The sequence below is a fragment of the Mesoplodon mirus genome, assembly GCF_964341445.2.
Source record: "Mesoplodon mirus genome assembly, chromosome: 11".
Taxonomy (NCBI): domain Eukaryota; kingdom Metazoa; phylum Chordata; class Mammalia; order Artiodactyla; family Ziphiidae; genus Mesoplodon; species Mesoplodon mirus.
In genome coordinates, this window is record NC_138987.1 from 42098085 (window position 1) to 42167780 (window position 69696).

The 69696-nt window shown below is 60.2% G+C and overlaps 1 protein-coding gene across 1 annotated transcript; it reads right to left on the reverse strand.

Annotated features, from left to right (window-relative positions):
* Positions 1-1013: 1013 nt before the first annotated feature.
* WNT7B (Wnt family member 7B) lies at positions 1014-52847 on the reverse strand. Its single transcript, XM_082635966.1, has 4 exons — positions 52434-52847; positions 25983-26209; positions 9336-9607; positions 1014-3756 (listed from the first exon to the last, which is right to left on the reverse strand). The coding sequence occupies exons 1-4, from the start codon at positions 52502-52504 to the stop codon at positions 3277-3279; spliced, it is 1050 nt and encodes a 349-aa protein (XP_082492092.1). The 5' UTR covers positions 52505-52847; the 3' UTR covers positions 1014-3276.
* Positions 52848-69696: the final 16849 nt, after the last annotated feature.

Genomic DNA, 69696 nt, shown 5'->3' on the forward strand with positions numbered 1-69696 from the left:
CTGTTGACCCCCGAGTCCTGGTCCCGGCCACTTCCGGCTGACACATGGGGAAACTGAGGCCTTCTGTGGGGGGCGCACCACGGGCTGCCGTGCCCTGGGTTGGGAGGCGGGAGGGACAGGGCTTGGACTCCAGATCCAGGGCTCTCTCCTGTCTCCCCCTGGAGGGGCGCACCCTCCTCCAAAAGCCCACCTGGTGGCCCCTCCGCAGGGATCTGGGTCTGGGGCCAGGCTCTGTGGGTACCCAGGCAGACGGGGGCTGTTTGATCAGCGGTTCTGCCTGATGCCAGGCTGCCGGGACAGCGGGCAGTGGCCAAACCGGCCCCACCGCATGCCTTCCGGCCCTCAGCAGGAATGCCATTCATCCTCACTGCTCACACGGTTAGTTACCGTGGGCGGAGGCTGGGCCTCTGGGGAGAAGCAGCAAGGCCTGGTGGCCAGCCAGGGGCCGCTGAGCTCCCAGGGACCTTGGACCGCCTTCCCACACCTGGAGAGGGCAGGCAAGGAGCACCCCAGGGGGGCACTGGAGTCAAAACCCAGCAGATACAACTGGACAGACCCGCGGGGACCCTGGGGACAGACCCCTCCTGGGGTCAGAAGGGGAAGGAGGCACAGAGGGGGTCAGATGGGCCCAGGGCCTCCTGGCTGCAGGTCACCCACCCTCAGGTTCCCGCTTCTCCTGAGGGCAGCACCCAGCCCCGCAGCCCGAGTCGGCTCGGCACTGGGCCGCGGCCCTCCTGTCCCTGCGACCTGAGCCAGGCTGTCCAGGGAGGCCTCAGGGTCTGTGTCCAGCTTCCACCAGTGGCCCTTGCCAGATGGGGACAGGCTAAAGATTCCTGGAGGGTCCGACGTGACAAGCCCCTCCCCTCGCACGGCGCCAGCCCAGCGCACACAGAGGGGCGAGCGAGGTGGGCCACTCAGGCGTCTCCCCGCCCCCAGAAAGAGCTGCAGAGACTCCGCACACTCACTTCTCTGATTCCAGCTTTATTGGAGCCGAGCGCTCCCCTCTCGGGGAGGCCAGACACAGCCCATCAGAACCCCAGCAGCTCTCCTGAAGTGAGGGCGCTGCGGAGACACGCAGCGCCTCAGCCACCACCATCCCTGCCTGGGCCGCGCTGACACCCCACCCCACCCAAGGGAAGGGCTGCTGCTGACAGACTGTTAGGGGACGGTGGGATCTCGGCAGCGGCACCTCGTAGCCGAGGGACAGTGCGCATGACTTGGTGGCATCAGGGGCCCCAAGGGTCCAAGGGTCTGTTTCAAGCAGAAGGAGGAGCCTGGCTAGGGGACAGCACGGCCACCCCCCCGCCCCCCAGTACCCAGTGTAGGTCACAATAATTTAAAAGACACTATAGACATTTCGACGCTATATAACAATATAAGTTAACCAGGTTCCTTGGCAGAAGATGCTAGGCCTGTGGACTCGGGGGTGTCCTGGGACCCGGGATCCGGTGGGGGAAGGGGACTGGGGGGCATTCACAGTGGCCTGGAAGCTCCCAGGACAGCCGCTGTTGATGGAGCATCCTGGCATCATCGGGGCAGGCAGGGTGGACGCCAGGGCCAGGGCCCAGGGTCACTCACCCCAGGCTAATGTCCGGCCTACTTGGCTGGTCAGTAGCCTGAAGACACATTTCCACGGGTTTCTGCGAGAAAACACCCTAAATTCAGAGCAGGGACAAGTGCATGGGCAGTGGTGCGCCAGAAGCAGGTGCACACCAGCCTTTCTGGGCCCGGACAAGTTGTGCCTCAGTCTCCCCAGGGTGAGTGGGAATATTGTCAGAGGACACGTCCAGTGCCAAGTCCCCAGCCCCCAATCTCTCCCTACCCTGCACACAGTTTAAAACCAAGCAGGACCCCTTTCCATTCCCGTCTCCCAGGTTTCGGGGTGATTCGGACCTCAAGGGAGGGTCTGCGTGGTATGGGGACCACGGGGGGAGTGTCTGGAGGGCAGGCATCTGCTGGCACAGCAGGTGGGAACCCAGCGGAGCAACGCCCTATCCGAGTTTTCTCAGCATCGGGGCCAGGGCGAAAGGACTAGGACTGGGCAAGAAGACCACAGGAGAAACTCTCAAAGGCACCTCGAGGCAGGGCGTGGACCCCAGTGAGGCTGGCAGCGGGGGGAAGAGCGCGGCCAGATTTTTCAAGGCGTGGGGGCTGCCCCTCACCCTGGGCATCCCCAGAACATGTCCTTCAGGGTCAGGAGGCCTGGTATGGGGGTCAGGAAGCCTGAGCCAAGGTGGGAGCCTCCACTCACGGCCTTGGGGTCTCTGGCTAGTGCTTGAGCCATTCTGGGCCTCAGTGTCCCCATCTGTCAAATAAGGCAAACACCCCTGAACTATCCCCCTTCCCACCAGCTTGCCCCAGCACAGCGCTGTCGTGGGGGTCCGGCTGGTTCCAGGGTGGCAGGGGGCTCTGTAAACTAGGGGGTGTCAGTCTGGTGGGGGACTGGAAGGGCCACGGCATTAGGGAGGGGATGCAGCACTCCTGGAACCTGACATGGGTGACATTTTGATTTGCTAGAGCTGATTTTCAAAAGAAGGAAAGAAAGGGCCAGAGGTCCCTGTCCGTGGCTCTCCTCAGAGGCCGTCTTGGCCATGTCAGCCACCAAGCCCATGCCCAGCTCACATGGGGACCACATGCACCGCCACCTCCCCAGGGACAGGGCCATACATAGGGATGCTCCCGAGGGCACCCAGGGGCCAGAAGAGGAAGCAGAGGGCAGCAAGGGGATGAGCTAACACAGAGTATGGAGTTAGGACCGGCTATGCCTTAGTGCTAAAATCCTCTTCTGATACTAAGAAAACATAAATAATTTTTGTCAACGTTTGCCCAAACCGCCCTGGAGCCCAGTGACTGAGGCGGCCTGGGACAGTCTTTCCGTGTCCATACCACCAGGCGGGGGAGGACACTCAGAGTCTTGTCGCTTTGCTTTCCGGGGTATGTGGGTGTCCTTGGGGTTCACTCTCCCGGAGAAAAGAAAAGAAATTCACTGGGCCCCTCGGGGACACTCATGCCATTGGCCTCGCCCTCTGGGCCAGGTGATGGGCACTGTTCTGCCATGGGAGGGGACAGGAATGGCAGGAGGGAGCCCCTGGGGGGCAAGGAGAGGGTGACCGGCCCCGGGGGAGCTCTGCTGCGCCCGCCCGTGGAGCTCCCACCTTCTCCACCCACCTCTGCCCTCGGCCCGGCTGGGAGCAGAAGTGCAAAACGCGGCGGGGCGGGGCCGCGGGGCGGGGCCGCGGGGCGGGGGGGCGGGGCCGCGGGGCGGGGAGGAGCCGCTCACTTGCAGGTGAAGACCTCGGTGCGCTCGCTGCACGTGTTGCACTTGACGAAGCAGCACCAGTGGAACTTGCAGTTGCACTGCCAGACCTTGGTGTACTGGTGGGTGTTGTAGCCTCGGCCGCAGCACATGGTGTCGCAGCCGTCGGCACCGGGCGAGGTGCGGTTGCACAGGCGGCCCTGGGTGCCCACGCTGCCCGTGGCCGCGTCCTCCTCGCAGTAGTTGGGCGACTTCTCGATGTACACCAGGTCCGTCTCCATGGGCTTCTGGTAGCTGCGCAGCTGCTTGATGCGCAGGAAGGTGGGCTGCCGCAGGCGGCTGGCCCGCACCACCTCCACCTGCACCGCCACGTTGTACTTCTCCTTGAGCAGGTGGCCCACCTCGCGGAATTTGGGCAGCGTGGTCCAGCACGTCTTGGTGGTGCATGAGCCCGACACTCCGTGGCACTTGCACTCCAGCTTCATGCGCTCCTCCAGGACCTGCGGGCCATGGGGTAGGCTCAGTGTGGGTGGAGGGTTGGGGCCTCCCTGCTCCCTCCCACCCCGGCCTCCCCCACACCTGGACCCAGCTCCCCACCTCCCGCTGTGTGACCACACGGTCAGTGTTTCCTCCTCCCAGAGCCTCCATCTCCTCATCCATTAAGTGGGGCTACTGACCATAGGTCCCTACCACACAGGGCCCTGGGAGGGTCCAGTGAGAATATTCAGAACTCAGCAGAGCGTGGGGTACATTTATCAAACGTGTTTCACTAAATTCTTACGGGAGCTGCAGGTCAATGCACTGATGAGGAGACAGGCTCAGGGGGCCGTGGGACCCCCTGCCAGTCACAGAGTGGCAGGTGGAGAAGTTGGTGCACGCACCCATCCAGGCTGGAGGAGGCACCTCTCGGTACCAGGTCCAGCAACAGCAGGTGCTTAATAAGTGTGGATCCCCCACCCCTGTCTCTTCCACTACGCACCCTCGTGCCTGGTGTAGGCCCTGGCATGCAGTTGGCACTTAATGAGCGGCTGTTCAGTGAAAGCCTGGCACGCACACGGAGCTCTGTACACCTTTGCTGAAGGACAGAGTGGGGGTGGGTGGGAGGTGAGTTCATGGATCAGTGAGGCCCAGGCGTGCCGTCTGCTGGGAAGCCACCCTCAGACCAGTGTTGTTCTTTCTCTCCTGCTCCCCGAGGGCCCGTGATGGGTGCAGCCGTGTTTTCCTTGGGCCTCCCTCCTTGGCCCTGGAAAGCCAATTCCCAGAGCCAGCCCTGACCCCAGGCACTCATTTACCCGGATCGAAAAGGCCCTGCCAGCCAGGCCTGATTAAAGATGGGGAATCATTAGCTGCCGCCCCACGACTGCACAAGGGCCATTTGTCAGCTGTCTGGGCTCCCGCTGGCCTCATTGTGACAGCCCAGCCCTACAGGGTCTTGGCCACCCTCTGCCCCCTGGTCCAGAACCCCAGCCCTGACCCTCAGTGAATGAATGAATGAATGAACAAATGAAAGAAAGACAGAAACATCCACGGTGTCAGCTACTGCCCACTCACTTTCCCTGTCCTGACCACATGGGGCCCTGGACCAAGGCGAGGAACCCCGGGGCTCACAGTCCAGGTGGGAAACAGGAGGAAACTGACACACAAAGCAGCAAAGTGCAGGGGCTGTAAGAGGGGGAGGCTGCCTAGGGTGGGGGGCTTCCTGGAGTAGGTGGTGCCTGTACTAGGTGTTGACGGAGGAGTAGGACCTCATTAGACAAAGAGGTGGGGGCCGGGGGGGCACAGTGCAAGCAAGGAAGGGGAGACTCGGCCCAAATGAACATGACGTGAGGCTGGTGGCCTGGAGTTTGGGGGGTGAGGCTCTCTGCTCCTGTGTGGATGGTGTCCCAGGGTGGAGACAGGAGAAGCTGGGGAAAAGTTTGGGGGGTGAAGCTCTCTGCTCCTGTGTGGATGGTGTCCCGGGGTGGAGACAGGAGAAGCTGGGGTAAAGGGAGGAGGAAGGAGAGGGAAGGGTGATGCTCCACCATGGGAGGGCCGAGGTGGGGCGGGCCCCAATATCCAGAGGAGGGGAAGGGGCCAGGTTTGGGGAATACTCAGAACTGGAATTGCAGGGCTTGGTGACTGTGCCGTGGGGTGTTTGGGTGGAAGGCACTGGCCAGAAGTCGGGTCTGAGGGTCTGGGGGTCTGGGTGAAGAGTGGGACCTCCGCCCAAGAAAAGTATATCTGGACCTCTTCTCTGCCTCCTGCCCCTCCCCCGTCTCCCCTTCACCCCCGTCAGACCTCTCCTTTCCCTCCTTCCACCCCACCCCGTGTTCATCTTTGCTTGGACCATCCCCTTCCCCCAAAAGCCCCTCCCTCCATTAATCTACCCTTCAAGGCTGGGAAGCTTCCCCTGCCCTGGCCACACTGCCTGCCGTGGTGCCCCCAGGCCAGGAGCTGACCAGATTCGTAGCCCTCTCAGAGCCCCCAGCCCGGGAAGCAGTTCACCCCACCCCAGGCTGCTGACCCAGGAGGTGCCTCCTCAGACAGGTGGTGATGGCCAGAGACCTGGCAGGAGTGTCCAGGCTAGCATTTGTGCAGGCCAGGTGGTCCAGGCTTAACGGCCACCGGTAATGCCCACTTCAGCTGCCCAAACCTCGCTCTGCCATCTGCCCCGAGCCCCTTCCCTCCACGTTCAGATCCTGTGTGGCCAGATCCTGTGTGACAATCAGCAGATGAAGCCGATCGGGCAGCTGTTTGCAGAGCAAGGGGCTGAAGCCTCGCTTGGCTGGGTCCCCTGGGCCTAAGCCTCTCCTGGGAAGTGATCCCAGGATTCAAGAATGTGCTGTTTCAGTCTCCAGTGCCCTCACGATAAGCGCGACAGTGACGGTGGCGCCAGTCCCGCTGCCCCAGGAGACCACCTGGGAGGGTGCAGAGTGACCCACCCTGCCTAGAGGAGCTGGTGGCTGAGCAGGGCCCCTCCCCTGGGCCTCACCCCTGCCCCACCACCCTAGGTAGTGGAGGGGGTAGGTGGGGGAGCTCCAGAAAAGGGCTGACCGGGATTCTTTACAGAATAAGGGATGGCCCCCACTCTGGGGACAGTGCTTAGTTACTGTCAAGTTAGGGGGAGTCACAGGGTTGATGGACCGTAGTCCTGAGGGAGCCCGGAGTTGAGCAGGTCTCCACGCTCAGCTTGTCCAGCCCTGGCCCACCAGGGAGGTGGTGGGCCATGTGCCGGTCTGGGGTGGGCTAAAAGAGTGTCCCCCCCAAATTCATGTCCACTCAGAACCTCAGAAGTTTACCTTATTTGGAGATAGGAACTTTGCAGATGTAAGTAAGACTCGAGATGAGATCATCCTGGTTCAGGGTGGGCCCTAAGTCCAAGGACACATGTCCTTATAAGAGACAGAAGAGGAGGGAACACAGACACAGAGGAGGGGCCATGTGAAGACAGAGGCAGAGACTGGATGATGTGGCCATAAGTCAAGGAGCACCTGGGGCCACCAGGAGCTGGAAGAGGCAGGAAGGGTCTTTCCCCGGAGCCGTGGTGGGAGCTCGGCCCTGCCGACACCTTGATTTAGGCCCTCTGCCTCTATGAGAGAATAAATTTCTCTTGCTCTAAGCCACGCGGTTTGGGGGACTTCAGTGTGGCATCATCAGCTTCCTCTCCACGTGACTTGCTGAACTCCATGGCCCTAAGGGGGTGGGGGTGGGAGTGGGCCTGGCCGCTCTATAATGGGGCCAGGGTGCCCCAGCACTGGGATGACCCATGAAGGTCTGCACTCATTTCTCTAGGAAGCCTCAAAAGCCACACCCACCCCAACTCTACCGCTATGATCAGCCCCCGGGGACACTGTGTGGCCACCACTGTTGGCCTCTTCCAAGGGCTCAGACCACACACACACTGCACAGCCCCACAGGGTCGAGGCTGTTGGAGAGGCAGTGGGGGAGGGGCACAAGGTGCATTACACCCACTGTGCGGATGGGAAGACTGACTCAGCAGAAGGACCGGGCCAGCCAGAGCCTCACAAACAGCTAGGGACAGCGCTGGCAGGAGAATCCCGGCTGCTGACCACTTTAGAGGCCTTTCCTGGGGCTGCCCTGTCCCTGACGGGCCCTCGCACTGCCCATCTGCTCTCCCCGCCCCTGACAATCTCCTTCTCCTCAGTTCATGGCTTCCAGGTTCATGGCTTCAGCCCAGTCCAAAACCCCCAACATGCTGACCCTCTTCCATCCTCATCCCCCTGAACAGGCCCAGGTCCCTTCACCAGCCTCCTTGTTGTCATGCCTCCTGTCTCCCCGGGGGCCCAATCCTGCTAGCCTCCATTCCCCTTATGCCTTTTCATCACCTGTCAATTGGCAGGACCCCCTCCCGCCCACCCCCTGCTGCCACCGAGTCCCCATGTGTAAAATGGGGACAGTGAGGCCGTCCTCCCAGGGGTGTGGGAAAGCCCCTGCTCAACACCTAAGCCACTGCAGAGGCTCAAAGGGGGATGGGGGGGACTGGTTCAGTTGAGAGTTCAGCCACACCTCCTCCTCCAGGGAGCCCTCCTGGTGCCTCCATGTAATTGAATCTCTCCTTCCTCTGCCCTCCCAGACCCAGATCACTGTTTGCCTGTGCCTAGAGAATGGGGCCTACGTGCTGTCTGTAAGCTCCTTGGAGACAAAGGCTGTCACTCATTTCTTCACTCATCTATTCATCTGACAATAATTTAATAACCACCTGCTGCATGGCAACCTCCGCTTCTACAGGATGCAGTCAAAACCCTGGGCCTGGCGTTCAAGGCCCGTTCTGGGCCGGTCCCTGCTTACTTCTCAGGCCCTGTGTCACCACCCCTCATGCTCCCGCCAGCCAGAACCATCTGCAGTACCCCTCTCCCTCACCTCCCACACCCCTCCCCCACTCCTCCCACACCCCTCCCACACTCCTCCCACACCCCTCCCACACTCCCACACCCCTCCCCCACACACACCTCGCAAGTGCCAGCTCCTTCTGCCTCTGCTCTTCTCCGCTCCAGTACGTGGACACCACTGCCTCCCGGAAGCTACTGCTACCTCTCCCTCAGGTCCCTGGGCTCTCACTGTTTCTGGGTGCAGCCCCTGCTCCCCTCAGTTGGAGCTGTGGGAGCTCCCGCGGCCAAGGCTATGTCTCACTCCTCACTGACCCTGCACCCAGCATAACGCCTGGCCCACAGAAGGGGCAGCGAGAGTGAACGAGCTCAGCTCTGGGCCCTAGGGCAGAGGACATCTTCAACTCTTTGCCTGGAAAGGCAAGTCGTGCCTAGCCTGCAGAGCCCCTCAGGCCCTGGCGCCCTGGGTGCAGCCCCCCGGGCTGGAGAGCCAGACCCAGAGGCGTTCCACTTGGCTGGCTACCCTATCTCGGGCCATCTTGCCGCCATGGCGGCCGCCCCTCCCAGCCCAGTATCTGGGGCCCTCATCTCCCAGGGGCGGGGCTGGACTCGCCCTGACTTCTTCCCCAGTGCGTCCCGGCTTGAATGTCCTCGGTTATCACCCACCACTCTGCGTCCCACGCATGAAGCTGGCTGCCCAAGAGCCCCCAGCTCAGTTTCTGCCCTTCCGTTCCTGCTTCCTGGGAACACCCCTTCCTCCAGTCTCTCACAGCAGTTTGAGCCAAAGGCTGCCTCCTCCGGGAAGCCTTTCCTCGTATATTGGCATGACCCCTCTAGGAGCAGGGAAGGGACATGGACTGTGGCCCAGGGGCCTCCCCTCACCCTTGGGTCCCAGGCCAGGCCCGGCTCCCACCTTGTGCGCAAACAGGATCCCTGTCTCACCCCTACCGCGCACCAGCTGGGGGCCGCGGGCATCACTTCACTTCCAGCCTCAGTTTTCAAACCTCTGTAATGGGAACAGTAAGGCCCACCTCTTCGGGCTGCTGGGACAGACAGAAGTGACGGCTTGTGGTCAGCACTACCCACCCCGCACTTTCAGGGTTCAGTTCACCAACTCCCTCCGCTAGGAGAGGAGCCCAAAGCTCAGAGAGGTCCACACCGTACCTGTGTAACGGCGGCCGTCACACCTGACCCAGGCCTGTCCGCCCCGCCCCGCCCACTGCCCTCCCAGCCCCGCCCAGTGCCCGCCCTACCTTCCTGCCCGCCTCATTGTTGTGCAGGTTCATGAGGCGCCTCGCGTTTTTCTTGATCTCGCGGGCGTCCACGAAGCGCCGGGAGAAGTCGATGCCGTAGCGCACGTCGGCGGAGCAGCCGCCCCACTTCCAGCCCTCGGCCTGGTTGTAGTAGCCCTGCTTCTCGCGGTCGCACCCGCAGTTGCTCAGGTTGCCCTGGCTGCAGGCGGCGGTGACGGCGTGAGCCACGCCGGCTGCGGTGATGGCGTATGTGAAGGCGGCCTCACGGCTCCCTGCGGGGAGGGGACGGGTGCGGACGGTGAAGCCCCGCAGGTCCCGGCCCGGTGGGCTCAGGGGACCCAGTGCTGGGCTCTGGTCCTGCTGCCGGCCGGCTGTGTGACCCTGGGCTCAGCCCTTAGCCTCTCTGAGCTTCTCACTCAGCAAAGTGCGGCCGATAGAACCCACCTTTCAGGGCTGTGGTGAGGACGGTAAACAGTGGGCACTCGATGCATGCCACGGCCCTGCCACCAGCATGTAAGACACTTCTCTTCCTGTCCCGAAAGCCTGGGCTGGAGAGGCCCAGTTTCCTCCTGGGAGACGGCAGTGGGGGGCGGGCCTGGGAGGGGATGTTTGGGGTGTGTGCCTCTGTTAGCCTCCCAGCGCTGCTGTTCATGAACCAGCCACTGGTGCTGATCCCTTTGGGGGACACCCACCCCATCAGTCAGAGGCCAGACAGAATCGCCCCAGCTCAGAGCAGCGCCAGGGCCCTTCGTTGCCATCTGTCTCGCTCTCTCTCTCAACCACCCACTGTCACCCCATCACCAGGCCCTGGCCTCCTGAATCTCCCTTCTCCTCCAACACCCCTGCCCGCTTCAGGGGTCTCTGAACTGCCACACTCGGGTGCCGGTCCTCCCGACCTTCCTCACCCACCAGCCACCCTCCAGGCAAGTGCAAAGTGCAGCTCTGCACCGCCCCCCCCACACACTTTCCCTCCCTCTCCTCTGCCTGAGCTGAGAAGGGAAGGCCTGCCGTCCAAGCCTGAAGTCCATGTCCAGCTGGACCCCCCAGCCCCCTCTCCCCATCCGCCACCCAGAACAACCCAAATCCGGTGCTGCTCACATGCTCCTGGAGGGCTCCTGGTCTTTTCGGTGTAATTTCCTTCCCCTTCATGCCCAAATGTTAACAACTTTCCAAGGCCAGTTCCAATGCCTCCTCCTCCAGGCAGCCTTCCCAGACCACCAGCCAGAAGGGAGCCCGGGCTGCCTGATCTCCCTCAGTGGCAGGTCTGAAGCTCTCATTGCTCTCGACACTGTCCACCTGGTTAGCCCTGCCACTGGGACTTGCCAGCTCCACACGTGTCAAAGGCCCCTCAGATGAGCGGGTCCAGCTCTCATTCTTTATTTTCCACAGCCCCCAGCCTGTGCATCCTGCCATCCTGGCCCCAGTCTCTTGAGCCCCTCTCACCTTGCCCACGAGCACAGAGGCTCCCTGCAGGCCACGACCGGGTCTGTGTGGTCCCCAGCACCTGCCACTATGGGTACAGAACTCAGTGATGTCGACTGGACCAAAGCCAAGCTCTGCTGAGCGGGAATCGCACTGCCCTCAGCAATAGCGGATGTGGCCACTGGAAACCCACGACCCCATCCTTGCACAAGCCCTGTGTTTGTGCCCCGCGAGCACCAGCATGCCCCTCTGTGTGCTTGGTGCTGTCCCTGTTGTTGGGGGCTGGCGTCATCCTCCCAGACAGGGTGGAGGGTCAAGTTAGGCCCATTCCATAAACATCCATTGAGCACCAACTGCATGCCCAGCCCTGTGCTGGGCGCTGACTATGTGCTCTGGGGTCCACCTCCTCACCCACCAACCAGCTGAGGGGGGCTCACCTAGATGGGATCCCTGTTCCCCTGGGGGGCTTACCCTCAGGGAGGTCCCTGTCCCCAGGGTGGGGGGGCCCCACCCTTGGTGGGGTCCCTGTCCCCAGGGTGGTCTTCATCCTCAGTGAGTTCCTCTACCCTGGGGGTCTCACCCTCAGTGGGGTCCCTGTTCCCTGTGGGGCTCACTTATCTGGGGTCCCTGTTCCCGGAGTTTCTCCCATTCAGGAAGAGGACCACCAGGGTGAGACCTCCTGGTCTCAGGGGCCCAGGGCAGAGGAGGCTTTGGTTGGCCTCTGCTGTCTCACAGGGGACCATAGCTTCCTGGAAACTTCCATCCTCTGAGAAGAGCTGACAGGAAGGTGGTGTCGGGCATCCCTTCCTCCCCAGAAAGATCAGGGTCTGCAAAGGGCACAGGGTGGCACTGCCCTCCCAGGGCCTTGCTGGACATCCACCCCCTCCTCCCGGGTGGGCCCTTCCTGCCCACACTTCCCACCTCCCGCGTGGGGACCGCTCTGCTGCCCTGACGTGCCTCTCTAAGGGAGGGCGGGGGGGTGGAGTCAGGGAAGGCTTCCTGCAGGAGGTGACATCTTAAAATAAATCTTACCAAGAAGTATGAGTTAACTCCCCATGAGTGCGTGAGAGTGTGTGTACATGATGTGTGTGACTGAGTACATGGTGTCTGAGTATGTGAGCGTGTGAGTGTATAGTTGTGTGGTGTGTAGGTGGTAGGTGCGCACTCCTGGTGCACACAGAGCAGGAGCAGAGGTTCAGAGGTGTGAAACGGCTTCCTGTTGCTGGCGCAAGTCTGAGATCAAGAGCAATAAGAAAAGAGGTGGCCGAGGTCCCAGGGAGCCAGCTTGTGGGTGGCCAGAGATGTCCCATGAAGCAGAGGGCACTTTCTGTGCAGGTGCTGGGGCAAGAGGCTGTAGGATTTGGATCTTGGAGGTCACTCTGGCTACACGAGGGGTGGGGTCCTGGAACTGTCGAGAAAGTGGATCAGCAGAGCTGCGCTTCTCTCCTCACGCCGTCACTCACCTGCTGCCACAGCACCAGCACCCCTCTAACCCTCAACACGTGTTCTCATCGAACTGTCCCGACCATCGTGCAAGGCAGGTTTCATCCTTCTTCCCATCTCACAGGGGAGGACACTGAGGCACACAGAAGTTATGAGACTAGGTGTTAGGGGCTGAAGCTGGACTGGAGCCCAGGCAGTGGAATCAAGCCCAGCGAGGCAGACGGAGGGACTCGGGGCCTGGGGCGTGGGTCACCGGAGGCCCTCCTGCCCCCAGCTTGACCCCTGTGCAGCTCAGTGACCGTGGGCAGGAGGAGGCAGGAGAAGAGGTGTGCACAGCCCCCTTGCAGAGGAGATGCTGCACTCAGATCATCTGTGGACCCCAGGCGTGCGGCAGGGCAAGGCTGGCTGGGAGCTCTGGGGAGGTAGAGCTAGCCTCAGAGTGGGCGTGTCACAAGCTAGGCGCCCAGCAAGGGGTTAGAAATCTCCACCAGTTGTGTAATCACACCAAGAGGCCAGGCCAACGGCGTTAAAAGTGCCACAACCAAGCCCTGCCTAAGCGAGCACAGTGTGGCGTGCCCTCGGAAGCCCTGCCCGTGACCCTCTTCTTCCCCAAACGCTCTCCCTCCCCATCAGCAGCCAGATGGGGGGTTCCCACGTCCTCCAACCTAATGCCCCCAAGCAGGCCAGCAGGCGCCCAGGCCAGGCCTGTGTGTTTGGAGGGCATTTCACAGAACCCTCCCTCCCAGGCTTTGTGCCCCCGCCTGGTTTCTGCCCTGCTCAGCTCAGACACGGTTACTCATCAGTTACTCACCAGGCTGCCGCTCCCACTAATTCCTTTTTTATTTGCTTTTAATGAGCCAAACCCTCTCATCTCACCATGGAGACAGGCGGGAGGCAAGCAGTGAGAGAGCTGCAGTCTAGGGAGAACCGAGGAGGATGAGGTGGGGTCCTGGACGGAGGGGTTCCCATGCGCCCGCACTCTGCACATGCATCTTATTTAATGCTCCCGACAGCCCCGTGGCCCCATTTCACAGACCTGGATGCAGACTCAGAGGGCTTCGTTACTGGCCCCAGGTCACAGTGTGCCTGACATATAGGGAGGAGACGGGCCCCTCCCCAGATCACCACAGGGGCCGGCTTGGAATCCCTGGCATGTCGCCTGCACGTCCTCCAGGCTGAGAAGGAGCCAGTGCGTAAATTTAGAAAGAAGCCCCTTGGGCTTCCCTGGTGGCGCAGTGGTTGAGAGTCCGCCTGCCAATGCAGGGGACATGGGTTCGTGCCCCGGTCTGGGAAGATCCCACATGCCACGGAGCGGCTGGGCCTGTGCGCCATGGCTGCTGAGCCTGCGCGTCCAGAGCCTGTGCTCCGCAACTGGAGAGGCCACAACAGTGAGAGGCCCGCGTACCACAAAAAAAAAAAAAAAAAGAAAGAAGCCCTTTGAACCCGTGCGCCTTGGCCAGCAAACATCGATGGCTCCCCAAGCCTCAGAGATGCCCTCAAGCCCTGGAAGCCTGACCCCAGCCGTCCCACCCACCACACCATCAAGCCCCACTTGGCCAAGTGCAGCAGCTGGCGCACACCACTGCTCTGGAACAGGAGCAGCCTGGCTCCCTGCTGCCTGCCCTGGGGGACACTGGCCCCCTCTTTGCTGGAAACCCTGCCTGCATGCCCATGTGTCTGCAGCTCACCCAGGCTCTGGATACAGCTGGGAGGTCCCCTGCTCCCGGAAGCCCCATTGGAGTGAGGGCCCTCCTCTGGGCTCCTGCCAGGTGCCCGCGGGCTGCAGGGGTGGTGGGTAGGATCCATGTCTGATTCTTCCAGGTACGCCCACCCTGCAGCATTATTCCCTGAGTCTTCATGTGAGCAGGGCTGGGGCTGGACGCACTACATTCATCACCTTCTTTTTTTTTTTTCTTTTTTTTGCGGTACGCGGGCCTCTCACTGTTGTGGCCTCTCCCGTTGCAGAGCACAGGCTCCGGACGCGCAGGCTCAGCGACCATGGCTCACAGGCCCAGCCGCTCCGCGGCATGTGGGATCTTCCCGGACCGGGGCACGAACCCACGTCCCCTGCATTGGCAGGCGGACTCTCAACCACTGCGCCACCAGGGAAGTCCCACCACCTTCTTTTATCTCCACGACCACCCACGGAATAGATCCTCTTGATGAGGCCCATCTCGCAGGTGGGAACACTGAGCCTCAAAAGCAGGAAGCGATTTGCTCCAGGCAGTAGCAGTAATGGCCATCTGAGCACAGTGGCTGCTCCACATCTGTCTGGTGATGAAGGTGGGGAGTTGGGTGAAGGCAGCGAGGATGGTCTGTTTGGGGCCACAGCTGTCCTGGGGGTACGCTTCAGACGTGGGAGGCCCAGGGGCTCCTCTTGGGATCCAGAGCCACCCCAGCGTGGATCTGTACCCTCAGACACCAGAGCCAGCAACAGGGTCCTGCAGTCTGCGTCTGGCACCTGACAGGTCAAGGTGGGCTCCATTAGCCATGTGGGGCCCGTGGCCCGAGGTTTCGGGAAAGCAGAGAGAGAGGTACAGGGAGACTCAGGGAGGAGCAGGCAAGAAAGCCTTGGACTTGCATTCTCACACCTGCTGTGCGGCCCCAGGCAAGTCACAAACCCTCTCTGAGCCTGTGTCCCCATTCACCCTACGGCCCCAGGAGCAGCTCTAAGAGCAAACAGGACAAATGGGCATCGCCCTCAGCATCACCAAATACTGAGCGGGCCAGGGAAGTCCAGGCACAGTGCAGGGCTCCCAGGACAGGCCCAGGCCCCTCTCTGTGCTGTCCACAGCCTCCTCCCAGTCCGCCTGCCCAGCTGCCCCCTCCATGCCTCCTCTGGATGAATCCACACCAGCCAAGCCCTCAGAGACCACTGCCCCACGGGTAAACTGAGGCGCTGGCCACTCAGGGGCCAGCCAGCTCTGCTCTCTCTCTGCTCGTGGTTATTCAAGCTTAACCACGCCCCCACTGCCCCGCTCCGTGCCCGCCAGACCTGACTCCCAGGGAAAGAGGGTCTTCCTGGGTCAGTAGGGCCTAGCCCACCCAGCTGTCCCCTCACCCTGACCCCGATGAGGACGCTGGGGACCAGGCAGATCTTTGTGAGCAGTTACTGGAGGGGACAAATGTGGCTCCTGGGTCATGCGGGGGCCTGGGCAGAACAGAGGTCCCCTCACCCTCCCAGGGCAGAGCTGGGGGCTGTGCCCGCCCTCCCCAGGCCCCACGCACACACACCCTCCTCAGTGTCCACTCAAAGCCACCGGCCACTTCCTAGAATCCCTAGGGGCCTGGCACACTATCTTTAGAAAGCCACAAAAAGCCCTAATTGAGCTCATAATGACCTGATTAACTGCAGGCCTGGGGAGGCAAGGTGAGAAAGGCACTTGGATCCCTCTGAGAAGGGGAGCTGGGGATCTGGAACCTAGAGGCTCGGAGGGCCTCAGGGACCATCCAGTGCTACTCAGTGCTACTCCTCAGACAAGGTGTCTGAGGCCCAGAGAGGGGCAGCATGCTGCCCAAAGTCACACAGTGGCTCAGGAAGTGGGGGAGCCCAGATATGACATTCCGGAATGACTAAGGTGAGGTCAAAGCCCTAGAGAAGGGGCTCAGAGTCTGAGACCTCGAGTTCAAGTCCAGACCCTAAAATTGGCCAGTTGGGTGACCTTGGACAAGGGGCCTTTCTATGTCTCGATGTCCCCACTTTGCAAAATAAGGATAACTGCTCTGATATGGCCAAGTCACCATGTCAGAGGACCCACGCGTGGTCCTGGGAGGGCAGGCCTGGCCCCAGCACACAGAGGGTCGCTGACCTGAGCTTCATGCCCACACGTGTGGGACACACCACACATGGGCTCTCCGTGGGTGTACACAGGTTTAGGCATCCATGCGTGTGTACCTCTGCATGTGTCCCCATGCCCGTGTCCCTGGGCATATGCCTGGACTTAACGTTTGCACAAATGCAGTTCCTATAAGTGTGAGCAAGTGTGTGCTCCTGTGTGTGTTCCTGTGCTCGTGGCTAACACAGCTCAGATCTGTCAAACCCTGCCTCTCTGCCAACCTGTGCTTGCCCCTCTTTGAAAAAACACAGCATTTTTCTACAATTCAGTAATAAAAAGGCAAACAACCCAGTTTAAAATGGGCAAAGGATCCGAATAGACATTTCTCCAAAGAAAGTATAAAAATGTCCACTAAGCACAAAAAAAGATGCTCAACGTCATTAGCCATCAAGGAAATGCAGATCAAAGCCACGATGAGACAGCGCTTCACACCCACTAGGATGGCTAAAATAAAAAGAGAGACACTAACAAGTGCTGACAAGGACGTGGAGAGATCAGAACCTTCATGGACTGCTGGTGGGAAGGGAAAATGGTGCAGCCGCTCTGGAAACCATTTGGAGGTTCCTCAAAATGTTAAATACAGAGTTACTATTAATATTTAACCCAGCAATTCCTCTCCTAGCTATGTACCCAAGAGAAATGAACACGTGTCCACATGACAACTTGTATGTAAATACTCATAGCAGCATGATTCACGATAGCCAAAAGGAGGAAACAACCCAAATGTCCATCAGCGGATGGATGGATAAAGAATTGTGGTCTCTCCACACAATGAAACACTATTCAGCCATATAAAGGAATGAAACACGGACACAGGCTACAACATGGATGAACCTTGAAAACATCATGCTCAGTGAACGATGCCAGACACAAAAGCCACATGGTGTATGATTCCATTGATATGAAATGTCCAGAATAGGTAAATCCACATAGATAGAAAGCAGATAAGTGATGCCAAGGGCAAGGGGGATTGGAGGATGATCGCTAAGGGTTTCTTTCTGGAGTGATGAAAATGTTCTAAACTTGACTATGGTGATGGCTGCACAACCTATGGCTACACTGAAATCCAGTGAATAGTACACTCTAAATGCTTGAATTGGACTGTATATGAGGTACATCTCAATAAAGCTGTTCTAAAAATATACAGCCTCTGATGGTTTTAGGGGATTGCATACAACCTGTCCTACTCGATTTAAACCCTCACAGGGCCCCCACCTCACAGTGAGGATGCTTGGCTCAAAAGAGGTGGGTGACTGGCCCAAGGTCTCATGGCAGGCTGACCACAGAGCTGGGATCTGACCCAGGACCCCAGAGGCCATGCTCAGACCACTCCCCCCACACCCACCAGAACAGGGAAACCATACAGTCTGTCTCCCCGCTCACTGAGCAGGCCTGAGGCCCAGGCTTGCTTGTGTCACGCCCGGGCACCCTACTCCATCTCTCACCATTCCCTCCCTCACTCCTCTGCTACCAGCCCAGCACCAAGCACGGCCTGCCCTCCTGGCCAACCCCAGGGCCCCAGGGAGGAGGCCCTCAGCCCCTACCCATCCCCAAGCCCACGGCCAAGCATACAGCAGGACAAGACTAACACATCACAGCCCAGGGGACTAGTGGGCTTGGGAGGGGTTCACGGGGAGGGCAGGCAGAGGGCCTCAGTCAGAACCACGGACAGGACAGCAGGACGGGCGGCTGTAGGGAGGGACTTGGGTGGAGGTTGACCAGTGTGGGACCCTCTCGAGAAGGACGCCGAAGGTGAGTCCTAAATGACAAGAGGAATGAGCCATGCAAAGGTGCAGGGAACAGTGTTCAGGCAGAGGGAACAGCAAGGCTAAGGTCACGGGGAGGGAATGAGCCACGCGTGTGTGGTTTGATGCAGGAGAGACAGCCACTCCATGGTGACTTTGGGAGCCTGTGGGGACGATATTAGATTTTATTCTACGAACATGGAAAGCCCCTGGAGGGTGCTGCTGTGACCGACATTGGACATGGGACAGGGTGGGCTTCCCGAGTCCTTGGCCCAGCCAGTGGGACAGTGCCAGCTGGTGAGCTCCCCCGCTCCTCTGAGACCCCCCACCACCACCCCATTCAGCCCTCAGGCTCCCAGGAGCTTAGAAGGGGTGGGAGAATACCTCCCCCTGCCCACAGTTTACAGGTGGAGAGATGGAGGCCAGGGAGGCCAGGAGACACCGTAGGCCACACCAGCAGCTGCTGCGGTCCCCCAGCGGGACAGCGCAGTGCCCGTGTCCCAGCCTTGGCTCAGTCATGGGGCCTGGGCACACACCCCCTGCCTGAGCTGCATCCCAGCACACACGGGCGAGGTGGAGAGGCCATGGGAGGGGGGAGGCAGGGGAGCCCAGAGATGCCTCTAGGCCCACCAGGCCCCAAATCCCCATTTGTGCACTTGAAGGGTCAGAAGCCCAGAGGGCCCACCTCACCAGGCCCCCTGCCATCCTGACCTAGGATTCTGGCAGTGTGGGGGGCCTGGCCTGGACCACCACCGGGGCGTGATCCACGCTCTGCTGAGTTCCTGCTGGAGAGGCTGCCTTGCACCCCCGTGCCTGTTTCTGTACCTGCTAAAGGGAGGTGATAACGTCACCCACCTCGCGGGGTCCAGCGCCGCGTGGATCACCCATCACAGAGCGGCCTGGACCCTGGGCCTGGGACAGGCGAAGGCCTGCACTGGCGCTGTGTGTGTGCAGGTGCGTGTGCCTGTGTATGTGTGTGTGTGTTGCCCTCTCTGTGTCCCTTTTGCTGTAGGTCTCTGTCCTTCCCTCTCAGTTTCTGCCTCTCTCTCTACGTCCCCCTGTCGCTTTCTGTCCCCCTGGCTCTCTCCGGCCCCGTCCCAGCCGCCGCCCCGGCTCGTCCCCGGCTGAGTCAGTGTCTCCACACTAAGCTCTTCCCTGCCGTTGTCATAAACAGAGGAGTAGAAACAGTCGTGCCAGGTCCGAACACGCCGGCACACCCGCGCCCGCGGCCTTTGTTCTGACCCAGCGGGGCCCTCACAGCCACAGCGGCCCTTCAGGGGGGTCGTGCTCCGGCTGGGCCCGGGGGGCCTGGCCCAGGGCCATGCGGCGAGGGGCAGCCAGGGCCCAGGGGTCTGTGTCCCCAGCTGGGCTGGCCTTCCAGGAGCTTCCACCCCTGCCCCGTGGCTCTGGGGAGGCTGGCAAGGCCTCTTCTGCGGCCTCTCTCCTTAGGGAGGCCAGCCCCAGGCAGCCTGCCTCAGACCACTCCTTCCTTCATCGGGCCTGCGGCAAAATCAGCCACTGCCTGTGAGGGGGGACGCGATGGAACCAGAGCCCCTTCCCTGCCCCCGCCGCAGCTGCCCCCTGTCCCCACCAGCCGGCACCTGGACCCCCACCGGGGCACAGGGCTGACCCCTGGGTTCAGATCTCTAGTTCTCACAGGCGTGTGACCTTGGCCAAGACAGGCTTCTGTGGGCCTCAGTCTCCCCATCTATGCTGTGCAGACAGGGGAACCAGGAGGGAGTGATGTTTGTGCAAGGGCCCGGCCGCAGCGGCCTTGGGAGGAATGGTGCTCCCACAGTGGCGGCAGGAGGGGTCCCAGCTGGAGACAGACTGAGGTCTGGGCCAGGCCTTGCCCTTGGAGGCCGGGGGTGGAGGCCCGCCCACCTGGGATCTGTGTCCTGCCCGGTGGACCAGAACCCGGCATCCTGGACCCTTTGTCCGTGGAGCCCTGGGCAGATGTGTGTGCCAAGGAAGCAGAGGGCCTTCCTGCCCCTATTCTGAGGAGAGACGCCCTCCAAGTCCTAGTGGCGTTAGGGCCCCAGCCTCAGCCCTGGTGTGGGTGGGTAGACGGGGGCCCGGAGAATGGGAGGCCGTGCCCAGGGTCACACGGTGGGACCGCGGCAGCGCCCTCTCCCCTCCCAGACCCCATCCGCCCCCAACAGCCTGTCCTGTCTGTCCGGGCCCTGCCAGTGAAGGTGGAAAATTCCCATCCTGGATGAGCTCCAGGCGGACCTAGAGGAGTCATGTGGAAGGGATCAACCACCGCCCAGCCTAAGCCCCCAGCTGCTCACCTCTGGCAGGTCCAGAGCCTGGTCGTCTCAGGAACCACTGCTCCCGGGAGCAAGCTGGCCTCCAATGCAGGGGCCCAGAGCCAGGGCCACCTGGAGAGACCAAGGCTCATCACACCCTGAACCAGGAGTGGGCTTGGGGAGCCCTGCCTCTGGGAAAGTCTTTCTGATTCTGACATTCGAGGCCCCAGTTCTCCCTAGTGTCCTGGCTGCCGGGACCCCGAGCCTCGAGCCTGGACAGTGTCTGTTCTGCTGCCTCAGGCTGGGCCCCCGGGATGGGGGTGGGGGTAGGGAGTGACCAGGACAGACAGGACGAAGCTCTGTGTCCCTCAGAGCTGGGGCCTGTGGGCCGAGAGGGCGTGCCCCATGCAAGGCCGGGGGCCCAGGCAGGCCTCCCAGTCCAGCCCCATCGGCTCACCCAGGGCATCCTGGGTGCAAGGCTCCGAGGGCAGGGCTGGGTGGCCTTCACTCCACTGCCAGCGCCCTGCCCCTGGCCTGACAGACAGCAGGCACTCAGTGCTTGCAGGCTGAGCAGTTACAGGGGCTGCCAAAGGGAGCCACCCTCATGCCCCTGCGCTGCCCCAGGAAGCAGATGGTCAGTGACCCTCTGCCCTCAGCCGAGCTGGAGGACGGCGTCCTGGGAGAAGACAGTCAGACCTGGGTTCAAATGTCCGCTCTGCCCCTGACCAGGGTGACTCCGGGCAACTCCTGACCCCTCTGAGAGCAGTGCCACCAACAGAAGTCTCACACAAGCCACGCAGGTCATTTTAACTTTTCTAGTTGCCACATAAAGGAAAGTGAAGATAATTAGGTGAACTTAAATTTGGTAACATATTTTATTTAGCCAATATATCCAAATATTACCATTTCTACACCTTAATGTGAAAAGATCATTACTTGCTTTTTTTCTCTCCAAGTCTTTGAAACCTGGCATGTATCTTACACTCAACGGCACATCGCAGCTCGCACGCACCACATTTCAAGTGCTCTCCTGCCCGTGGTGGCCTGTGCCCCCAGAGTGGACAGTGCAGCCTTCGTCCCTCCTGGGGACTCATGTCGGACCTCCCTGAGCCTGGTGTGCAAGCCCCGGGCAGGGGGCCGGGCATGCAGTAGGTGCACGGGGCCTGGGAGTGCCCTTTCTCCTCCAAGGCCCTGGCCAGTGGCCGACTTGGAAGCCCCCAGACCCTCGCCTTTCAGACACTCAGAGGTAGGTCACTCTGCTCACTCAGATTGTCCAGAAACTGATGGCCTCTGCTGAGCCCCTCCTGCAGGCAGCCAGGAGGTTCAGGGTTTGCTCCTAACGCAAATCTCACCCACAAAACAAACGGGTGCCACGTGAGGCAGGATTAGGGGTGGCCCCTATGCCTGGTCATGTCCGAGCGGCACGTGATGGGCGGGGCTCAGTGTTCCATGGCAGCTCGGGGTGGGCGGGGGCCCGAGTGCACGCAGCTGCAGCCCCCATGCCCCGTGACAGCGGGTCCCAAGGGGCTGGGCTCAGGCAGAGAGGGGGCAGTGGGCGGCAGAAGCCCCTCTCTGCTCAGACCCGTCTGTGCCTTCCTGGCCTTCACAGCACTCACACCTCAGCCCATAGCCCTCCAGCTGTGACCCCTCCTGCCGCCTCCGGGCCTACCCAGCTTCCCGTTTGCTCCGGACGCTCCCACAGTTCCTGGAAAATACCATCCACTTTCTGGCCTCTGGGCTTTGGCACATGCTGTTCCCTCCACCTGGAGCCCCCTTCCCTGCTCTCACCTTCAGGCTGGTCTGGGTCACTCTGATTCTCCCTCGGGTCTCAACGGACACGTCACCCCATCAAGGAAGCCCTCGACAACAGTCCTCATTCCGTTATGGCGCCTGTTAGAAATGCCCTGCCTTGCTCGGGATCCCTGGGGACCCTCAGTTTCTAACAGGTGTCCCTGGAATAAGAGGTTCACCCCTGACTCTCATGCTTTCCACGGCCTCCTCCCGCAGCCCATGGAAGAAGACAGCTGAGTTGGGGACACATTCACGCACCCCACCCCCACAAGCTCATTTCCAGGTAACAGGAGAGATGGGTAGGAGGGGCCAGGGTGGCCCAGCCTCGCTCTGTAGGGGAGGAAATAGGCTTGGGTGGGCTCCGGTGGCCAGAGGGCGGAGGCTGCCCTGTGTGAGGGGAGACCTCATTGGTGAAAGGAGGATTAGGGTGGGCCTCAACTCCCCAGAGGAAGCACAGTAACTGGCCCCCAGAGGGCCCCAGGACAAAGCCGGCACAGGATCATCATAAGAAAGATCTATCTTATGTGGACTAGTAAGCTCCCCATCCCTGGAAGCATACAAGCAACAGCACCAGGTGCTGGAAAAGGAGTTGGAACTTTGCACAGGCGTTGATTTGCACCTTTAAAGGGTTTGCCTTCAGCTCTCAAGATTTAGGCGCGGCCCAAGGTCACAGGCAGGGCCTGAAGGGGGCCTGTCCCACCCATCCAGGCCATCCCCCCTCTCAGGGCCAATCATTAATTGGCACCGCTCGAGTGGCTGCCTGCCAGCCCATGGCCCGGCTCCGATCCCGTGCCCGGGGCACCTGCATGCCTCTTACATGGGCTGGCCTCACTGCTCAGCCCGACTTCCTGCTTGTGAGTCCCAGGAGCTGAGCCCTGGGCGGAGCAAGGGGCCTGCTCAGACCACCATGGCAGCACACAGAGGGGCTTCTGCTGCCTGCAGGGCTCAGCCCAGCCCAGCCTGCAGCCAGGGCCCTCCTGGCTGAGAGCTGGGCCTTCCTCAGAGGGCAGCGAGGAGCCAGGGAGGGCTTCAGGCTGGTCGGGAGACAGCCTGGGTGTTAGAAAGCCCACCCCCCAGGGGCAGAGAGCAGAGGGAACCTTAGGCAGGTGCTGAGCTGGTCCGGGGCTGACAGACCCGGGAGGATGAAGCGCCAGGGCGTGACTTCAGCCCCCCTGTGGATGAGGAAGGGCCAGGAGGGGTGAAAAAAGGCGTTGCTGGCCAGTGGGGAAATCAGATGTGAATAAGCAGGCAGAGGGGAAGGGCCTCCCAGGGTGAGAAGCTGCAGGAGGGAAGGGGCCCAGCAGGCTAGGGGAAGAGAAGGAAGTCAGCGATGGCTAAAGCTCTAGTTTCAAGAAGGGCTGGAGGGAGGCAGGGGCTACTCAGACTCCAAGCTAGGAAGCTAACTTTATCCTGGGCAACAGGGAGCTACTATAGGTTTTGGAGGAAGGGAGTGACATGGCATGGACGGGGCGAGGAAGGAGGCAGAGGCAGGAACTGACAGCTGCCAGAGGAGGGCCAGGGAGGCGGGCCCGCGGTGGCCATGGGGCAGAGTTGGGGGATGGACAGAGGGGACAACCCAAGGTTTCTGCTGAATGACTGGGTGGTCAGGCCAGCAGGGGAGGTTGAGGATGGAGATTTCAGCAGCAAGATGCTGAGCGTGTTGACCAGAGGCTGCCATGGGTCAGCCGCGCCGAGTGGTCCACAGGGGGCAGCGTGCTGGTCTTGACGCCGGGGGAGAGCTGATTGGGGCGGGGCTGAGAAGGAGCAACCAGAGGCTAGAGGAAGCCCAGGTGAGCTGGGGCCCAGCCAAGGAAGAGGGTCAGTCAGCCACACCAAGGTCACTAATGGGCGGGACAGGGGTGACTGGAGTGAGAAAATGAGGGACGGGGACAGTGGGTGTGGACATCTCTGCCAGAAACTCTGCCTCTGAAATGCTTGTGAAAGTGAGAGGGGGTGTGCTAGGTGGGCTCCCTAGAAGCAGAGCCTGAGATGCCTGATCCCAAGGGGAGCTCAGGGCGTGAAGAATGTCACAGAGCAGCCCCACCTGCACAAGGGGACTTTATACCCTCTGCATCAGCCCATCCTTGGCTGTAGGCACCCCTCTCTGTGGGCAGAGGGCTAGACTCCAAGAAGGAACAGCTGTGAGCTGTAAGCCGCGATCCTTACAGCACCAGGGGCTGCTCTCCGGGAAAGTGATGTGGGTCCCCTATGCGGGGGCCGGTCGCTGGCAGGGGGGCCAACACCAATCCTCTGGGCTTTGGAGGGTGCATAGGAGCCCGACATTTACTACTGGTACTATTGGTGAACTCCCCGCCTGGGGCCTGACCCTGAGGAGAGGATCAGAGTGGCCAGGTCTCCCTCACCGCCTATGTCTTGAGGTCCTAAATGAAGGGCAAGTTCCCACCTGTCCTCAGGCCACAGGACCATGTCCACTGCCCATCCCCCTTTGTACAGGGAGGCAGGGAGGGCTACCAGAAAGGGGACCTGAACCCAGCTCCCCCGTGTGGCCACTGGCCACCGCACAACTCCCCTGGCCTCAGTGTCCTCAGCTGTACAGTGGGGATGGTCACAGCTTCATCGAAGCCCAGGGTCCTGGGGGGTGGGGGGGTGGGAAGGGGGGTGCCAGGCAGGCAGGCGGGCACCTGGCATGAAGCGGGCACCGGTGCCCATGCCCTCCCAACTGCGGGGGACGGGGCAGGCAGTCCCACCCTCTCCAATGGCACCCAGAGGGAGGAAGCTGCACTTGGGTGGTGCGGCCCTCGGGAGGGGGCGGTGCCACCCTCCATGCCAGGTGCCACCCACAGGCTGCTCACTGCAAAGGAGCCCCTGGGGGCTTTCCCCTGTGCCTCCTCCAGCCCCACGCAGGTGTTCCAAGCCCTGCAGAGCTCAGCTCTGGCCTCAGTCCTGCCAGCTGTGACTCCGCTCGAAAGGCCTAGGCTCCTTGGCCCGCTGGGAACGGAAGGACCTGTTGTAATCACACGTTTGGAGGCTCACCTGTGCCCACAGGCTGGGGTCTGGGATAACAGGGCATGCCCGGCACTGTGTCCCCTTATCAGTCCCTGCCCTCTGACCCTCACAATGGCCTGGCGGGGGGTGGCAGGTTGTCTCACCATCCCCACCCTCACTCCTTCAACAGCTGTTTATTAAGTACCTACTGCACACAGGCACTGCGAGAGGCACTGGGGACCCAGACAAGGGCCTGCTTGCTCAGAGCTCAGGTTACAAACGAGGACACTGAGGCCCCGAAGCCCCGAAGGCCAGACCCAAGGTCACACAGCGGCTCCAATCAGGTCAGGCTCCACAAGTCCCACTTCTCCCTTTCACTCCTCAGTCTCCTTCCCTGTAAAATGGGCACACGGGAGCCTCCCCCGGGGCCGTGAGGACAGGGAGCGGGGCGTGTGGCCCAGGGACTGTGCAAAGCGCAGCGGGGCTCGCCCGCAGAAATCTGGATGTGCCACTGCCCACGGAATCGGAGGCCACCCCTCTCCCCCGTCCCAACTCCCCCTGCACAACCCCCCAACCCTGCCCTCCCTCCAGCCGGACTCCTCCCTGCCCCCACCTGTCACACTGCCGCACCCTGCTGTTCCCTCTGGCCAGAGTCCCTTCCACTCTCCGAATCCCAGCTACAGTCATACAGCTCTTCCTGTGGGCCGGGCACCTTTCACATCAAGCCCCCCAACCACCCCATGCAGGAACCACTACTGGTACCCCATTTCCAGATACAGACGCAGAGACATGGAGAGACAAAGCCTCGTGCCTAGGGCCACCCAGCTGCCGCGCATCAGCACGGCGTGCCTCTAACCGCTGCGCCACCAGCCTGCCCGCTCACGTCCACACGGACGGTGTCCCCCAGCCTGACAGCCCAGAGCAAGGGCCCCCGTCCATTCACACAGGCTGGCTCCTGTCGACACCTCCCTCGTTCCAGACGCAGCAGTGTCCCAGAGGGCCAGGCCAGGTCCGGGTCCGGGTCTCCCTGGGGTCCTGGGCCTCCAGCAGGCCAGACCCAGAGAAGTGCTGTTACAGCAAAGAAATCAGCCAGAGGGTGTAGAAAAGCGAGTGTGGGCCACCTGGCCTGGCCTTCGGTGAGTGGGCGGGTGGCCTGGCCCCCAGGCACCCAAAGCCCCAAAGGCGGGGTCCCCGCAAGCCCGGAGGCGCCCTTACCTACTCGGAGCTCCTGCCCGAAGACAGTCTTCTCGCCGAGGGCGGAGCAGTTCCAGCGTCCGAAGCGGAACTGGTACTGGCACTCGTTGATGCCCATCTGCGCCCCCTCCCCAATCACGATGATGGCATCGGGCCGGCTCTGGCAGATGGCACGCTGCCGCGGGGCCAAGCCAGGGATCTTGTTGCAGATGATGTTGGCTCCCAGGGCCACGACGGACGACAGCGCTCTGCAGGGGGGAGAGGATGCCGAGCAGGTGAGACACCTTGGCAGGCTCCCGCCCCCCCGCGCCTGCCACTCTCCCCGCTCGGTCCCTCGGCCAGCGGATGTGCTCCAGGAGCCCACCTTGTGCCAAGCTCTGCCCGCCAGGGAACAAAGCACAGAGTCCTGCCCTCAAGGACCATGTTCCACTGACCTGCACACAGGATTCCAGCTTGAAAAGGCACACACACCCGTGCCCCCTCAGCCTCGAATTTGCAGGAACGGGATCGCAAGAACCACAGGATCACAAGTTCCATGAATCAACAGTCCCGTGGAATACAAGAACCACGCCTCTCTGTGCCTCCGAGTCAGACACACAGACCCTTCGTGGATTTGACAGCCACCAACTTGCAACTGTCCATAACTGCCCCCAAGCAGCAGACCCCAACTCCCAGACAACTGAGGCTTTCCCATCACTTGTAGACCCCCAGCTCCCTCCACCCCAGGGTGCCTGGACCGGCAGGCTGCTAAGTAGGCTGGGCAGGCCGGGAGCCAAGCCCACCCGGTCCTGACTGCAGCCACAGCCCGTGTGTGACCTTGGGGAGACATTCTGCCTCTCTGAGACTCAGTTTTCACACCCATGACATGGGGTATGACACCTTTCTCGGGCTTCCCTGGTGGCGCAGTGGTTGAGAGTCTGCCTGCCGATGCAGGGGACGCAGGTTCGTGCCCCGGTCCGGGAAGATCCCACATGCCGCGGAGCGGCTGGGCCCGTGAGCCATGGCCGCTGAGCCTGCGCGTCTGGAGCCTGTGCTCCGCAACAGGAGAGGCTGCAACAGTGAGAGGCCCGCGTACCGCAAAAACAAAACAAAACAAAACAAAAAAACCACCTTTCTCCCCCTCTCCAAGGGGAGAAAGGCTGCACACATGGGGATGACTGTTGTTATTGTTTCTGGAAGACTGGGTGTACTCAGAGGAGGAAACAGGAGCTGATGTGAATTGAGCACCTACTGTATGCTGGGCTCGGCAGGGTGCTTTATTGCAACACTGTATCCTCAGAGTGGTCCCCTGAGGGTGCCTTGTAATTAATCTCCCAGCACCCTGCAGGAACTGGGGGCACTTGCTCAGCTCTTTCTCTCTTCCCCTGGGTGTCATCAGTGTGATTGTTTATTTGTTTAAGGAGGTGAAATTCACATTTCAGAAAGTTAACCATTTTAAAGTCCTGTGGCATTGAGTACGTTCCCAATGTTGGTCAACCACCACCTCTATCAAGTTCCAAGGCACTGTCACCACCCCAGAAGGCAACCCCCTACCCCTTAGCAGTCACTCCCCTAGCCCCTGGCAGCCACTAATCTGCTTTCCGTGCCTGTGGATTTGCTGGTTCTGGACATTTCATACGGATGGAATCATACAACATGTGACCTTTTGTGCCTGGCTTCTTTCACTTAGTATAACCTCCTCAAAGTTCATCCTCATTGTATCATGAACTTCCTTCTTCTTTATGGCCAAATAATATTCCATTGTATGGCGAGATCACATTCTGTTTATCCCTTCATCACTGATGGACATTTGGGTTGTTTCCACCTTTTGGCTGTTGTGAATAACGCTGCTCTGAACATGTGCACACAAGTTTTCTTTGAATCCCTATTTTCCATTCTTCGGGGCATGTACCTAGGAGTGGAATTGCTGGGTCACGAGGTAGTTGGTTTTGCTTTCTGAGGAACCGGCAGGCTGTTTCCCACAGAAGCTGCATCAATTGCTTGGTTTTAAGCACCCAGGGAAGGGACAGCAAGCTGAAAGGAGGCGAGCTGGGTTCCACAGGCCCACAGCAACAGCTGGGTTTCAAGACAGAGTCTGGCTTCCAAACAACAGATCAGGGGGCAAAAGGTGGGAGTGGGGAGGCCACGAGGGGCTCCCTAAAGCCGCTGCGCAGGCCCTGGCCTCCTAGCACGGTGAGTTCCCTCCTTCTGCCCACAGCGTGCCAGCCCCTTTCTTGAGAGAAACGAGTCAGTGTTTTTCCAGGGCAGCCGAGCACCCACAGCCAGCTGGGAAAGTCCCCGTGTGGCCTGAGCCCACAGCATGTGCTGCGACCAGGACGCCCCAGCGACACTCAATCCCCATGGCCCGCCAGCCCCACCCACTAATCTGGCCAAGACCCCCCTGGGTCTCCCACGGGCACAATGGGCAGCAACGCCTGAGGCTGGCGTGAAGGAAGAGCATCTGGGCAGGCGGGGCTGGGAGCGGGCTGGAATCTGGGGAATTCAGCCCAAAGTAATTGTAGATGCTCAGAAAACCAACCCAGGGAAATGAGATGGATGGGAACCCTGCCGGACACCAGCCTCCAGGCCTCGGGTTGGAGCCTGGATGCTAAAAGCACATTCCCCATCCCCAGATTCTTCCAGCAGGCTCTGGGCTGCCAAGGCCCTGCTGCCCAGGATAAGAACCCTTGCTCCTGGGGGCAGAAGTTCAGACAAATGGGGTCTAACTGGATGCACCTGGGGGCAGAAACAGATTATTGCAGCCCTGGTCTCCCCCCTCCAGGCAGGCCACCACTAGCACCCACCTGCCCCCACCCCACCCTGATGGTGTCCCTGAGAGCCCACCTACAGCTCCCTGGGTTCCTTTGATCAGAATCGGAGGCCTCCTAGGATCTGGCCTCTGACGACCCTGCCACCCCTGCTTGCGCTCGTCCCTCTGCCTGGCATGCTGGTCTCCCTCCCTTTCTTCTGTCTCGCAAACTCTCCTGCCCTTCCAGGCCCAAGGGCAAGCCCCACTGAGCTCAAACCCCTCTTCCCCAGGCACCAAGGACACGCATTGTGGACACTTGTCCCTCGAGTACCAACCTCACCCCTGATCTCATGGTCGTTGTTTCCACCCCCGGCTCCTCCACCAGCCCGCAAACACGTCGAGGGCAGTGCCAGGTCTGAGCCGGCCCTAGGGCCTCGGGGACTGCCCCATGTAGCCGATCATGAGTGTGGGGTGGATGAATGAATGAACAAATGAATGAATACTCAGGGATTATGTCAAAAAGAGCTCCTGCAAGTCAATAACAAGAAGACAACCACATTTAAAAAATGGGTGAAGGACTTAAGCCTTTCTCCAAGGAGAGACAAATGGCCAACGAGCACGGGAAAAGATTCTAAACATCAGTCATCATTAGGGTAATGCAAATCAGAACCACAGAGAGGAAATACCTCACACCCACCAAGACGGCTATGATCAAAACAACAGAAAATAGCACGCATTGGCAAGGATGCGGAGGAACTGGGACCCTTATGCATTGCTGGTGAGAATGTAAAATGGTGCTGCCGCTGTAGACAGCAGCTGGGAAGTTCCTCAAAAAGGAAGGATCATAGAACCCAGCAATTCCACTCCTAGATGTATGTTCAAAAGAATGAAGGCAGGCATTCAAACAAAAACCTGTACACAAATGTTCACAGCCGCACTAGTCACAATAGCCAAAAGGAGGAAATAACCCAAATGTTCATCAATGGATGAATGGATAAACAGAATGTGGTCTACCCAGACAATGGAATATTATTTGGCCATAAAAAGGAATGAAGCACAGACACATGCTACATGGATGAACCTCAAAAACTTTATACTCAGTGAAAGAAGCCAGACACGAAAGGCTACATATTGTGTGATTCCTTTTCTATGAAATGTCCAGCAAAGGTAAATCCACAGAGACAGAAGCAGGGTAGGCCAGGGGCTGGGGGAGGGGCAATGAGAAGTCACTGCTTCCTAGGTGTGGAATTTCCACCTGGGGTGATGGAACAGTTACGGAACTAGATAGAGGTGATGGTTACACAACACTGAGGATGTATGAAATGCCACAGAATTGTATACTTTAACACAGTGAAAGTGAAGTGGCAAATTTTATGTTAAATGAACTTTGAACACAATTTCTAAAAATGCTCTCTGGGCTTCCCTGGTGGCTCAGTGGTTAAGAATCCTCCTGCCAATGCAGGGGACACGGGCTCGATCCCTGGTCCGGGAAGATCACACATGCCGCGGAGCAACTAAGCCCGTGCGCCACAACTACTGAAGCCCACGCGCCTAGAGCCCGTGCTCCGCAACAAGAGAAGCCACCGCAATGAGAAGCCCGCACACCTCAACGAAGAGTAGCCCCCGCTCGCCGCAAGTAGAGAAAACCCGCGTGCAGCAACAAAGACCCAACGCAACCAAAAATAAAATTAATTAATTAATTAATTTTTGAAAAATGCTCTCTGTACACAGGACTTCCACACCCCCGGCCATAGGTGGGATCTGTGGAAGGGGACCAGAGGGGCCTTGCCCGGCTGGTACCCTGTATGCTTCTCCCAGGTGACTGGTGCTGATGCCGTAGGGGGATGGGAGCCCCCAGCCATCCTCCAGATGTCAGTGTGTGGATTAGAGGTAAAACAAAAGCTTCAGAGAAGAGAGTGGCACTGTACACCAGGACCAAAAATCATCTGATATGGTTGATAATTCAGAAATGATTTCAACATTGTCTCCCTTAGAATGTGGAGATTTTTTTCCCCTAAAGATATTAAATATTCCCCTTCTGAGCACCCGCCTTGGACAGCACAGGACTCCGCTGTGTCTCAATCCTCTCTTTGCAAGATGAGCCTTGCCATCCCCATGTTACAGGAGTGCGGACTGGAGCTCAGAGAGGCTAAGGGACCTGCCCAAGGCCACACAGCCAGGTCTCTGCTTCCAGAACTCAGGTGGAGACAGCACCGTGTCTCAGAGCACAGCACACAGTAGGAGCATAATATAGAAGACGGCCTGGAGTGGGAAACTACACCCACTCTTCATTCTCAAAACACAGCTTACATCCTCTCCGCGTTTAAAATACTCCAGGTCACTCATTAATTTGTGCAGGTTTCTGGACAGCTGCCGGTGCTAGTGGTTGAGCTCTGGCAACTGGTCCAGTGCCCCGTCCATCCCCTCTCCCACAGTCTGATCACTGGCCTCCCTGAACAGGCCTGGCCCGCCTCACCCCAGGACCTGGCCTCACTACACCTGAAGACCTGCCGGCACTGTTCCTTCCACCCGGAGGGGAGGGGGCTGCAGATGTGAGTGGTGCGTTAGGAAACCGTCAGAGTGGGGAAGGGGTAAAAATACATGGTCGCTACAGAACTGATGCTCTGCAGGAGACAAGAAGGCGGACTCAGGCAGCATTCTGGGGTAACTGCAGTTTGGGGTGAGGACATGCTATGGGCACTCTCAGCAAGGTGCCCCACTGGGTGGGCCCAGCTCTCACCCTCTGGGAGGCTGCCCGCCCTCAGCTGCCCGCCCAGGTGCCCCAGGAGAGGCTGGCAGGGCGGCTCTGCGTGGCCCTGAGCACAGAGAAGCCAGGCGGGGCGCTCGTGTTTCAATTGCTGACTTTTTCCATGGAAAATTCTGCTCTGGGCTCATCTCCCTGTGCTATTCAGGGAGGGGCCTCAGGACACAGGCAAGATGCCAGGGGGAGTGGGCAAAGCTGAAAGTCTGGAACTTTCCTCACTCCTGGCCTGGGCCAATTCCATGAAGGGAGCTCGGAGGAGGAGGGTTTCAGGCCCTGCAGACAAGAAGCCCCCACCTCATCCCCGTCCCCGGGGGCTGTGGGCAGGGCTCTCTGATCTCAGACCAGAGGGCGCTGGGTTGGAGCCCGGCATTGTGCAAGAAGGGCGCTGCCACTGGACAATCAGAAGATCTTTCTCCTGCCAGAGAGGTCCAAGTGGATGGGGCTGCCCCTAGGACGAGGGGGCTCCAGTGGGGCTGAGGGGCAGGTGACCACTGCCAGGTGACAGATGGGCAGAGAAGTGGCCAAGGGCGGGGGGGGGGCTTTGCTGTATCATTAGCTGGGTACCAGGCTGCCCACCTGGCAGCTCTGAGGGGAGGGGTTAGGAACATGAGTGCTGGTGCGGGCCAGCTTGTTTGGAACCCTGGCTCTGTCTTTTCCTAGCTCTGAGACCTCAGGCAAGTTTCTTAACCTCTCTGTGCCTCAGTTTTCCACATCTGTAAAGTGGCAGTAATAATAGCCATGATACATCACAGAGCTGCCGGGAGGGGATACTTGAGTTGAAGTACATGGCACTTCGTAGCTGGCCTGTGGTGAGAGGTCATCAACGTTGGCCATTATTAACTAACCCTCACAGCCTGAGACTGGAGCCCCATTACTGACCCTCATTCATTGAGCCCCCAGGATCCAGCCCCCTTGTGGGGGGCTGTTTCTATCAGGGGGACCGATGCTTAAACTGGCAACTCTGAAGCCAGTGGGTGTTCATATCAGCCACTGCATCCACTACCAAGGGGTTCATTCCTGGACCAGCTCTTCCCTCTGACCCAGCAATTTCACACTAGGGTCTATACACCCAGGAAAAGTAAGCACTTACATCTGCCAAAGGACATGAATGCGGGTCACCAGCTCAAACTGGGAACAGCAACCCAGGTGTCCATCACCAGGAGAATGACAGATAAACTGCAGTACATTCACCCAGCCAGATGCAAACCGCTAACACGGATGACTCCCCCAGACACCACGTGGAGTGAAAGACGGGAGAACACCGATGCTACCACGTATAAGAAGCTCCAGGCAGGGGATTCCCTGGTGGCGCAGTGGTTGAGAATCTGCCTGCTAATGCAGGGGACACGGGTTCGAGCCCTGGTCTGGGAGGATCCCACGTGCCGCGGAGCAACTAGGCCCGTGAGCCACCACTACTGAGCCTGCGCGTCTGGAGCCTGTGCTCCGCAACGAGAGAGGCCGCGACAGTGAGAGGCCCACGCGCCGTGATGAAGAGGGGCCCCCGCTCGCCGCAACTAGAGAAAGCCCACGCACAGAAACAAAGACCCACACAGCAAAAATAAATTAATTAATTAATAAACTCCTACCCCCAACATCTTCTTTAAAAAAAAAAAAAAAGTAGCTCCAGGACAAGCAGAAGTCAGAAGAGAGTTACCCTGAGGTGGGAGGCACTGATGGGGAGGGGCGGTGGGGAGCTTGCTCTGCTGGGGGTCTGAATGTTCTCTATCTTGAGCTGGGCAGGGGTTACACAGGTGCCCATGTAGATGAAAAGGCATCAAAATGCCCACTAGAGATTTCTGCACTTTACGTAAGTTATACCTCTACAAAAAAGTAAACTGCTGCAACACAAAAGTTTACAGAGCTGGCAGAACAAGGCAAGAATACAAACTCCAAGTTTTCTTACAAAAATTAAAATAAAGAAAGCACAATTAAGAAATAAAATGTGAACATTAAAAATCATTCCTGGATGCTTTGTGTGCCCGGCCTTGAGGGGTGCTAACCCCTCCTGCAGCACATGCGCCTGGGGGCTGCTGTGGGCTGGGCCCCCGCCCCCTGCAGGCAGAGCTGGGTTAGGCCAGAGCACAGCCCAAACCCAGGCTCAGAGGCAGGGGGATCAAAGGGCATCCCCAGCCTGGCTCTGCTGAGGGCTGCCCCCTGCCTGCCTGCCGCCCTCTGCCTCTGCCTGGACTCTGTCCACAGATGCTGCCAGCCTGTCCCCCCTGGGCCCTGATCCTCTGGGAACCCTGAATAGAGAGGCAGGCTGCCTCAGCAGCTCCCAGGGCAATAAGAAGCGTGGGCACAGGAGACCCTGAGGACCGTGAGATTGGAGGGAGCCCTTCATGAGTGGGGCCGCACCAGGCAGGGCCTCCTGCTCTTAGCCTGCCCCCGGGCAGCACTCGGGGCCAGGGGACAGAGCTGCCCACCTGCTAGCTGTCCTCTGCCCCGAGGAGCTGGGCCCACCAGTGGGGCCAGACCCTGACGGGCAGCCTCTGCCCAGTGCCACCCAGCTAAGGCCCCTGTCTAGGCCAAGCGCCAGTCCTGCCATGGCCCAGCCTTAGGGCTCTTCCTTGGGAAACAACAGCGGGGACCCTGAGGACCCAAGAGGGGTCAAGCGGGAGAGCCAGTGTCTCACCAATGCTCAGGATTAGAGCCATCCTGTCCTTCCCTGTCTCTGTGTAGGACACCCCTGCTTCGTTCAGGAGCTAACGCCCTCCAAACCTGCCCCAGCAGCTAGGAGTCTAACCTAAACCCCTCATGCTGTTGGACTCAAGGTGGCATGAGCACCTACTGTGCGCTGGACTCTGGGCTCAGGGGTCCCCTCAGTGGCGGGACGGGGGGCAAATGTTGTGAAAATAATTATAATTATTAGTGTTATTCCTCAGAATAAGGACTGAAAGGTCCAGAAGGTCCAGCCACCTGCTGAGTAGCTCAGGGAGGGAGGGAGGGAGGAAGCCGGGACCAGGACCCATACATCCTGGCCCCAGACCGGTCAGTGTCTCATCACCCCGTCCCTGACCCTCAAAGACAATTCGAGGGGTCACCTGTCCACCTGGAGAACCATCCTCCCCCATCGGTCCCTGGGGGCACGAGGCTGCACTGGGACCCAGCTACACTGGGGGGAATCTCCCAGGGGGGCTGCTGAAGGAGGCCCCCAAACCTGTGCCAGGCCCTCCCCATGTAGGCCGCATGCTGCTCCAGGGTGGTGGCCCATCTCATTCCCCACCGTGCAGTCTGCCTGGCCTGCGCCAGGCCCAGCTGAGCTTCAGTGGTCACCGTGGAGCTGCCGAATGAGTGACAGACAGACGCATCAGCCAGTGGGACTCGTGAGGACAGCTCGCACACAGCTGCCGGGGCCTCCTGGGGACAACGACCCCCGCTCGCATGGAGAGCAGGACACTGCAGCTGGCGCATTCTCAGCAGGGCGGGGGACCCAGGTGCACCCCATTTTCTCTTTGACTGTTACAGGTCGTTAAAGGGCAGATTTTATCCCCACTTTACATATTGTTGAGAAAATGTCAGCCTCCGGATGAGGGCCTGGCGCTTCGAGTCCCAGGATGTGGGCAGGGTGCCGGGATTACGGGAGTGAAGCCACCCCAAAGTGCCCTTGATAGGGCACAGATCCACTGGCATCTGCCTGTCTTCCTGCTTAAAGAGCCAGAGAGAAGTGGCGTCATTGCCAGCCTGCGTCCACGTGACAGAACAGTCTCTCAGGCCCAGAGGAAGCCTCGCGCCATCTGATCTGTCCACGGGGCCTTAAAACTATGGCCACGGATGTGGCCGCAGGAGCCAGGCACCTCCACCTCAGCATCTCGTTTCTCCTACAAATTCCCGAACAAGCGACCCCACAAACCACAGCCCAGGATAGAGATGCCCCTGCAGAGGGCAAACGGCCTACCACGGCATGGACCCCCAGCACCCTCCCCCTCAGCACCCTCTCACTGGACAGAACACCAGCTCTAATGCAGCCCACCCGTCCCCAGGGCCCTGCCCCTAACCCACCACAGAATCCTGGGCATGTTCCCGAGGCTAGGACTGGGCAGCACTCCATGGGGCAGACTAGGATCTAAGTACTTTCCGGAACCCGGACCTCATGACTGAGCCCACCGGGCCTCAACACCCCAGACCCCTCCCAGAGCCCTGGGAGCCAGGAGGGGGTCGCTGGGCGACATCCTGCTTTCCTCCTGGGGAGGAGGCTTGGACCACCTTTGGGAAGGTGAGCAGTGATGAGAGAGGGCTTCCCGCCAGCAGCCCACGGCTCCCTCTGCCCTCTGGGGCGGCCCACCCCACCCCCAGTCTGCCCCTCCGCCCTGCCCCCGTACCAGCAGGACATGGCTTCAGGGCCTGAGCCAGGCCTCCCGGCCCAGCCCTGGGCTACTCCTCATTGGCCCTGGGTGCTGTCAGTCATGAGGCTGGCCCCGGGCACACCCCACCACTCACTCTTACCCTCCAACACTCGGCTTTCTGCCTCTGCACCCTCACCCTCCAGGTCCTCTTCCCAGACCTGCTGATCGCACCACCGCAGAGACCCTCCTCCGAGAGGCCTTCCCACCCACCAGACCCCCAGGGAGCCAGGACTCTGTGCTTGACCCCCTCAGTCTTCTCCTGATGCCATTTGGGGCAGGGTCTGGCCACCACCACCAGCTGGGGGATCCCCAACATTGCCCAGCACCCAGCCAGGCTCTGAGCTGCCCTTGGACGTAAGCACCTCCACCCCCATGGAGGTGGGGACAGGCGGGCTGAGATGGCCAGATCCCCAGCCTCCCTGCAGGCCCCCATCCCTGGCCTGGCCCCCGGCCGCCCAGCTGCCCAGGGCTCCTCCAGCCCACGCTCCTGGCCCTGGCGCTTTGTAATTCTTCCTCCTCAGGCATCCTCCGGCAAAATATTTGAAGAATGTTCTAATTATCTGCGATCATCCAGGGAGGCGAGCCGGGGTCCACTTGTCCAGGAAGTAACTCCGCAAATACCTGGGAGGGCGGCACCTGGCCCCCACGCCCACCCAAGGCTGCGTCCCTGCCAGCCTCTCCCTCAGGTGGGCAGAAGTTGGCCCAGAACGTTACAGCCACAGATGGCCTGGAAGAGGCTCTTCACCGGCTCTGGAGCCCAGCAGGGCCCCGTGGGCAGAGTGGGGTGCAGGGGTGCATGCTGGCCTCAGTGCTCCTGTTTGTCAAATGGGGACAAGAATGTCTTCCAAGTCTGGGGTCACACTGCAGACTCCCTGGGCCACCATCACAGTCCCAGAGCCGGCACCGCAGGGTCCCCACAGCCTTCCCCTGTCAGATGGATCAGGATAGAATGGAACAGAAGGCTGGAGGCTGGTGCAGCCAGTGCAAGGGCCCAGTGGCACGCAGGCCACCTGCCCCTGCTCTGATCTGCCTTGAGTCTGCTCATCTCCTTCCCCAGCCGGGGTTCTAGGCCAGCTTGGGGGAAGCATGGGGCTTGGGGACATCCCCAGACCTCAGGAAGGCCACTCCAACCAAGGCTGTTCTGAGACTCAGTTTTCTCATCTGAAAATCGGACGCAATCAATCCTCTGTTGGCAAATGGCTTCTCCCTCTACTGGGTCAGGAAGTACCTGAACCCCCTGGGACGTGGCCGGAGGCGGTGCAGGGCAGTGGAGCGTGTGCAGAGGGCAGGCCTGATCGCAGCCTGCCTGACCATCTGACCTGTCGCCTAACCTGCCCAGTCACAGGGCCTGCACTTATGGGGGCGACAAGACAAAACAACACCCTTGTGAAAAAAAAAAATCCAACAAAACAAAAAGACCACCCTTCCTGAGCAGTGTCCCCCACCCTGTCCTACTTCATCCCCATGGGGTCTTTTCAGGGTGGGCCTTGCCAGCCCCCTTTACAGATGAGGAAACTAAGCCTTCAAGAGGACACCCAGCAGGGAGCTCCGTGGTGCTGGGCAGGGAGGAGGGTGTCCCAAGCAGCCTGGAGAGAGGCCTGGAGGCAGGAAGGGGCCCAGCTGGCCCCCCTACCTGCCCTGACCTCAGTTTCCCATCTGCGGAGTGAGGGGCCGAAGCGACAATCTAGGTACCTGCAGCTGTATTGTAAAGAAGGTTCTCTGGGTTGGGGTCCTGTGTTCGAATTCCGCTCAGCCACTGACTCTCACTGGCCTCTGGGAGCCTCAGTTTACCCATCCATCCAATGCTCGTGGGCAGGGCCTCCTGCGGGCTGGCTCCCTGCACCTGGGTCTGCCCGCTGCAATCTTTCCAGGCCACTGCTCCGCTCAGCTCGCTGCCCGCAGCGTTCCCGGGGAAGAGAGCAGAGCGTCCGCCTGCTCCCTCGTGCCCCCGGCGGGCGGCTGCCAGCCCGCCCTCCCCACATAGCTGGCATTCCTGGCCTGGCATCCTGGGACCCCACCCTGGTGAGAAACCAGGCAGCCTGAGGGAAAGCAGGTGGCAGGCAGGGGGTCTTGGGCAGGGCTGCGGCCACCACTATCCACCCCCACATCCGCCGAATCTGTGACCCTAAAACTCACCTCACCTAGTCATTGTGACCCTAAAACTTCAGGACGTTGACCTCTGACCTCAGAAACTTCCAGACCTCTGCTGGGCATTTAGGCCCATCATGACACTCCTGAGTTCCAACCACACTGGACCAGCAATTCCCCCTCCAGGGCCACCCTGCCCCCCTCCAGCAGCCAGGCAAAATTCAAGGCCCAGCTTGGTACCTCCTCCTCCAAGATGCCCACCCGGGTCTCTCCTCTGTTCTCCCTTCCTCCTGCCCAGCATGGTCACATCTAGGCCAGGCTCCTGAGGAGGCCTTTAGGGGCTGAGATTCAGCAATACCCGCCTGGCCAGGCCACGGCCACACTTCCTGCATCCTCTGCTGTGCCCTTCCCTAGGCCTTACTCCTGACCTTTCGCCTCGCTTCAGGTACAGGTGGGGATACTAACACCCAGAGGTGCCAGAGCACCTGAGGTCCCACAGTGAACTGAGGCCCGAGCAGGGATGAGACCCCTGGCCTGGGCCTTGGCCTCGGCCCTGATGCCCCAGATCTGTCGGACGTGGGGGTGCCTGCGGGCCTGGATGACCAGGATGTCAGTCTGAAACCTCAGGACAGACGGATGGAAGGACAGGCGGGCGGAACAGGTGGGAGGAAGCTGGCAGGCCCCACTGGCCCATGGCCAGGCTGGGAGTCTCGGGGCCTAGTGGCTTGGCCAGCACTTCGGCCTTCCCGACCACTCCGGATATGGTCTGAGCAGCAGGTCTGGGGGCCAAGCCCCTGTGGACAGTGGGCAGCAAGCCATCCCCTCTGCAGGACTGCAGGGCTGAGTCCCTGCCCTGGCACTAAGCCTCAGGCAGGCATCCTGGAGGGTCCCTCTCCCAGGAACAGATGAGGGTGGGACCCTGCCCGGGCCACTCAGCACTTCAGAGCGGAGTGTGACCGTGAGTGAGTCCAGCCCCCTCCAGGCCCTCCCCCATTCCATGGCCCTGCCCTCTGCTCTCATTAAAGCTGGGGACCCCCTCTGGGCCACACCCCCCTGCACAGTGCCCTCACCACCCACCTCTCTTTTTAAGCAGCCCACTGCTCTGGGCTGCTCCCTCCAAGAATTCCTGGGCCACCAGGGCCTGCCCAGCCAAGTGCCTCAGCGTGGATGCCTTTTGGGATGGGTGCCCACCCTCCCCAGGAGGAGCCTCCTCCACATGCCCCCCCCCCAACGCCTGGCTGTGATGACCTGAACGATCGGTAAGCACTTCCTGGGGCTAGAACACCTCCCCGAGATCAGGGGGCCCCAGGGCTTGACCCAGGTGGCCCGGGGTCCTGAGCACCACCCTTGCCTTCCACTGCCAGCCCCTGGTTAAAGGAGAGGGGCAGTTCCTTGTCCCCAGCCACCTGGCAGGGATTTGGTATCAGAGCCAAGAGCAGGACGGGGCTCTGCAGCCTTTCTTCCCGCCTCTGGCTCTGCCCCAGGCCCTGTCTGTCTCCTCAGCATCCTCCCACGGCCCTGCCATCCTCCTGCCTCCCCCGCTTCCTCCCCTTTTCCCCCCTCCCCCAACCCCCACAGGAGTTGGACCGCAGGAGGAAGGTCAGGGGTGGGCTCTGGGTTACACTCAGACTTGACTGCAAACCCTTGCTCTCGGCTCCTCTCGGGGACAGGATGGGAGACAAGCATGTGGCCCAGGGGGTCAGCCAGAGGCTCCCCTCCGATGCCCACTCCTCAGGCAGAAGCTAGACATCGAGGACTTCCCTAGGCCATAGAGTCTTCAACGCTCGGACCCGGCCTCACTCCTGGAGCTGCACAAAAGGAAATAAAGGAGAAGGGCCCGGGGGGCGGGGGGAAGGTTCCACTCCTTACACAGCTCCAGGAGCTGCAGCCTGGAGTGAAGCCCTGCCTGACCACACAGCCCCGATGTGGCATTTCCAGGCCAGTGTCTCCGGGGTCCCCCGTGCCCTGGGTGATGAACCCAGAGTCCCTTGTGCTCCGAACTACTGGGGACACGGTGAGTGACCAGAGCCCAAGGCTGCTGATTCCCTGTCCAGTGCACCACGGCACCAGCCTCATGGCCAGCCCTGGGCTCCTGCCCTGTCACCCCGTGCACACTCCTTGAGCACCCCGACAGCCCGGTGCCTGGCATGCCAGCCTATCTCATGGACCTGAGGCTCAGGAGGGTCACCCTGGGAACCTGGGCATGCTGGACACCATGCTCCACCACCAGGGCAGTGCCACCATGAGGGGTGACGCCGCCGCCAGGACACTGCCAGGGGCTTGGCCCATTGGGGCCACCAAGTCGGCACTTTAGCCTGCTGCAGGGCCCAACCCAGGCAGACGGGGCACAGAGGACACAGGACAGGCCCGGGAAGATGGGGACAGCAAGGTGATGGATCTGGCTGCTGCCAGAGGGGGCATGTCAGCAGCACCTGGAAATTCCCAGCACTCGCAGCCAGTCACCCTGGAAAGATGGGAGTCTGGGGAGCCTGGCAGTCATCCAGGCACCCAGACCACCCCGTGTCCACCTGCGCCAACACACCTGGGACCTGGAGGCCTCTGCCACCACTGGGCATTAGGCCCTGACCAGGTCAGTGGGCCTCGCTGAGCCCCAGACACACAAGCAGCCATCTGACCATCCAACATGTGTTTACTGGGAACCAACTGAGCACCAAGTGCTGTGCTGGGCGCTGGGGGAGGGGGCAGCGGTCAATCCCACAACCGCAGGCCTGGCCTCTCTGAGCCTGGGTGCTGACAGGGCTCCCCTCCCACACTCGGCCTCCCATCAGCCCTGCAGATCCCGCCGGGGAAATCCGCCCCCTCCTCTCAGCACCCCCTGCGGCCGGAGGGACCAGCCTCCTCCCCTCTCCCCTGTCCTCCACCCTGAGCCCACCTTAGCTCTGGATGAAGCTGCTCTTCCCTGCCCTGCAGCTCCCCAGGCCTGGGGCAGCTGCCCTGCCAGCACTCTGACCTCGCCTCCCACTGCCCACCCAACTCTAACCAGCCGCCACCCACTCCCCCTCCCCCCAGCCCCCACGCCACCATCCCTGTCATCCGGCTGCCGCTGCTGCAGCCAGCAAGCCATCCTCCTTCTCTCCGGCACATTCTTTAGGACCCAGTTCAGAGGTCACCTTCTGTGAGAGGTTTTCCCTGGTCTACCCTCACTGCACATGGACTGGCGTTCCTGCTGCGGGTACCACAGGGCTTTGCATAATCATGGGGAAGGAAGGGAGCTTCCAAACTGCACCTGCACACATGGCCAGTCTCGTTCCCCTGGCACAGGGGCTGCAGTGGGTGCTGCTGGTGTGGAGAGCAAGCTCGGACTGCTGGGGAGGACTGCTGGGGAGGACTGCTGGGGCCACCTCCTCTCTGCTCAAGCCGGTCTCAGAGGAAAAAGGTCAGGGCCCGTGGCAGGGAGGGACCCAGGGCAGGAATCTGAGGGCTTCTCGGCTCCCCCGCACCTACCAGGAAAGCTGTCCCTCTGGCCCCGAATCCAAATGTGGAGGCAGCCCCTGAGCTTGAGAAAGTCCTCTCTCTGAGCCTCATGACTCCTGGTCAACGGACAATTCTAACCAGCTGGGTTAGTTGGTTTCTCCACCCATGTGAGGTTACAGGCAGCGAATTAGAAGGCAGTGGAGTTTGCTGAAGGCAGGAAACCTGCATCAGCAGAATGCCATGAGAGGCAGCACAGACCTAAGGGTCAGGCAGATCCAGGTTCGAATCTGGCCTCAGCCCTGTTGAGCATGACCTAGAGGGTTATTTGGTGCTCTGACCTTCATGCTCCTCCCAAGTGGGAGGCCCTTGCTTAGCTCCCCTTTTCTGGCAGCCTGGGAGGGAGCAGATTCAAAGCAGACCCCAGATGTCCACACGCATCCACCCCATGAGAGAAAGCCTTTCCAGGGGGACCTGGTCCCGCAGAAGTGGAATGCAAAGCCCTGTGTCCCCAGTCAGGGGCCCAGGGGCAGGTAGTATGTTCTGGAGGAATTCCTATTCGAAAGGCTTTTGCAATCTGGGACAGTGAGGGTCTAAGTCTCAGCTCTGGATCCCTCGACACCCTGGCCCTTGGCACCCTGGCAGCACTGTCACATGCTATGGGGAGGGTGAACCCAGCCACCACCAACCCTTCCAAAGGCTCCTGCCAGGGGCCTGCTCCTTCAAAGCTCCAGCTGGACGTGGCACCAGGGCTTTCTAGCACAAGGAATACCTCTGGCATGGGAGGCACGTGGAGAAAGGTCAGGAGCAGGGATGGCCATGGGGGGTGGTTCCAGAAAGGGATGGAGGCCCACAGGTGTCACTGGGATGGGACTGCCAGGGGCTGCTGACTTGGGCTTTTCCAGACCACAGCTGATGCCAGGGAGCTGCTTGCTGGGCAGGGTGGAGTACCCCCTCAGTCCCGCTCCAGGCAGCCAGCAGGCTTCAGGGTCTGTGGCAACAGTGTCTACCTGGGGGCTGCAGAATTTTAGTGTCTTCTACTCACAGCCTCAGATTGAGCCCTTCTGGCATCCCCAGTGCCTCGGAGTCCACCTGCTCCGGCCTGAAACTGGGAGAGGCATCAGTGGGCAGGGGTCCAAGCCCTGCTCTGTGTTCCGCTGCTGAGGCTGTGGGATGACCTGCCCAGGGCCTCAGCATCCCCATCCACGGAGCAGGCCAACCACACCACATGGCTGCCTTACACAGAGGACCAGGAGTTCTGGCTTCCTTCCAGGCAAGGCCTTTCCCCCATCATCCCGAGCCCTCACTCCTGCATCTGCTTGTATGCCTCCAGGGCTGGAGAGCTCACTGCCTCCCTGCCAATAGAGGGACTGGCCCAGAGGATAAGGATGCCCTGGGTGGGAAGCAGGACAGGGAGGGGGCCTGGGCAGGCGGAGCAGCTCTGTGATGGAGACCGGGAAGATGGAGAAAGGGAAGAGGAGCGCACCTGTGCCCACCCCCACCCCGCCGGCTGGCCCGAGGGGAGGCCCCTGCCCTGAGCCAGGCAAGGAGGACAAATGGTGGTTTTGTCCTTGGCCAGCCGGCGGCCCGCACCACACAATGACCCTTTCATCAGGCTGAGGGAGCCCTGGGCCGGGGTTTCATCTGACAAGGGAGGGCGCCGGCCTCCTGTCCCCTTGCTGGGGGAGTTGGGGCGGGGGGGAGGTGAGCTGTGTCTGAGCTGGACCCAGGACCATGCAACATGGAGGCCTCAGGGAGCCAGCTGAAGCCCCTCCATCTGCCCCAGGAGGAGCGAGTCCCCAGGAGGTTAGGGGGCTGGCCACAGGCCACATGGAGGGTCCTGTTTTGGGTACCCCAAATCCTGAGCTGACAGAGGGTCTGCATCCCCACAACCAAGACCTCCACCCCACCTCACCCCCTCGTCTGCCACTGCCCGCAGGGTCCTTCCAGGGCAGTTGGACCATGGCATTGGTCCAGGTCCCCAGCCCAGTTCTGGGCTCCCCGCAGGCTGAGAAGCCCTGGCCCCCTGCTCCCCAAGGCTGGCATGAGGCTCCGGGGGGACACGAGTGTGTGGGGAGGGCAGAGGCAAGGAGTGCAACTTGCCAGACCTGTGTCCATGGTGTCCCCAGAGAAGCCCAATGAAACAGTGTGCAGTCAGGGCGTCAAAAATCAAAAATCACCCCCCTTCGTGGTGACCTCCCCTCTCCAGGGCACCTCCAACAGCTGCCTGTACCACCCCAGAGGCCCCAGAGATCCCGGGACTCCTCTCGCTATTGGACCAGAGCCGGGAGGGCTGTTACCCAGAGGTGACCTCAGGAAAGGGCCTCTCTCCTGGACCCTGACATTCTTGTCTGCCCACCTCAATAAGGTGCCGAGAGGCTCCCTGGAGAGGAACCCTGGGTGGATGTGTTTGCCGGTGAGTATCGTTCCTTCTTCTAAGAGTCTCTGTTGTGCTCCTGTTTAGTCTGGGCAACTCCTATCCAACCTTCAAAACCCTGTCTAAGTGTCACCTCCTCCGGGAAGCCCTCCAAGATCCCCTAGAGAGTTCATCACTCTCCATTGAACAAGCACAGACACAGGGCCTCCCTCTGTCATGGGTGGCCAGCCTCCCTGCTCCTAATAGCTGAGAACAACCCCATCTTCTGAGCACTTACTGTATACCAGGAAACCAGCAGAGCTCATCTCAGCATTTGCTTGTTGAAGTCTCACACCCCCTCTAGGTTACTGTTCCCATGGCCCCCACTGTACGGAGGACACAGCTGAGGTTATGGGATGCACCCAGGCAGTGAGAGGAGGAACGGTGATGTGAACCTGGCGTCTGCATCACCATCAGGCCCCTTGGCTTCACAAGGACCAAAGGGAAAGCTGGTTAGAAAATGGGTCCTTCTCCTGCGGGCCGCAATACATAGCTGCAGGGCCTAACGCAGCCCTGGGAGGAAGCATGGGGGGACCCACCTTCCCCTCCCGACCCTCCCGCCCCACACACAGAAGGTCAAAGGAGTCATGTCCCAGACGCACCACTTCTCCCTTTAACTAGTGGCTGACGAGCCTCACTCACACGTCAATGATGTCGAAGTTCTCTGTGATCAGAGCAGTTCTATTCATATATCTTGAGCTGGGGGTCCCTTGGGGGTTGAGATTTTGTCAGGTTCCCCAGCTCGGCTCACCCGTGCGCACACCCCTCCACAGAGCCACACGTGCTTTTGAATCCCAGTGGCGTATGGGCCTGACCTGAGCCTGTGCTGGAAGGATCTTCATTTCCAAGTGACCGACGACAAGCATACTGAGGCCCAGAGAGGCCCATGGACCTGCTCGAGGCCACACAGCAGAGTTCCTCCCGTGCCGGGACACGCACAGTCTCCTAGGCTAGGAGCTGCTTCTCCCCAGGGCAACCTGTCCCCGCCTGAGCCGGTGGCCCCATTCTGCCCCCATGTAGGCTGCGATACCATGGGAGTGGGCCTGATTCAGCAGCCCCCTTCCAGGGTCATGTCCACAGGGCTTCTGGAACTGCGGTTGGCACCACCAATAAAGCCACAGCGGCAGAGCCGGGAAGAGGCCCAGCCTTGGCAGGGCAGTGGTGAGCGCCCTCACCCCCACGGCCAGGTGGTCGGTGAGTAACTGCCCCGTCACCATGACTCACTCTGGTCCCCAGAGCGGCGGTCACCATGAGAAACTCGTACCGGAAGATCAGGGGGGATCACTGCAGCCAGCCCCACATCTGGGAGAGGGAGGCCGAAACCGGAAGGGACCTGCCCAGGACAGTAGGTCAGCCTTGTCCTGGCACGAGGCCTTAGCCTGGCCCCCAGACCCGCAGACCCGGCACCGCAGGCCCTGCCCTCGGCCTACAGTCCCCCACCTGCCCTCCCTTAGGCCCTTGCTGATCCTCACCGGCCCTGAGAGCGCCAGCTCTGACAACAGTGAAGAGAGGCGCTGGCCGGAGCTGCCTCGGATGGCCAGCCAGGCCAAGCTCAGAGTCCGGCAGGGGCTCGGGGCTCTTCCAGGCCAGCACACCCGTCCGACCAGATCAGTGGCAGCGGCCCAGGCATGCATCTGGGATTCGCTGTGCACGGACCACAGCCCAGGATGCGGAGCCAGGAGAGCAGCCCAGATGAAAGGGGCAGGATCAATTGTCCGCCAGTATTTGTGATCCCAGCAATGGATGCCTTCTGGAAAGTTCTCTGGAGCAGAAAGAAGCCTCTGCCCAGGGTCCCCTCCTGCCCCTGGCATCCTCAGATCCCCAGGGCCAACCTTTGGGAGCATTCTGAGAAGGCTACTGAGATGGGCTTTACCACTGACCCCCAACTGTGACTGAAGCACTTTGCACGGCTGCCTCACCTGCATTCAGGCCTCAGCTCATAGACAGCTTACAGGGTCTTCTCTCCACACTCACATTCATTTGCATCACTGAGGACCTGCTTCCACCCATGGCATCTTACACCCCTAACCCTAACCCTAGTCAGCCCTATGCCCACCAACAGTGGGGGAACCCCAGCGATGCCGGAGCCTCCCTTGCTCCCTCTCGGGAACGCTGGCGTTAGTTTCTGCTCAGGAAAGGCTGGCATCAGCACTTTCTTCCCCCTGGGGCTGAAGGTCAGGCTGGACTGACACTGGGGCAGGGGTTGCTGAAGGCAGGGCAGGGGGCAGAGTCTGCCTTACCGCCCTCCCCCACACACACACCCACTCCAGACCCCAGCACTGGTCCAGGAACGTTCGGGAAAGCTGTTGCCTTAGGAGAATTTCTGCCAACAAAGCTGGCAGTGCACACTCGAGGAGCGAGCCTCTGTGGGCACAGATGGTAGTCACGGCAGGCCTGGATTTGGGGTGCCAACCCCCAAAGGAAAACTTAGGGTCTGTGGAGGTGTACTGGCCACCACCTGCCCCAGAGCCCCTCAGCTGCTGCCCTGGCATCCCACTCTCACCAGCTCCTGAGCCATGAGCCCACCTCCTCGTCCCAGATTCTTACTCCAAGCCACCGGTGGGAGGACTCCTGGTTTCCCACCCCTGGACACCTCCCCGTTAGCGCCAGACCTCAGCCAGCTGGCTCCAAAAGTGATTTCTTAAGCAGAGTAGCTACCGATTCCCTAGCAAGGCTTAAGATTGACATGCTGGGGATTCTGGGGAGGGGGAGACTTCTGGATCTCCACCTCCGACCCCTGAGAACCAGAGGCTTGAGATTTCAAGACCTCCTGAGTCGATCCAGATCCCAGGAGGGACGCCACAGTAGGACTTTCTGGCCTGGCACTTTCCTAGCCTGAGTCCCCAATGATCAGGCGTTCCCCACCCGGCTCGGAGCCCTGCCCTGGGCGGCCTGCCCCCCCCTCACCCCAACTCCAGGCGATGCCTCCGCAGCCGGGGCTGCCCGCCGGGCCTGGAGCGCTCTCTGTGCCCGGACCTTGTAATTATGTCCCACAGCCCGGGAAACCGCGGGCCTCGCAGCATCTGGCTGCGGTTGCGAACTTTTGTTTCAAGATGCGCGACTATTTATAGAAGGAAAACTGGTAGGATAGTAATTTCCTAGGAGCTGGAGGAGAAATTGGCTGCGTCTCTATTAAAAGGGGGCGGGGGCGCGGCGATTTATTAGGACTGCGGCCGCGCGGGGGGAGGGGGTGGCGCGGGGAGCGGGAAGGCAGCGGCTGCCCCCTCTGGCCGCGTTAGGCGACCCCGGACGTGGCCCGCGTGTAAAGGAGGGGGAGGGGGAGGGGAGGAGAGAAAAGGGGGAGAACTGGCTCTGAGGTTTAATCAGTAGCATCCAGCTTAAATTCCCCCAAACGGCGGTTCCATAAATCAAACGTCTTTTTAAATCGGAGGCCAGAGCATATGCGTCCCATTAGGAATCCGGGGAAGCCACCGCTGCGCCGACGCGCCCCTCGGCTCCCTGGGCCCGGACGGGCCCTGCCGGGAGCTTCCCGGAGCCCGGCGGGCGCTGCCCGGCCCGACGCACCCGCGCCCCACGCTCCTCGCGCTGCCTTGGCCGGCCGCACGCGCTCACTGCGCGCCCTCCTCGCCCCGGACGAGGAGTCGGCCGCGGCGAGGGTCGGGCCGCTCGGCGCAGCGGGAAGCCGCGCGAAACCACGGCAACCTCGGAGGACAGCTTGGGTGCTGTCTGGTGGGACGCGGCGTGCACGTGTGTGCCAGTGTGTACGCGGGGGAGCGGATGTGTGCGTTCGGCTCTCTCGAGTGTGGCACGGCCATGCGGGCCGCGTTTATTTATATAGGGAGGGGGATCCCGTTGGTCCAGGATTCGGCTGGGAGGCGCAGGGTATCTCCGCGCTACCCGCGCGCCCTCCGGCCCTCGCGCTCCGTGCGCGCAGCCAGGTCTACGGGCGCCGTCAGGCCTCTAGCGGGCCACCCTTTCCCTGATCTCAAAGCCAGAACTTCTCACTGCCTCAGCTTCCCCCCAACTGCTCAACTTCGGAGGCTTAGGCCGGCTAGAAGACCCATAGTACCCCCGCTCCCGCGCGCGCCGGGCACCCGGCGCCCCGCCCAGGGACCTCACTGCCGCGTTCCCTGCTCGCCCAGTTCCAGTGCTGGAGCCCAGGGAGGGGGGCTCCCACCCGCCCACCCCGCGTGTGACCCGCGGCACTCACAGGTAGCTGCCGCTGGACAGGATGAGAAAGATCTGCGGGCAATAGACGGAGAGGAGCGCGCTGCGCGGCGACAGCAGGAGCATGATGGGCCGGCGCTCCTGGCGGGGCTGCGCAGGCCCCGCGGGCAGAGCGCGTGGGCCAGCTGAGGCCGGGGTCTCCGCGGCCCTCCCAAGGTAGGGCGGCGGAACGCGGCGCTAGGGACCCGAGCGCGCGGGCCCCGGCGCAGTGGTCGCCCGTGCTCCGCCTCCAGGGCCGCGCATCTCGCTGGGGCTGGGGCTGCGGCGGGCGCTGGGGCTGGCGTGCCGGGAGGCGAGCGGGCAGTGGGCAGCGAGTGCGCCTCGGCCGCCGTCTGGCCCTCCGTCCGTCGATCGGTCGGAACCAGCTCTGTCGCTCGCTCTGGCTCACGTCTTCAAGTCTCCTGAGGCGCGCGGCTGCCATTGGACGGGCCACCCCTACATCCGCCTCCTCCGCGGGCGGGTTTTTTAAAGGGGAGGCTGACCGAAGCGTGCGGCGGGAGCCGCCTCCAGGGCTTGCCCAGACCGCCTGGGCTCGGACAATCCCCCCAACCACCAACTTCAGCCAGCCACGCCGCTCTGGCCCGCTCTGGAGGGTGCACCTGGGGGGAGGCACCGCGGGATAACCGCACGGGGGCGTGCCCTTCTCCTGGGTGTTGTGCTCGGCAGTGTGTGCTCCTGGGTGCGTGCACGTGCCTGCATGTGCCTGCGCCTGACTGCGGGAGCGTGGGCGCGTCTGTGAGCCCGCAGGTGTGTGCGCCCAAATGCACTGTGTTCGCTGCGCCTCTGCCTGCGTGCGCCCCTGGGTTTGGTGAGACTGGCTGTGGGTCGCATGCACTCACTGCCATGGCCAACCAGGCCCAGCGTGGTAGGGCTCAGCAGTGCGCCAGCGCGCCGGTGGCGTCTCTGCAGGGTCCTGCCTCTGAGTCTCTTCGGACAGACAGGCTGCGCACTTGTTGGAGACCCCCCAACAAGTGCATAGAGGCCCCCAACTCTGGCTTCCCCCACCTCACTTCTTCTACTCTCCTCTGACGGGTTGGCTGGGATAGGTGTGGGGCGGAGCACACCCACAAGAACACACTTTCCCGAGCAATCCTCCTTCCAGTGATTTCTTTAAAGCCCAGAGCACAAGGCTTTGAGTCCCATGTCCTATTGTCCGCCAAGCCAGGCTACATATGAATGTCTCTCTAGATGCAGTGTAGATCCCTTAAGCAGGAGTTAAGGCACAAACAGCGAAGGTGACAAGACAGGAAAGGTCTGTGCAACATGGCCAGTGGCCCCAGAGGGAGTGGATTTCCTGGCTTCTAGACGTGGCATGGAGACTTGCCCCCAGCATCCAGGAGGAGGGGGCCGCCTCCCCTACCTTCATCCCTCTGGGCCCTTTTGCCTCTCCTGAACCCCAAGAGCAGGAGGCAGTCATGGAGCAAGGCTCCTCCTGCGGCTTCATGACTCCAGTTCCAGCGGGCAGAGGGTACCCACACTCCAGATGCTTCCTCGCGGCCCCGGCTCGGCCTCCTCCAGGGCTGCAGCTTGGAGGCTGCTCAGTTCCAGAGTGAGGAACTGTGCCTCCTCAAAGCCTTGCGTCTTGAAACTGCCCCAATCCAGGTGCCTCTGCTCTTGAAGCCCCGATCCACAAGAGGGTTTCAAGGGCTGAGTTCTCCGTTCCTGCGGCCCAGGGGCTCCCCCAGAGGCGGCACATCTGCACTGGCACCCGGGCTGAGGGGCATGTGTGTGGGGGTTGCACGTGTAGACGTGGGGGTGAGGGAAGCTGCTCCTGAAAATTCAAATCATGGGGGTGTGGGCAAGGGAAGGGGGCTGTGATCACGGAATAGTCCCCCAATACATACAATCTCAAGATATTTCCTTGGAACTTTTATGATCCTAAAATCCCATCTTCTGGGATTCGTCAGGGCCCTGGAATACACCACCTGGAGGAGCCCCCGGGTGCCTGCAGTGGCTGTGATCATCATTACCAATAAGAAAAGGTCGACTTTATTGGGACGCCCTCCACTCCCAGGTCAAAGGCCCTCAGGACTAACCTTCCCAGCAGCCAGTGAAGGAGGTGCTACTGTTACCCCATTTTTCAGACGAGGGAAGGTGGGCTGGGAAGATACAGAGCTCACCCAAAGCCACCCAGTGAACAGTGAGGGGGAGGATGGTTCCCTAAGCCTTGTCCTTATGCACTGGGCTTCCAAGTCGTTTAACCCCTTAGGTCACATCTGGCCCAGCTGCCCCTCCTCCCCACCTTGTGTAGCCAAGATGGCTTGCAAAGAAAGCAGGCCCCTTCACTCCAGTACAGGCACCACCAATGTGGTGGTGACAGGGGCTGAGTCCCCTCCCCTCCCCTCCCCTTCCCTCCCTTTGGCAGGTCCCAGGCTGACTCTCTGGCTTTCCTGGGTGTAGTTCCACAGGGGTGTTTGGAGGCCACATCTTCTCTCCCCCTAGGACTGGGAGAATATATGTTTTAGGGGGCACGCCGGGGGGAGGAGTCCCCCCCTCCAGGGCTCCTTGGTGGGGCAGAGGACAGAGAGGCTCAGCGAGCTCTGGTTCGCTGTCTCACGTGCTCCCAGAGAGGCTGGCACAGGTGCCTGGGCACACGGGCTGGGTCTCACTCACTGGGTTCTCTCTACTCAGACATTGGCCGCCATCCTGTTCAGAACGGCCAGAGCTGCGGTCCCATTTACAGAGGGGAACGAGGAAACTCAGGAAGGATTGGTGAGGGGGAACCTGCCCCAGGTGACATCAACCTCGAGCCCTGGCCCCAGTCCTGGGAGCCCAGGCCGGCACCGCCTTCAGCTCCTTCCACAGTCCCGGGCTGGGGAGGTGGGGATGGATCCATAGAGTCCTTCCCGCAGCCACGGGAAGGGGTGCTTTCAGACACTCCTGTTGAGGAGCTGGTGTTAGGAAGAGCGGTCAGAGGTGGATGGCCCAGCTCTGCTGCTTACTCGCGGGCACAGCGACTTGGCCTCCCTTGCTCCATCGCTTCCTAGTCCTTAAAACGGGAAGAGTAAAAGCACTCACCTCCACGGTTGCCAGAAGGCAATAAGGCCTCAGTGCTGAGAACCAGGCAGCAGAAGGCAAGCCTCATTAGGGGGTGCCTGTTACATTAGGGGGCACAGGGGGAGTAACTGCAGGGGCTCCTGGAGGGTCCGGAAAACAGTGCCTCTGTCCCCACCCCCACCCCCAGCAGACCCAACACACTGCACCCCTACCTCCCATAAACACACACCCAGGGACACAGCCTACAACAGACCCACAATAAACAGTGCCACCAGCAGCCGCAGACACGCCCGCCCAGGCCTGCAGAGCTGAGGCTAGAACAGGGAGCTTCCAGCCCTGCCTGTGCGGCCGCTGGCCTCAGTCCCTGCCGGCCCTGGGCCTCAGTTTCTCCATCTGTAAAATGGCGGAGGAGGCGCAGGATGGAGAGGCAATGGATGAAATTACTCTCAGGTTTGCTTCTACCTCTCCGCCTGGGAGGCCGCGGCTCGGCCGGCGGCACCGGCGCCGGCCCTCCCTCGGGGCTGTTCACCGGCTTTGCCCGCGGCCGGGACCGGGCCTGCCTTCCCCCCAACCCCCAACCCTTGGCGGCGCACAGTAGGCACGCAGAGCGCGTCGGGGCGCGGAGCCGTGGGCCCCCCGGGCTTGGCGGACCGCCCCCCCTTCACGGTCACACTGCCCGCCCACCCCCGCTTCGAGCGAGGCCGAGACAGATTCTGTCTAAAGGAGATCGCAGCTCAACAGGTAAGGACTCGGCTGGGTTCAGGAATGTGGAAATACGACTCGGGGCAGCTACTGCCGCAAGCAGCGAGCGCGGCCCGCCGGGAGCCCGCCCGCCCGCCCGCCGGGCCGCGCGAGGGGGAGCGCGGCGAGAGGGGGCCCGGCCGAGGGCCCCGGGCGGGCGGGGGCGCGGGGCCCGGACCGAGCCCGAAGCGGCCGGGCCGCCCGCGCGGCCCCTCCCGAGCCAGCCGGACGAGTTGTCAAGGTGATTTCAACACGTCCGGGTGATGGATAGAGACGAAGGGCCGTGGCGAGTGCCCAGGCCGGCGCGTCCGCTGCCGGGGTGCGCGCCCCCCGCCCGCCCGGGGCCCTCGGCCGCCCGAAGCCCCCCGCCCACCGCCCCGGCGCGCCCTCCAGGCGGCGAGCGCTCGGCCCGGGCTCGGCGCCCAGCGCAGCCCGGGGGAGGGAAGGCGCGTCCCACCCCCGGGGCCTGGAGCCCAAACAGGTGAAAGTACGCGCCGGGCACGCTCGCCGCTACCAGCGAGCCTGGCCGCCCGCGCGTCCTCCTCTCCCTCCTCCAGCCCTGGGCTGGGCGCCCCTCGGGCATACCCGCAGCTCAAAGGGCTCGGCTGCGTCTCTGCAGGGCCGGGGCGAGCGTCCAACGCGCAGGCCAGCCCCGGATCCCCGAGAGCTGCCCGTGCCCCCTTCCGGTCCCCACGTCCCCTGGGGGACACCCTGGAAGCGGCTCCTCCTGGCTGCTCCGATTCCGGGCACCGGCCCCGACCACGGGGCTACTCACCCGAGCTTCACGTAGAGAACGCCAAAGCAGAGAAACACGTAGAAAATCCACTTGCGAAAGTTTCTGTGCATGATCCAGGGAGGGGGGCTGCGCCATAGACAGCGGCGGGCGGAGGGGACGCGCGGGCCGGGCGAGGAACGGGCAGGAGTTGGAGGCTTCGGTGGACAGCTCTCAGCCGGCGCTGCGGCTCCGGCGGCCGGCGACGCGCGGGCACTCGGAGCGCGCTGCCACCATGGTGAGCCCGGGTCGCCGCCGCCGCGTGCGCCTGGGGGAGTGACCTGGGCCGGGGGCCGCAACTTCGGAGCCGGACTGTGTGACCGCGGGGCCCCACGAGGGCCGGCGGGGCCGAGGCCCGAGCGCGGCGGGCGGGCGCTGCCTCCACTGGGCGCAGGCGCCTGGGGCCGTGCGCGCCTCGCCGAGGGCTGCGGCGGCCAATGTGTCCGCACTTGTCGGCCTCCGCAGGTGACTCGCGGCCCCGGCAAGCGAGCTGCGAGCGTGCGAGCGCGCCCCAGGTAGGAGGATCCGCCTCCCGCCCGCCCTCCTCGCTCGCCGCGCGCTCTCTCGCCCTCGCTCGCGGGCTCTCCCCTCCCTTTTCTCCTCCCTCCCCCGTGACACACAAACGCATCTATCCCCCGGAACCCCCTCCCCAGGCCGGCTCTCTTCCGATCGCCCGACCGGGACTGGGAGGGAGGAAGGGGGTTGGGTGCGCGGAGAGGGGGGCCGCGCGGGGGAGGGTGCGGCACCGAAGGGACACCTGCGGAGGGGCCGGTCGCTCCTCTGCGCCCTCAAGGGTGGGGGGCCGGGGGGAATGAACGATTCAAGCTGTGGTAGCCACTCGGCTTCCAGTTTCTAGTGCGGCAGGGAGAGACCACCCACCCGCCCCCGTCGCCGTTCTGGGCACGCTTACCCTACCCCCAGCAGTTATCCTCACGGGGTCCACCAGGGCCACACCCTTAGCCCAGGCACCTCTGCCAAGGCCGCAGGCCTCGATCAGACCCTCCTCCAGCGCCCAGGGTCCAGGGTCCCCCCACACCTGTCACTACCGCTGCCAGTGGCGCTTACTCAAAGCAGGGACAGGGAAGGGACAGACAGATGCAGGGCGGTGGCTCGGACGACCTCCTACAGAAGCTGTTTGGCTCAGCACCACGATGGCGAGGGATAAGAGGGGGTTACCGGGGCTTCCCTGGCTGTGTGGCAGGCTCCCACCCCAAGGACTCCCTGACGGCTCTCCCCACCGCCCCCGGTCCCCTCAGTCTACACCGCCTCCTCTGCAGTGCCAGGCTCAGTATTCACATTCGGTGCCCAGTGCGCGAGGTCAGAACCACCGCGGTGCCTCCCGTACGGGAGTGGTCTGACTTGGTTCGGTCCTGGGCAGTGGGCACCCGGGCGGGCAGACCCTGCTGCTGGGCGAAGCCCTGTCTGTTCCGAGAGGGCAGGACGGTGACCCTCTGCCTAAGCGCTGTCCTGGCCAGCCTCCTGTCCCGCTCCGAGTGTCTACGGACCTGGACGCCTCTTGGGCGAGTGGATGGAACTGGGAAGCACTTAGTCCCTGAGGACCAGCTGAGACCCGAGACTTGCTGGGGAAAGAGTGCCAGAGGTGGGGTCGGGGTGTTGCTTCCAGCCACCCTTGGTCCCACCTAGCCAAGCCCCAGCGGGGGCTTTACCTCACAGTCTGCCTCCCTCCCACGCCCCACCGTCCCTCTCGACCCCCTGCTCCGGATCCCCTCTTAATTCCTTCCAAATCCCCCGAACCTTTGCCACGACCCGGGCGCGGGCCATTCCTCGGCCCCCGGATCCGAGGTGTGGCGGGGGCAGCTGTGCAGAGCGGGGCAGATAGGGAACGTTCACAGATGAAAGGCACGTTGGAGATAAGCACAGGCAGGGAAATTGAGGCACAGAAAGAAGTGAAACGACAAGAGCAGCCTCACTCCCAAGTGTTGCCTGCGTCCCAGCGCCCCAGATGTCACCCCATTTCATGGAACGGGAAGCTGAGCCCGGGAAACGGGAGGCTGCTGGCTGGAGCCGGGCGGGCTGGGGAGCACGAGCCGATGCTGCCACCCGGCGGCGACGCGGAGGACGCTCGGACGCGAGGCTGCGGGCGCGCCAAGACCCGGGCGGGAGGGGGGTGTCTCGGGCCGCTGGGGCCACGCCGGGTCCCGGGACTGCGAGGCGGACGGGGTGCCCCACCTGGCACAGGTTCCGGGGGCCACCTCCCCACCCCCAGCACCACCAGCCTCAGTCTCCGCCTCCGATAATGGGGCGAATCCTCGCGAGCTGAGGAGTGTGGCGGGACTTAAGTAATGACCCCGCAGCGGCTTCTTCCTCCCGTCCTGAGACCTCGGCGACCGCCCCAGACCTCACGCCTCGTGGACCACCACCCCCAACCCGCTCCCGGGTTAGAGGTCTGGCAGGCTCCCGAACCAGCCGGCCCGGCGTAGTGGGTCCAGGAGAGGAGAGGGTTACGGCTAGGGTGTGGGACGCCTAAGTTAGTCCGCTCACTCAGCGTGCTGCTCCGTGCCTCAGTTTCCCCGGGAGAACAGCATGTAAAGCCGCACCTCTCCGGACACTGGGGACAGCGGCGCAGCGTCCTGCTGCCCCCTGCCGGCCGCGGGAGAAATGTCGGCGGAGCAGGTACCGCTGGGCCAGGTTTGAGGACCGCCCGCGTGACCTCCAGCGAGTCGCTCCCCGCCGGGGTCCGTCTCCAAGGGGGTCCCTGAATGGCTCCAAGGTTAGGGGAAATCTGGGGTGGAAGAGCTCTATGAATCCCCTCCCCGTGTGTGCGCGCACGCACATGTGCAGGGGCACACACACACACACACAGAGGCAGGCAGCAGGCCTGAGGTTCCTACCCAGCCTAGGTCCCCGGGGCTGATTCCAGGGCTCTGAGGTCCACTAACGCAGTTACCCCTACACCCAGCCCCATGCCTCCTCCCAAATGGAATTGCAGCTCCCTGTCATCCTGAACAGGGTGTTGGCCCGTGGCTGTTTCCAAGGGTCCTGCATCTGTTTGGGTGGGGGAACCACTGGGTGGAAGTAGAGGGGGTAGCTCTGCTGGGAATGCGGTTCTGGTACTCAGTGAATGTGGCGACCTGCCAATGCCCAGGGGCAGAAATCTCCAGAGTCAGGATGCCCTGGGCACCCCGGATGAGGCTTAGGCCACCATTAGGCTCAGTGGGGTTCAGTGGCCACTCTTCCCTGGGTGACCTCAGCCAAAGCTCTCAAGCTCTGCAACCTGGGTTTCCTCATCGCTACATGGGGATAACAGTAGCACGTACACCCCCTGGGGTTCTGACGCTTGAATGAGTTAACCCATGTGGAGGTGCTTGGATGGTGCCCGGCACATGGCAGGCACTCAGTCTGGCATCTTCTGGCCCCTACCTGCCCCTCAACCTCATCACACACGTGAGCACCCTTATCCTCCTCTCCCTTGTCTTTCCTTCTGTTACTTAACACATCAAGCTAGTTCTGCCCCAGGGGCTTTGCACATGCTGCCCCTTCTGGCACAGTGCTCTTCCTCTGGTTCTATGTGGCCTCAGTGTAAATGTCCTACATCAGAGGGGCGCTCACTTTCCTCCCCCCCAAGCATACTCACTAGTGTTCTCTATCATAACACTGCTGCTCCCTTTGTGACACTGGGGACAAAATGTCATTATTTGTTTCATGGAGCCTATAAGCTCCATGAGGACCATCTCTACATCTGCTTTGGTTCCTGCTCTATTCCCAAGATAAGAGAGAGAGAACCTGGCATATCGTAAGGGCTCAATAAGCAAGTATGGCATGAAAGATTTTCCAGGAGGCAGCTACAACCATGACTGCAGCGCTGTAAGCTGTGGACAGTATGGACCTGACATCGACTCCTTTGAACCTTGAGTTTGGACTCAAACACCATCTCCCACATCAACCACACCCCGTTCTCTCACACTTTCTCCTGCCTCATTCTTGCATCTTTTGTTGGCTTCACTGTTCAGTGTTTCCTGAACCCCAGCAAGTCCTACTGAGGAGACCCTGAACGCGTGTTGGGCCCTGTCTAGATAAGCAGCAAGTGCTCATCTACTGGGCTTCGCACAGCCTAGTGAAATGGTGCTACTAGACGCATTGCACAGATGAGGACACCGAGGTAGAGAAAGAAGTGCTTGGCCAAAGTCACACAGTTGGTCAAGCTGGGATGCGAACCCAGGCCCATCAGGCTCAGAGCTCAGCATGTCTCAGCATCTAGGGAGGCAGAGCCTGGGCTTCATGGAGTGAAGTGTACAGGGTTAACCATTCACTTCCTGCTGCTGGGAGCCCCAGTCTAATGGGGGGACACTGAGTGTGGCAAGAGGACAGGAGGCCGTGAGGAAGGAAGGTGCTGATGGGGAAAAACCCAGGAGAGGCGAGGTAGGTGAGGAGGGCCTGAAAAGGAAGGGAGGTGTGGTGGACAGAATCCCTAATGGCCCCCCTGCAGGTCCTGCCCTAATCCCAGAGTCTGTGAATATGATGAGATATAGTGCCCATGATGATGCTGCGTTACAAGGCAAAAGATGTGATACGTTTACTAATCAGTTGACTTTAAGTTCATCAAAAAGAGGATTATCCCAGTGGGCTGAGTTAATCACATGAGCCCTTTAAAAACAGAGAATTTTCTCTGGCTTGTAGCAAAAGGGGCAGTCAGAGAGATTCGAAGCACAAGAAGCATTTGACGTGCCATCGCTAGCTTTTCTCGTGACGAGGAATTCAGGTTGCCTCTAAGGGCTGAGAGTTCTTAGAATTGGAGAAAGAGTAGAGACGGATGCCCCATCTACTGCAGGAAGGCCCCTTGGGCTGGATGAGGTGCAGAGGAAAGGGGCTGTGACCTTCAAGGTTGGGCTCAGAATGGAAGAGGGAAGGGGGAAGGACTAGAGGTTGGCATTGGGAGGACATTTGGGCCAGTCCTTGGAGAGTTACATGGACATGATCCATCACATGGAAGTTCATCCAATGCCCGAGGATAGCCACCATTCAGGAGAAGGCCACCGGCTTACCCAGGCGGCGGAGCTACGGTTAGGTTGACCAACTGTCCTGGCTTGCCCAAGACAGAGGGGGTCCCCAGGAGGAGAGATTTTCAGTTCTAAAACCAGATAGTAGTCCCAGGCAAACTGGGCCAAGTTGGTGACCCTAGCTTGAGCGGCTCTTTTTCTCATTGCTGTGGAGTAAGAACCTTCCATCAGCAGCTGCCAGGACATAGTCCATGAATTTTCTAGTGGAAGGATGTCTGCCAAGGCCCAGGACTTTTCACTCCCTATCCAACTTTCCCTTCCCTATCCACCTTCTCCTCAGAATACTCAGAAGCCCCACGGGTCAGAGGGTGGGGGCAGTGATGGACAATGACTATGGAAAGAAAAGTCCCCATATCAGTACTTGGGTGGGAGCAGACAGCTGGGAAAATAACCTCTATTGTATTACATGTCACAACTTGCAGAAGGCAGTCAAAGCCATACTCAGAGGCAAATGCATTGCTTTCATCACTAAAAGGAAAGATGAAAATAAGTGAACCAAGTTTTGAGATTAAGAATTTTTATAAGTAATGTATTAGTTCAGGATTCAGCAAACTTTTTCTGAAAAGGGCCAGATGGTAAATATTTTAGGCTTTGCCAGGCCACATGCAGTCTCTATCACATAGTCTTCTTTGATTTATTAATTTTTTACAACTCTTTAAAAACGTAACATCCATTCTTAGCTTGGGGATTTGGCCCCTGGCCATAGCTTGCTGACCCCTGTATTAGTCAGGACTTTTTCCATTGCAAATGACAGAAACCAAGTTGTAGGCAATAAAAAAAGGGAAACTACTGATTCACATAACTGAAGAGCCTAAGGGCAGGCAGTGTGACTTGAGGCATGGCTGGAGCCAGGGCTCAAAGAAAATTACCAGTGGTTTTTGTCTCCCTTTCTGTCAGTTTTGCTTACCTAGAAATCAGCCTCATTCCCAGGCAGGCCGTCTCCATGCAGTGGCTCCTCACTGCTCCAGGCTTCTGCCTTGCAGGTTGACAACCACAGAAAAAGAGAGCTTCTCTCTCCCAGGTTCCAACAAAATTCCAAGATTGACTGTCATTGCCTTTGACTGGCCTGGCTTGGGTCACATGACTATCCTTTAGCTGACCACTCTGTCTGGGGAGGGAAGAACCGGCCTAGGATTTTGGAGCCCCGGTTGGGGTCATTGCCATCCTGATTACATAGACAGAAAAGAGCAGCAGTGGCTCCATGAGAAAAATGGAAGAAGGGAGTAAATGCTGAGTGGGAAAAATAACCAGTGTCCACTGCACACTTAAAGCTCTGTGTTTAACAAAAAACACTTATATAGCACAGCCTCTGTCATTAACTCATTTACTTTTTTTTTTTTCTTTTTTTTTTTTTGCGGTACGCGGGCCTCTCACTGTTGTGGCCTCTCCTGTCGCAGAGCACAGGCTCCGGACGTGCAGGCCCAGTGGCCATGGCTCACGGGCCCAGCCGCTCCGCGGCATGTGGGATCCTCCCGGACCGGGGCACGAACCCGCGTCCCCTGCAGGAGGACTCTCAACCACTGCGCCACCAGGGAAGCCCTACTTTTTTTTTTTTTTTTAATTTATTTATTTGTTTGTTTTTTTGGCTGCATTGGGTCTTTGTTGCTGCGTGCGGGCCAGCGGGAGCTACTCTTTGTTGCGGTGCGCGGACTTCTCATTGCGGTGGCTTCTCTTGTTGCGGAGCACAGGCTCTAGGCGCGCAGGCTTCAGTAGTTGTGGCATGTGGGCTCAGTAGTTGTGGCTCGCAGGCTCCAGAGCTCAGGCTCAGTAGTTGTAGCGCATGGGCTTAGTTGCTCTGTGGCATGTGGGATCTTCCCAGACCAGGGCTCGAACCCCTGTCCCCTGCATTGGCAGGCTGATTCTTAACCACTGCACCACCAGGGAAGCCCTCATTTCCTCTTCATTGCAGCCCTGTGAGGGAGGTTTTGTTATCACCCGCACTTACAGATGAGGAAACTGAGGCATAGAGAGGCCCTGCTCAGGGACTTGAGGGTGATCCAATATTGGAAAATTACTATAGCATGTTCCATCTGTAAGTCAAAGAAGAAAGGCCACAGGCTCATCTCCAAGGATGCCAAAGAGGCATTGAGAAAAACTGAAGACTCCTTCTTGGTTTGAAGAAACAAGCATATAGCAAACAGAAACTCTTAGAAAACTTGGACCAGAGGCTGCTTCCTTAGCATGACAGGCTTCACCATCTCTCCGTTGCTCTCTCCCCAAGGCCAGCTTTTTAAGCCCTTCATATTCTGGCCTCTTGACTTGTGCCCCTAAAGCCATTCAGCCTGGAGTCCAGGAAAGAGTCTATGGCCCACAGTTTGATCCTACCTCTGTGCCTTTTCCATGCTGTTCCATGCTGTTCCCCACCTGGAATTCCTTTCCCTCTCCTTTCCACGACTATTTACAACCTGACTCCGACCACTGACCTCCTGAGCCCTTAGGCTGGGTCAGACCATAAAGGGCACCGAAAGCCAGACCAAGACCTTCGACCTTGTCCCAGGCAAGGACCAAACACTATGCACTCAGGTACATGAGTAAGCTGGGGTTTCTCAATGGTGGCAACATGGACATTCGAGGCTGGCGGGGGGTTGCTGTGCTGGGCACTGTAGAATGTTTTAGCAGCATCCCTGGCCTCCACCTACTAGAAGCTTATAGCACTCCTACCCCCTTGTGACAACCCAAAGTGTTTCCAGACATTCTAATGAGAACCAGGGGTCTAAGCTACAAGGTGTGGACTTTTTGGTATGGACAATGCAGGTTCTGTCCGTCCTGTTGCTCGGATGGACAGCTCTGTCCATCCCCAGGACATGGCTGAGTCAGCCAGGCGCAAATGGGCATGGGCACATTTGAGCTCCCGCTTGGCAGAAAAGTCCAAATAAGCAATTTCCTTTTAAGCCAGTGACACAGCATCTGCATTCCCTCTGCCCACATTCCACTGATGCTGGCCTGTCTCTGGCCACACTCCGCTACAAGGGGCAGGGAACGAACCCTGGTCGTGGGCTGGGCTGCTGTCCAGGGCCAGCTCCCAATTTATAGGACAGGTGGGTACACAGACCCAGACCAGGGGAGAAGGGAACAAAGGGTTTTGGAGGACAAGCCACAGCCCCTCACACTCCCTTACACTCTGGTCCCCACTGCCGTCCTCTCCATAACCATTGCCTGACATGCTCCCATGCTACTCATCAGATTACTATGGACCCTTCTAGGCCTTTGGTCTAGAGGGTGCAGCCCGAGCCCCTTAGCTTAGTGCAGGAGACCTGACCTGACCAGTCATCCACTGATCTTATGTGAGCCACTGAAAACACCAGGAGTCCTACAGCCTGATCAGTCCTCTGGTTTTCATGTTGTTCTCTCTTCTTCAAGAGCTCTTCCCCACTGTACCAGTTCTGATTAGGTTTGACTGCCTATTACAGCAAAACTCAAAACTGCAGTGCTTAAACAAGATAAATGTGTGTTTTTTCTTTCCCATAAAAGAAGTCCAGATGTAGGCAAACTAGGGCTGGTATAAAGACCATACATGTCATCATGGACTCAGGGTCCTGCCAGCTCATTGCTCTGCCTTCCTGAGCATATGTTCCTTCACCTCAGACTCCAGGATGGTTGCTTGGGCTCTGCCATCACATCTGCTTTCCAGGTTGCTGGATGGAAAAAGAACCAAAGAAGTGCACGCCTCTTCCCATTCCTGGACACTTCCTCTTACTTCTCATTGGCCAGAACTTGGTCACATGGTCATACCTAGCTGCAAGGGAGGTGGGAAATGTAATCTTTCAGCTGAGCAGCACTAGGCCCATGTAAAATGGGAGCTCCGTTACTAAGGCAGATGGGGAGATGGATATTGGAGCACACCATCACCAACTTCTTCCCACCCCATGATCTACTCAGATGTCCCCTTCCTGGATCCACCCAGCCTGTGGGCAACCGATTGTCCAGACATTCCTCTCTTGGGGCTCAGCTGGACCCCAGCCAGCAGCCAGATCCAGAAGGTCTGTGCTGAAGGAATAGAGGAGCAAGTGGACACCCCCACCTCCCCACCCCCAGTCACCCCTGCTCATGAGGAGAGGGGTGAGTCAGACCCACCCCGGGCTGATCTGGACAAAGCCGCTGACACAGGGCCGGGAGGGGAAGGCGAGGCCTTATTGTCTAAACACTTTCATGTCTCCGGGTCCTCACTCTGCCACTGCATTTAACGTCATGCATTTTTCATGCCTCTTAAGCCAAGTGTGTTCTTTAGAAAACAGGGCTGAGTCACTCACTTTCCCAGCCTCTCAGAGGATGACTGGCCCAATCATTTGGGAGAGGGGGAAGCTCATTTCTGAACCAGAGGCTCATCCTTAAGAAGCTGGATTAACTGTCTGAAATGTAATTGCATCTGTAGCCATAATCCTATTTGCTAGGTTGATCTCCTAAAAGCAATGAGGTGTCTGTTCTTTGTCTCGGGCACCCAGAGCCAGGGCACCAGGGCCGACCACTGACCGCAGTGATGCCTGGGAACCTGCATTCTTACCCCGCACCCCATGTGACTCATGAACAGCAAAGACTTTGACTCATGGCCAAAGTATTTGGATGGAGCCCCTTGCTTTAAGGGTGGGAAGCCTGAGACTCAGGGAGGGAAAGGACCGCCAGGGTCACCCAGTGGCCAAGCAAGGACTGGAGCCCGAGTGTGCTGCCCCAGCATCCAGTTCTCTGAGCTCTTACGGTAAGGGGTGCCCAGGGCTTCTTGCACTGCCCCCGCTCCCGTAGCTGCAGCCAGCAGAGCCAGCATCCAGCCCTGGGGCTGGGGTCCCTGGCCTGGCCACATGGACTTCCTTGCCTGCAGCCATCCCGCTATGCAGGGCCCTGGGGAGGTGGGCACACAGATCCAGACTCCATGGAGGCCCCTCACCTCGGCCCGAGATGCACACAGGCCACCAGAGGCAGGACCCAGGGCGTCAGGGCAGTCTCCAGTCTTGCCCCAGGAAACGCCTTGGGATCTGAAAAGCTCCGGCGCTCAGCTGTGAAGTGAGAGGTTGTCGCCAATGCTGAGGCCTTGGCCAGCACTGATGCCCTGCGACCCCTTATCACTGGTGGTGTCCCCATAATAGTGAATGAATGAATGACTGGGTGAATGAACAAATGAAAGAGGTGATGGGCCCGCCTTGGCCTGCCAAGACCTGCTTCTCTCCTCAGCACCTGTCAGGTTGCCCCCCCGAGCTGGGTCACCCCCCAACCCGGTCGCCCCCCACTACTCAGGTGCAGTGGGGGTGGGGGGGTCCTCGGAGGGGCCCCTCACAGCTGGCTCCTAGGTTCATGATGAGCAAGCAGAAAGTGGGGAGGTAGGGGAGAGATGGAGGCTGTGGGCACCAGGCTCTGTGACCCTGAGCCTCAGTTTCCCCATCCATGAAACGCTTGCTGCCTCCTTGGTTGTCATCCTGCGTGGTGCCTGGCACACGCTAAGTGCCCCCGTAAACAAGAGGCTTCTTGTCTGTGAACGGCACTGATTGCAAACACTAGGACATCTCCAGGGTGCTTGTAATATGGAAACTGCTCTGCTCTGTGACCCCTCTTCTTTTGAGGAACTGTGCCCAAGAGAGGGAGCAGGTGGGCACATGGGGATGGCAGACCTGCCCACATCCTCCTCCTCCAGGTGGGCAGCTGGGATCTCTGTGGAGGGACAGGGCAGATCCAGGCCAGGGCCCAGGACAGAGCCCGGCCTCTGGGCAAGTGGGTCCTGCTGCCATACCACCACCCAGAACGTGGGGGACGGCAGCTCCTGCATCCCACTGCATTTCCCTTCCCACGATTTTCAAGCCTCTTGAGGCACCTTAGCGCTCCGGGTGCCTCTGTCCTCCCTGCCTGGTGGGTGGTGGACGTTAAACGGATGCCAAAGCACCTGGGCTTGGGGACCACGCTCAGTCTCCTTCCTCCTCCCCTCTGTACACCTCCACGTCTTCTCTGTGTGTGCTTTTTGGGTTTTTTTCTAAATTTTTTTGGCCACGCCACAGGGCATGCTGGATCTTAGTTCCCTGACCAGTTATCAAATCCGCGCCCCCCACAGTGGAAGCACAGAGTCTTAACCACTAGACCACCAGGGAAGTCCTCTCCTCACCTTCTCTGGTGCTGGTCCTTCCGCTTGGAAGACTGTTTCTTGGACTGTCTGCCTGGCTCATCCTTCAGGACTCAGCAATGGCTGCCCTCCTCCGGGAAGATTTCCCTGAACATCCCCATCTGGGGCTGGCTTCCTTGGGGCTCCCATGGCTCCCTAGGCTCCTGTCTGTTTGTGTAGCATCTCCCCTGGAGGGCAGAGCTACCTGATTTCTTCCTGGGGGCTGGGACTTTTCGGACATTCTCCCCAGAAACTGGAGAAAACATGGGAAAGATTTTAGGGAGTGGGAATCAGCGTGATGCAAATGAACGTGCCTCAAACACACATATCAGCGGATGCTGGGTGGGCTTGTAGTTGAATTATACTGGATCTTTGGTCCTGCCCATGAGGACAGCTGGGGCCCTGTGGGCCACTGGGTTATTAAAACAAATAAATTCCTGCAATGCTGTGGTTGATGGGGTCCACCTGGCAGACACATCTTTCTCTGGCCAGGGAAAGGGGCTTTTCGGGTCGAGCTTTTGAGAGCCCAGACTTTATGAGGCCCTGAAGCTCCCATCATCCCCCCCCAACCGTTGCCTGTGCCCCAGGCACACGTGGAGGAGGCGAGAGATGGGGGCACGAGCTGAGGGGCCTGCAGTTCCATCCTATCAGGGAGACCATGGGTGAGTTTCCAGCCTCTCTGGGCACAGCGTCCTCACTCATTGGGCCAGAGGCTCATCCACAGGCACTGGTGACAGCAGCAGGAGAAGGGGGACCACCAGCTGTGTTGGACGGGCAGGCCATGCTGTCCAGAGCCCGGGGGTCCAGAAAGAAATCAGGTGGCTCTGCCCTCCATCTTAGTTCCCCAACCAGGGATCGAGCCCACGCCCCCTGCCGTGGAAGCACCGAGTCCTTGCTGAGCCTTGAAAGGTGAGCAGGCAGACAGTCCAAGAAACAATCTTCTGGGGCGAGGGACCAGCCTGAGTGAAGGCACAGAGACAAGCAAGAACGAGCCTGCTCGGTGGAGCGTGGGGACCAAAGGCCTTGGCTCCACTCCAGTGCTGGGCGAGTGGCTTCCTTTCAGAAGCTTCAGGGTTCTGATCTGTAAAATGGGGTGACAATGCCTGCCTGCCCCCAGCAGACCCTGCAGGCACCTCCCTGAGGTTCCCGGGAGCACAGTCCTGCAACCCACCCTCGGCAAACCCACTTGCACTGAGCCCCCAGCCTCAGCTCCCACCACCCCCTCCAGCCACACAGATGGTCCTCAGGGACCCCTCATGCTCTATTTTAAACACACTGCCTAGATCTCCTGCCCCCAGACCTTCACCAGAAGACTCCTGAAACTCCTCTTCAGCCCATGAAGGGGCTGGCACCTCCTCCAGGGAGTCCTCCTGGTTGTCCCAGGTAGCCTTTAGATGTTCCCTCCCCTTGGCCCCCCACAGCCCCTTTGCTTTCCCATCTCAACCTGGATCCCGCTGTGCTGTCTGTCTCTGTTTCTCCAGGAGAAGCCTCTGGGCAGATCTGGGATGATGATTTGTCTATAGTCTGCACTCGTCAAGTCCAGAGTGGTGCCTGGGCCGTGACTACTGTGGGCTGCCCAGTGGTGACCGCTGCGAAGCCTTCTTTGGCAAGTGGAGGTGGAGGTGGTGATGGTGATGGTGACGACGGTGGTATTTTAGAGACTAAAAAGAGGGGAAGCATCTTCTCCACCCACTGGGTCCAGTTTTGAACCTGGATTTGCCCTTACGTGTCCACTTCAGCCTCAGTTTTCCATGGTGGGGTATTAGGTGTCTCAGTTACTCAGATACAGGCTGGGGGTCCCACAGTTCAACTCAGTTCTGACACTATCTACCCAGAGATGGTGTCAGAGCCCCCGGCTTAAGGGCTCAGTCCTACAAGACTGCTTCCCACCCTTCAGAGGCCAGTTGTAAGTCCAGGTTGTCACCTGTGCTTCTGACCTGCTGGTTATAAATTGGAGGTTCTGACGACCCCCTCCTCAGGTTGGATTAATTTGCTAGTGCGGCTCCCAGGACTCAGAGAAACATTTCATTTACTAGATTACTGGTTTATTATAAAAGGATAAAACTCAAGAACATCCAGGTGGAAGAGATGCACAGCACGAGGTATGGGGAGAGGCACAGAGCTTCCACGCCCTCCTCAGCCTCGCCCACCCAGCACCTCCGTGCCTTCATCAGCCCAGAAGCTCTCAGAACCCCGTCCTTTCTGAGTTTTTATGGAGGCTTTATTACCTTGGCACGATTGATTAAGTTATTGGCCATCGGCGATTGAGTCAACCTCCAGCCTCTCTACCCTCCCCGGAGGTCGGGAATGGGGAGATGGGACTAAAAGCTCCAACCTTTTAATCATTTGGTTGGTTCTTCTGGTGACCAGCCCCCATTCTCTGGTGCTTACCAGGAGTCGCCTCATCAACATAACAAAAGACACCTTTCTCACTCTCTGCACTCAGGAAATTCCAAAAGTTTTAAGAGCTCCATGCCAGAAGTGGGGACACAACAAAGACCAAACATATATTTCTTATAGTAAATCTCAATATCACCCTTCCCAGATCCACCCCTCAGCTCTGGGCTGCCGGGGCCTCTTTGCTGTCCTCCAAGGGTAGAGTCAGGATCAGGGCTGGGTGACTGCCGCTGGGCCAGGCAGGGGGTTCGGAGGCCTGGCACCCCCTATGCACGGAGGGCTGCCCAAGCCTGCAACCCCAGCGTGCCCGGCCTGGAAGGGTGGCCCCGGCCTGGGGGCAGAGGCGGGTGGGAGGAAGTGGGTCCCTGGGGTGAGAGCCCTGGTGACACCTCCCTTCCCGGCCTCATCTGCACCATGGGGACAGTTAACAACACTCACTCCTGCGAAGACGGAGGTCGCTGTCCCCTCCCCCATCCCGCCCAACGTGCTTCCCGCCCTCGTCTCCCAGGACTCACGTGGACAGGTCTTTGTCCCCAGACAGCCCCTGGCCTCCCGCCCTTGACCTTGGGGGTCCGCCCAGTTCTGACTTCCTTCAGAGTCCCCGACAACGCCCCCCTGTTCCCACCAGAGGGCGCTTTGCGGCCGGGAAAAGATGGGCCCGTGGAACTGGCAGTGCTTAAGGAAGAGCGCTGGGGGGACAGGCACCGCAGAGCTGTGACCCCTGCAAGCCCCTCCCTGGTGGTGCTGCCTAGGGGGCTGCGAGGAGGACATCTGAGGGTCTGGAAAGGGCTCAGGCATAACCACCCCCCAGGCGGGGAGACTGAGGCCGAGATGGCCGCGAGAAGTGGTAGGAAAAGCATTTGAATGTAGGGTCCCCGTGGGGCTAAGGGGCTCCATAACGCCCCAGAATTGCCCTCTTGGGGGGCCGAGGACCCTGAATGGGACACAGCAGAGGCCAGCGTGGCCGAGGGTCTGGGTAAGCGTGGGAAGGATGGATTGCATTCTGTGCAGCCATTCATTGCTGGTGGACACCGGCGTGTTCCCACGGTCTGGCCGCCATGACTGGTGCTGCGTGCGGGCGTCGGAGGGAGGCCCAGCTCTCAGGTCCCTAGGACACACCCAGGACTCAGATTGTTGGGTCATATGCGATGCTTCATTTTTGAGGAACCACCAAACTGTTGTCCACAGCGATGGCACCGGCTATCCGCCCCCCCACCGGCGTGTTCCAGTCTCTCCTCCTTGTTATTTCCCTTCTGTTTTATTGTTGTCATTATTTTTAGCCCCCTAGTGATGTGAAGGGGTGTCTTGTTCATTGTGCTTCATGCATTTTTATGGCTGTATAATAGCCTGTGCTCTTCCCTCGGGAGCTCAGGGTCAGGAGGGAGACACCCTAAAGCCAACCGACACCCCCGGTGTCAAGGGCGGCCACAGAGGCAGTGGGTTGGGAGAAATCCGTACTTCCAGGAAGCGTCCAGAAGGACAAGACAAGCTGACCAGCAGGGCAAGTGTGGAGTCTAGTGTGCTTCAGGCGGTGTTGGGCCACACACACGCAGACATGCACACGCGCGCACACAGACACGCCCTCACGGAGACACACACACACAGGCTGACACGCGGACACACCCACACGTGCAGACACACACTCGGAGACACAGACACACACACACACTCACACATACACGCAACCACAGAGACACAGACACACACACACACTCACACATACACGCACTCACAGAGACACAGACACACACACACACTCACACATACACGCACTCACAGAGACACAGACACACACACACACTCACACATACACGCACTCACAGAGACACAGACACACACACACACTCACACATACACGCACTCACAGAGACACAGACACACACACTCACACACACGCACTCACAGAGACACAGACACACACACACACACATACACGCACTCACAGAGACACAGACACACACACACACACACATACATGCACTCACAGAGACACACACACACCCTCACCCTCTGAGGACTGTGCTGTCATCACAGCTCACTCACTCAGCCATATGTCAACCAACAAGGATTTTTTTCTTTTTTTTTTTGCGGTACGCGGGCCTCTCACTGCTGTGGCCTCTCCCGCTGCAGAGCACAGGCTCCGGACGCGCAGGCTCAGCAGCCATGGCTCACGGGCCCAGCCGCTCCGCGGCATGTGGGATCTTCCCGGACCGGGGCACGAACCCGTGTCCCCTACCATCAGCAGGTGGACTCTCAACCACTGCGCCACCAGGGAAGCCCAACAAGGATCTTTTTGAGGCCTACTATGTACCAGGTTTTGTGCTAAAAGTTTGGGGGTACAGAAATAAGCAAACATTTAACTCCTTCCCCTTGAAAAAAAAAATGGATCCAAGTCTGGCAGGAGATAGAAGACCCAGTTGGAGCTGCACAAACCTCCCTTCTCAGTGCTGGGAAGAGCTCGGACACCAGAGAGCTTGGCCGGCAGATCCCGGAGGACTTCCTGAGGCAGCGCTGCTGGCGCAGGGTATGGGGCATGCAAGGCCCTGCGGTGACTCTCAGCCTAAAGGAGGCTGTGTGTCTGGGGGCCTGGGTGAGGGCTGAGGGCGGTGGGCACAGCAGCCAGCGGGCAGGGCCCGAGGCCTGGGAGGGAGCTGGTCCTCGGCCAGGGGGCGGGGCGGGTGGGAAGGTCTCCCCATTGAGCAGGGCTCAGGGAAGGGCAATTCCGCTTTTGAGACTTTTGCTCTCAGCTCCTTGCATCCGGTTCAGGGGGCTGGCCTCCTGGTCCACTGGCCTGGAGGCGGGGCCGTGTCCTGTCTCCTAGAGCAAGCCCTGGGGTCGCAGAGGGAGGGGAGCGTAGAGGGAGGGAAACATCAGCTGGAGCACCCAGCCGCCAGCTGCCAGGACCCTCACCCCAGCCTTTGGGCCGGAGAGGGAGCAGCAGATGAGCACACTGGGTGTGGTGTGTGCACTAAAGGAAGTGCACAGGGGCTGGGGGACAATGAGAGCTGCGCCTGCAGGGAGGGGATGCCTGGAGGGGTGGGCGGGGAGGACCCACACAGTCCCACAGTGGGGACCAAGACAGGCAGGTCCCAGCACGGGTCTGAGCCTGTGTGGGTGGGGTGGCCGTAGAGGGGCGGCTGGCACAGGAACACCCCGACAGGAGGGAGAGGGGTGTAGCCCACGGGAGGCCACGGCAGCTGAGACCAAGGGGAGGCCTTGAAGGGACCTGTAGGCAAGCTCACAGCCAGCATAAAGGCCCTGCGGTCAGTCGGAAGCAGCTCAGTACAGCCCAAGGGCAAGGCTGCAAGAGAGGCGCAAATGTGAGGCTCAGATTTTCTAAAGTCCCCCCAGATCACCCCCGAGGCAGGGTTCCAGGGCCCCTCGTCATTTTCAGGCTGAAAGGAATCAGTTGGATTCAACTGGAGGCACCTCCTCTGGGAATGTGGCGCCCTGAATCACAGCGCCTGGTGGAGGGTTCACTCCAGGACACGCTGTCTTCTGAGTTCCGGCTTCCTGTGTGGCAGGGACGGGGTGGGGGGGTCTGGCCCGGGGCCACCCCTCCCCAGGCCAGCTCATTGTCCGCCCTGTGGCCGGAAGCGGCTCCTGCCCAGGGCAGGCGGGGGCTTGGGGACTGTGAACCCCGCTCTGTGTCTGCGCAGAGGCCTCCCTGGCCCCCATCATCCTCTGCTCACTGGCCTGGATAGTGGGGCTGGGGGGAGGGCACCCCACCCCGGCTCCCACCCAGGGCCGCCTCCAACTAAAGTGAGGAGGC

What these genes read in the sequence shown, in the direction of transcription:
- WNT7B (XM_082635966.1), bottom strand. Translation starts at nt 52,504, where the DNA reads ATGCACAGAAACTTTCGCAAGTGGATTTTCTACGTGTTTCTCTGCTTT. An exon ending in GTTCTCTACGTGAAGCTCGG is followed by an intron (nt 26,210 to 52,433) that starts GTGAGTAGCCCC and finishes TCCCCCCTGCAG; the next exon opens with AGCGCTGTCGTCCGTCGTGG. An exon ending in CGGGCAGGAGCTCCGAGTAG is followed by an intron (nt 9,608 to 25,982) that starts GTAAGGGCGCCT and finishes CCCTCCCCGCAG; the next exon opens with GGAGCCGTGAGGCCGCCTTC.